We start from the raw sequence: 63352 nt of genomic DNA, 5'->3' as shown, positions 1-63352 counted from the left end.
ACAAACCAGTAACAAAAATAAACTCTTTTCCTTTTTCCTTAATAAAGAACATTGTCATACTAACATCATATAATACAAATAATATATGCGAACACTTTTTACAGCAAATAAAACAAAAAATCAAAATAAAAAACGGCATAAATATAGGAGCAAAGTGGAAAGCGTGAAATGCCCGCGAAAAGCAGAGGAATCGGAACAGATTTAATTTACAGCGGGAAGTGTGGGGGAAAAAAGCCTTTAACCGGAAAACTACGCTACGAGTGCAACGAACATTGGAAATCACTCTGTTTATCAGCTTCAAACCATCCATTGGAAAGCTTTTAGCACAGCGTTTTGAGCAATAGAAGGATACAAAGAAAACAATGCTTCAGATGTCTAGTGAGCGAACGGAGACCAGCTGCTAACGTGAACGTACAGACTAATGCGTCAATCCAAAAACAGCGTACAGACCTCTAAAACGGACTAATCATAGCATCACGAGATATGAAATGCATTCAGACTCCTAATTTAGTGTTCCCTGCATGTTTAGTAGTGTCTCAGCTCATGCCAGATCCTCAGGATGGAAATTGTACATCGTCGAATGTAAAAACGTACCTGCAAGTGTGCATCGGTAATTACAAATAATTGCATTGTCCCACAGCAAAAAGGTCAGTTAGTCGTCTGTGCGATTTAAAAGCTGTTTAAGTGGGTAACATACAAGGTTTATACACACTTGAGAGAAACTAAAGACAGTGCACATAAAACAAGCCCTAAAAAGCAGACAACGAGCTTCTCTGTGGGGTTTCTCCGGACCATTAAGACAAACTCATTAGCTAGTTTTTGCCAAGGTAACATCCCTAATTGGTCCGGCTGGAGGATGTTAAAAAAGGAGTTTAGGAAAAAGGTGCACTTAAAGTGAACAAATGATCAAAAGTCCACAAGGAAAAACTACTAGTGAACATCATACATCATGAGCCATAGAATGCAATAAGTTGACAAGCTCAATGAGAATTTTAGCACAAGACTTGTAATGTGAACACTGTTTCTCCCTTGAGCATTCAGGTACATTGTGAATCCTCAAAAAACCTGACGAGAAATGCCTAGGTCGTATTTCACCCACAACTGCCTGTTAAGCCTAATAAGAAGACTATTATGACTATTTTGCATTGTGACAATGCACATTTTAACCCCAACTTCTCATGAACAAACTGACATATGTAGTATTTTATATTATTTAATAAATATATTAAATATTTAAATTTAAATGTGAAATGAGAATTGGGTAATAATGTCACAATGCAGACAAAAAGTCTTACTTAATCCAAATATTATTTCTTTTGGTATTTGAGGTGAAATATGAAACATGTTTTTGACAGGTTCTGTGATAATATTTATTATTTCTCATACAGTATCAAAAGTTTTTGAACAGTAAGATTTTTAATGTTTTTGTTTTCATTTGCTTACCAAGCCTGCATTTATTTGATTGAAAGTACAGCAAAAACAGTGAAATTTTTGAAATATTTTTTACTATTTAAAATAATTTTCTATTTGAATAATTTTTAAATGTAATTTATTCCTAAGATTTCAAAGCTGAATTTTTAGCATCATTACTCCAGTCACATGATCCTTCAGAAATCAATCTAATATTCTGATTTTCTGCTCAAAAACATTTTATTATTATTATTTCAAGTTTCTTTCTATTTTTTCAGGTTTCTTTGATGAATAGAAAGTTCAGGAGAACAGCATTTATCTGAAATATAATTTTTTTGTTACAATGTAAATGCTTGATCTGATCTTTGGATCTTTCTATTCATCAGTGAATCTCAACTGTTTTAAATATTGATAATAATAATAATAATAATAATAAAAATGTTCCTTGAACAGCAAATCAGCATATTAGAGTTATTTCCGAAGAATCATGTGACACTAAAGACTGGAGTAATGATGCTGAAAATTTAGTTTTGATCACAGGAATAAATTACATTTTAAAATATATTCAAATAGAAAACAGTTATTTTACATAGTAAAAATATTTCAATATTTTGTTGTACTTTGGATCAAATAAATGCAGGCTTGGTGAGCAGAAGAGGCTTATTGTTTAAAAACTTTTGACAGATAGTGTATGCGTTTTATCTTTCTCACCACAGACCCTAAAATAAACACCTGATGCTATTATTTGCATCTATTTCAAATCTTTGAAATGATCTTGCATACATGATCAACAGGATTGATCTTGAGTATTTGAGAGGATGGATTGTGTTGCCCAAAAATGTGGGACAAAATGCTTTACGTCCTAGTATGCATAGCCCACGATCATGTTTTCTCAACTACAAATGTATAAATTGTAACATTTCAGGTTGCAGTCTTAAATCCTCTATGAAAAGCACATTTCATACACTAGATTTTAGCTGGAGAAGCGGCCCGTGCGATGGTCTCTTGAGGACATCGGATGCGCGCGGCTCTGCTCTGGATTCCGGTGACCTTGTGTCTTTGTTATTTTTCATGGAGCTAATGTGGCCAGGGAGGGAGGTAAGTTGACACCCGGCTACACGGTGAAATTGACTGTGTCGGGCGGTTGCGATAAGATCTCCCGGTCAGCATAAGTGTGGCGTGCGACCCCCAGTGTGGTCCTACTCCGTTCCGCCCCATTGAGGGGGCGACCAGCGCTGGCCGCTGCCGGGAGAGCCCAATTCCTTTCTCATTACCCATACTGCCATTCTGTCAGACGGACCTCCCGTTGGTCCGTGTTAGACAAGTGAGTGAGAAGGACGAGAAACTGACAGACGGCTTGAACAAGACATGAATATCCTTGTCCATCACCTGTTTTTGGGTGATGTGAACCAGATGGTGTTTTTTTTTTAATCTGGAGATACGGTTAATAATGGTCATGATATGGAACAAAAAAATGCAAAATGCAAATGTTGTCTAAAATTACATTTTGATTCTGTTTATGAATTTATCTCAGGGGTTTAGAAGTCTTTGAATCAGCATCTTGATGTTTATATACAGTATACAGTGGTTAAAAATAAATCAAATCTAGGTTTTTGTGCTCATTTTATACATCTTCAGATCTGGGATTCAGAATTCAATCATACAAATGTGGTTTACACCACAACACGCACAAAACCGCTATAACAGGTTGTAGGAAAAGAGATAGTTCACTCAAAAATGAAAATTGTCATTTACTGACCCTCATGTTGGTCCACTCTTAAAATAAAGGTTCCAAAACTGTTTTTGCAGTGATGCCATGAATGAACCTTTCAGTGAACAGTTTCTAAAAGAACTGTTTTAAAGAACATTTTAAAAATCTAAAGAACATTTGTCAACACTAAAGAACCTTTTCTGCATTTGAAAGGTTCCGTGGATGTTCAAGGTTCTTCATAGAACCATTGATGCCAATAAAGAACCTTTAATTTTAAGAGTGTGTATGACTTACACAGTATTTTTATGTCATTATATTCATGCAAACTTGATGCATGATACTTTTGAAGTCCTAAAGTCATTGTTTTTTCCTTGTCTTATAATTATTTGTTTGCCATTTTGGTCTGTTTCCCACAAGTCTTGAAAGACAGTCACATTAAAGATTATTTTTATGGTGCCTCCATGCCATGTTTGGAGTTTGACAGCCTTCATTTCCATTTTTCATTGTAGGAGAAAGAGCACTATGGACATTCTTCTAAACATCTTCTGCGTTCCATTAAGGAAAGAAAGCCATACTGGTTTGTTATGACATTAGGGTGAGTAAACGATGACAGATTTCTCATTTCATGTGAATTATTCTTTGTACAACAAGCATTTGTGTAGATCGTCATGCATGAGCCACAGTGGGATCTATCTTGAGCACAAAACCACTATAACAGGTTGTTGGAAAAGGGATAGTTCACACAAAAATGAAAATTGTAATTGGCTGACCCTCATGTTGGTCCAAAGCCATACAACTTATTTTATAATAAATGAAATCTGAAATTTTAAGTATTATAGCTCTGTTCATGCAAACATTATGCATGAAGATGCTTTTGAAGTCCTAAAGCCAATGCTTTTTCCATGTCTTGTAATTGTTTGTTGAAAGTATGGAAGTGAGAATGAGATTCAAGAGCTACTGCAGAAAGTAAGACTTGTGAAAAATGAGCTAAATTTTGGTCTGTTTCACACAAGTCTTGAAATACAGTCAAATTAAAGACTATTTTTATGGTGCCTCCATGCCATGTTTGGAGTTTGACAGCCTCCATTTCCATTTTTCATTGTAGAAGAAAGAGCACTATGGACATTCTTCTAAACATCTTCTGTGTTCCACCAAGAAAAGAGGGCCATACTGGTTTGTTATGACATTAGGGTGAGTAAACGATGACAGATTTCTCATTTCATGTGAATTATTCCTTCTACAACAAGCATTTGTGCAGATCTTTATGCATGAGCCACAGTGGGATCTATCTTGAGCATAAAACCTCTGAAACAGGTTGTTGAAAAAGGGATAGCTCACGCAAAAATGAACCCTACTTACTTACTGACCCTCATATTGGTCCAAAGCCAAACAACTTATTTTATAATAAATGAAACACAAAATTAGTATTATAGCTCTGTTCATGCAAACTTTATGCATGAAGATACTTTTGAAGTCCTAAAGCTGATGCTTTTCCATATCTAATAATTGTTTGTTGCCATTTTGAAAGTATGGAAGTGAGAATGAGATTCAAGAGCTACTGCAGAAAGTAAGACATGTGAATAACGAGTTTTGGTCCATCTCACACAAATCTCGAACTAGTCACATTATAAACTACTTTTATGGTGTTACCATGTCATTTTTTGGAGTCTGACAGCCTCCATTTCCATTTTTCATTGTAGGAAAAAACACTATGGATGTTCTTCTAAACATCTAATGCATTCCAACAAGGAAAGAAAGTCGTTAGGGTGAGTAAACGTTGACAGATTTCTCATTTTATGTGAAATATCCCTTCACCAACAAGCATTTGTGTAGATCTTCATGCATGAGCCACAGTGGGATCTTGAGCAGATCAGGCCTTTCAGTGATCTGAATGATTGCATAAGTGCAGGGCCGTCCACAATCAAACAAGCTTACATTCAGGAACACTTTCCATCCCACACTTGATTGTACGTTGTAATTTAAACCTCACTTTTACTATACAATTTTCACACTGTACAGCCGTTTTTACCAGGAACACAAGGCAGATATGCAGTGTGTAGAAAAAAAACCCATCACACAGTCTAAACATGTAGATGTCACTTGTGAAACACAATGCACACCTTTCATATGATGCTTCCGTCCGTGCAAACTAAAATAACAGATGGTAAATGTCTGTCCGGACAGTTTTTCGAGACCTACTGTGATGCATTTACAAAATCTAAACGTTGTGATTGCAAATCTCTGCCTTGAATGATGGAAGTCATTATTCTGTTGTGAAGTCCGCAGATAAAACCATAGTGCTTTTCTCATTTCATGCTAGTCCTAGAAATCCCGAAGGAACCCAAGTTTATGGGATAACGTTTCATGGGTCATAAATAATGTTGAGGAATGCTCAAAACGTGTGCAACAACAACATTGCTTTTCTTTTCTTTTTTTTTTCGCCACTAAAAGTTTGCTTTCATTAGAAATAGAAGTCCACTCCAGATGCGTTCTGTGCCAGTGTAGAATCCACTACTCTTCACTCTTGTGCATATGGCAGTTTTTTTTGGTCCGTTTTTTTTTTTTATTTCTTTTTCTAATTTGTACACATCCACAGGAGAAAAGCCAAAAAGAAGTCTTCTGAATTATATAACACAGTCATCATTCAAAAAGATCTCTTCCTTATTTTTTTTTTACTTTATAAAAAGTCTGAAAGTGTCGCTGCGCAGCGGTTGGTTGGCAGGGAGGGGCGTGAAAGAGAGAACGAAGAAGGTAAGAGCGTTTCCTCCACTGCCCCCAATCAGATTCACATTTGAGCGATGGGTGATTCCACTTCGCCTTCGATGGATGACGTTCCACTTTAGATCTTGGCTGTGGATTGGCGGGATCAAAGCAGAAAGATAATCCTTGCTCAGAATGGGAAAGAAACAACAACAAAAAATCCATCTCTTTGGATTGGCGTCCTATCGCTACGATGTTCTCCAAAGGTTCTCGAGGAGATGCATTCGGGACGCGTCCCACGCGGTGCAGTAAATCAAATCAGGTGCATTGGTAATTGACAATCGTTGTAAGACGTACTCTATGTAAAACTGACGAAAGCTTTAAATTGTAACGCAATAGTAGTAACTAAATTGAGTCAGGCAAATAGGCAAATACCTACTGAAGCACATTGTCTTTAAGTGACATAAGTTGTCGTACCACCTTCTCAGATCCGTAGACCTCCGAATTTACGTCCTCATGGTCAGATGTGGCTGACCAAACCTCAAGACCTGGTCTAAGTTCAGCCCGTGCTGATTGGTTCCCCTACGGGGGGCCTCTCTTTCTGGTGGGATGAGCGAACGGCCTGAGTGGTATCCGGCTCCTTCCCATAATCCCTCTCCTTCTCTCCCTCTACCTTCCGTCTCTTCCTCCACCTCGCCATTTTGCCACCTCCTCCTCCTCAGATGTGCCTCTTCATGTGCAGTGCCAAGTGATCGGATCGAGAGAAACACCTGAGAGAGAAGAAAAAATACTGATTAGGAAACCTGTGCGACCTGAAATCTGGATGTTCCAACATTATTCAATTTGGTTGGGTTTGATGGGTTTTGATTGGCACCAAAGACTATAGATATACAAAGACAGTTCACTACTATTACTTGTGAATTGGTGAAACTGCAACATGCAATGTGGCGGAATATGCCCCGCCTTCTGTGAAAGAACCAATCGCTGAAGCTCCGTTTCCAACAGAAATCTTATGACTGCACATGCGCATGGACTGGTTTAGCCTGGAAAATAAGCATTTTTAATGCTATTTGAGCAAGTTTATGGGGAAGTTATAAACATTTATGGGGAAGTTAGTGTCAGATTTAGTTGCTGATATGAAATACACAATTTTATTGTGAGCTCGGCAAGCAGTTTTTAAGATTTCATGATTTCCCTATTCATGTAGATATGATTTGGCCTTGGATGTCCGAAATAGGCATTGCAAATATGTCCGTCGGGTGAACAGGCTTTCTTTGGATGGAACTAAGTTGGCGCTGTCTCAGTATTATCTGACAACAGATATACAGTGGATTGGCTGGACCAGTAAGGAGAACTTGTTTTAGTTGATTATAATTGCTTTCAACCTTTTAAATCTTTTAAATAACTTTGGTAGCATTTAGGAAACATTATACACCATTGACTAATTGCTTATTAGGATGCATATTACCTGCATATTGGCTGTTTATAAAGCATATATTAATGTCTTATTCTACATAACCATATTCTAGATCACTTAACACTAAAAAATATCCACATATAACTGCTACAACTACTAACTCCTAATTTTCTGTTTACAGATAGTAAAAAAGGTTACTTACTACCAATAAGCAGCAAATTATGAATTTATTGAGGGAACATAACTTGCCATTAACTGTGTTGCCATAACTTCTTACAATTTTTTTAAACATTTTTTTTTAGTGCTGAAATATATAAAAAAGTGGTTGTCCAAATAATACATTTCTTAAAATGAACAAATACATAATATAAAAATAAGTAATACATAAATAAATAAAAATAATAACTGTTTAATTTTATATTCTTGTGAATAATTAGAAATTTATTTAGTAATCATGCATGTAATAGGTATGAGGAATGGCGTATAAATAACTAATTATAAATTTTCTGAAGGAAATAAAATAAAAATAAAAAATAAAATAATTATTGCCTACAGTTATTTATAATAAATAATAGTGCTGGGCAACGATTTATCACGATTAATCGCATTAAAAATAAAAGTTGTGTGTACATATTATATGTGTGTGTACTGTGTGTATTTATTATGTGTGTATATATATATATATATATATATATATATATATATATATACACGTATGCATGTATATATATTTAAGAAATATATAATATATATTATTTTTATATTATATATAATATAATATATATAATATTTTTTTAAAATATATACTGTATGTGTATACTTAATATATACATATACATATATATAAATATGCACAGTACACACACATATTATGTACACAAAAACTTATTTTGGATGCGATTAATCGTGATTAATCGTAGCCCAGGACTATGAAATATAAATTTTTACTATTAAATAATAATAATAATAATAATAATAATAATAATAATAATAATATATTATTATTATTACTTTTACTAAAATTGTCTTAAAACTAAAAAAAGAGAGAGTAAAGGTCTAGATAAACCTATTGATTGTTGGAGCATCTTGACCCATCCCTAAGACATATGCTTCCATGCTAAGTCTCACCTGTCCTGGAACGGGAAGGGGAGGAACACGAATTGGGAAATCAAGGGGTGTGTTTTTGGCAGGGTCGGACAGATGGCAGATCAAGCCACTGCCAGGAGGCACCAAACCAGCTGGTGTACCTCCACCCTCTTCCACACCCCCACCCCGCCGTCCTGACAGGGGGTCCGGACACGGTCGGGCCGGATTAAGACTGGGCCTGAGGGCCACGGCTACAGGTCTAGCGTCTCGGTCTACTGTATTTACTGTTCAGACGAGACGGGGAGCCCCTCCGCACGCTGCTCTCCGCTGTTCCCGTCAACTCCATCATTGTAATGGTAATCCGGGGCTCCCTTGACAACGGCAGAATGGATTCCCCAAGGTGTACGAGCAGCCAGGATGACAAGAGAGGGCGGAGCTGAGCTCAAAGTGAGATACGCAAGTCTAACAAGCATGAAGGACCTATTTATACATCAAAGCGAAGACGAGTTAAGATTCACTTCAGAGGTGGAAGCTCTTGGTCAATACCAGGAGGCAACTGTCTCACAGGCACTGCGCCCAAATTGAAAATGTTCTGAAAGAAAGCTCAGATCTACGTGCTTAGCTTTGTACCCAAATGGAAATGCATACTTTTTATATTTTATGATGTTTATGTTTTATGAAATAAAAGTACTTCCAAGTAAAGTATGTTGGAACATTTAGAGCGAACTAGCATGCATTTGCATTGATTACAGCTTTTGTGTGGAGTATCCTGAATCTTTTGGTTTAGTAATGTCTAAGACAGAACTGTTATTGCTGGAACTAAGCTAACAATATCCGAAAAAGCAACTGGTTGAGATGTCTTCAGGTAAACACTATGCAATTTTAGGCCCAATTTTCTGACAAAAGCCTAAAATCTGAGCCAAACTGTTGCTTGTTCTCGTGAGTGACGATCTCGATCTGAGAGAAGAGGCGATGCCGAAGAATTTGATACAGAAAAAAAAAGAGAAAAAAATACAGAAAAATGGGTATATTATGAAATATTATTGGAGTTTAAAATAGTGGTTTTCTATTTGAATATACTTTAAAATATATTTCTATGATGCAAAGCTATGATGCATCATTACTCCAGTCTTCAGTGTCACACAATTCTTCAGAAATCATTCTAATTTGCTGACTTATCATAAATGTTGGAAGCAGTTGTGCTGCTTCATATTTTTTTGCAACCTTTGATACTTTTTCTCGATTCTTTGATGAAGTTAAAAAGAGGAGCATTTATACAAAATAGAATTTTCTAACAATGTAAGTATTTACTATCACTTTTTGATAGTTCTTTTTAACGTTTTATTCATGAAGTAATCCTGAAAAAGTATCACAGATTCCAAAAAAAAAAAAACATTGATAATAAATCATTATATTAGAATGACTTCTGAAGGGTCATGTGACACTGAAGACTGGAGTAATGATAAAATTCAGCTTTGCATCACAGAAATAAATTTTATTTTAACGTATATTAAAATAGAAAAACACTGTTTTAAATTGCAATAATATTTCACAAGATTACTGTTTTTTATGTATTTTTAATCAAATAAATGCAGCAAAAAAGACTTTAAAAAAAAAAAAAAACATTAAAAATCTTACTGATCCCACACTTTTGAATGGCAGTGTATTAAGACACACACACTACTGTACAAAAGTCTGAGGTCACTGGTATTTTCATCAACAAAACAAAGACTTTAATCCAGTTATTTCTATTTTTTGCTGTAATGTTTCCAAACATTTCTTTTGGCATTAATTGTAATAATATAGTGAGATTTTTGGCTTTTGGAGCATCCAGCCTGTCTGGAATGACATGAAGAATAAAAAAAAAACTGAGCCGGATTAAATCCAGAAGAAATGTAGCAATGTAGCAAAAAATAAAAATAAATAAATAAATAAACTGTTGGTGAAAATACTGGCCTGAGACTTTTGCACAGTAGTGTATATATAGTACAATACAGTGCTAAGAATCAAATAAATTAGTGACTCTTTCTTTGAACAAGTTTGTTTTGTGTTATCTTGTTGTACTTGACTGTCCAAACAAACTGATTAACTAGAATGAATTCGACCTCTCAGTGCAACATAAGGAAAAAAGAAAAAATTATAGGACATTTTAGTTTCCCCAACTAATGTGAGTAAATGTAATTGGGGAAGAAATGCAGCAGATGACTCTAGTTGTCACTCACCACGCTCAATCTGAAACTTATTTACGAGATCTGGCGAATACAGAGAAACCATTGTCTGAACAGCAGATGTTTTAAATCATTAAGCTACATCTAGCGGCACAGGTGACAGGTGGACCATATTAGATAGAGATTTGAAAATGAAAAGATTTCAGACTATTCATCACATTTTTAGACCCAGGGCACCTGTGTTAGATTTCGCCATTAAAAATAATGTTTAAGATATAAATCAGGTTACAGAAATTGCTGACCATGAAGTCCCAAAATCCCTACAAGGTGCTAGAACTTAACGAGGCTCAGTGAGAGCTAAATGAGGCTGATTTGTTTTTATTATTAAAATTACAGTATTACAAAGCAGCATTTCTTCAAAAAAAAAAAAAAAAAAAAAAAAAAAAAGTGTATATATATATACTTAAGATGCTCCGCCTTGCAGAATCTGCAAAATGTAAATTATTTTACCAAAATAAGAGAAATCATGCAAAATGCATGTTATTTTATTACGGTACAGACCTGAATAAGATATTTAACATAAAAGTTGTTTACATATAGTCCATAAGAGAAATAAAAATGACTGTTCAAAAGTTTACATACACTTGATTCTTAATACTGTTGTTACTTGAATGATCCACAGCTGTTATAGTTGTCCTAAACAGGGACAGAAAAATTCTTCAGGTCCCACAATTTTTTTTGTTTTTTCAGCATTTTTGTGTATTTGAACCCTTTCCAACAATGACTGTATAAATTTGAGATCCATCTTTTCACACCGAGGACAACTGAGGGACTCATATGCAACTATAACAGAAGGTTCAAACACTCACTGATGCTCCAGAAGGAAAAATGATGCATTAAGAGCCGGGGGGTGAAAACTTTTTGAATTTGAAGATCAGGGTAAATTTAACTTATTTTGTCTTCTGGGAAACATGTAAGTATCTTCAGTAGTGTTTGACGGGCAGTACTAAATGAAAAAAAATATGATATTTAGGCAAAATAAGAAAAATGTACATATCTTCATTATTTTCAAAAGTTTTCACCCCCTGGCCCTTAATGCATCATGTTTCCTTCAGGAGCATCATTGAGTGTTTGAACCTTCTCTAATAGTTGCATATGAGTCGCCCTCTCTGTCCAAAAAAGGACAGCTGTGAATGATTCAGGTAACAACACAGTATTAAGAATCAAGGGGATGTAAACTTTTGACCTCAACTGTATATTATTTTCTATAATATGAAGTATAATATTAAGCTGCAACATGTCAGGTGGCATTTGCAGGCGTCACATAAGTGATCATTTGGTGTTTTGACTCACCTGTCGCAGTGATTGCACTTGAACGGCTTGGCGCCGGTATGTTTTCGGTAGTGCCTCGTCAACTCGTCGCTTCTCGCGAACCGCCATTCACAGCCTTCCCATGAGCACTTGTACGGCTTCTCCCCTGGTACGGACACACAAACAGACGCGCGCACACACACACACACACACACCTGATTAAAACCGCACTTTCTTCCTCGTGGGGCCTTGAAATCAGCGACTCGGTCCAGCCAGCCGTCTAATTCATTTGTTTTAAGTTGATTAGCCTATCGGAAGAGTGTCGACACAATTGGAGTTTATGAAATACATGATCGTCATTAGAGCGCACAGCTGTCGGACCAAATGAACTCGCACTCGATGAGCTTCTTCAGTGCGTTTAACAGATGTGAGAGGCTGCGTTCACATTTTTGATGTTGTATGTTTTCGTTGTGGATGGGAGATGCCTTGTAGGAGAGCTGCGGTTCGTATGGGGTCTCATCGCTCGTTCATTAGCGCTGCTGAACGTATCGTATGAAATGGGGGGCAGGCAGAGTTTATTTGGATCTCTGGGAGAGGTGATAATTGGAGTAGTAATGATGGGTAATGGGGAGGAACCTCATATTTACTGTCAACCAGCTGGCCCTGTCTCCACTGTTTGCCACATCTACAAATCTTCTGAAACAAGACTGTAGCTTCATATAAATAGCTTGACAATAAAAGTCAGATTTTCACGCAAAGATGCCTCCTAAATTTAACCAGCAGTCATTAAATCAAAATTGATCCTATTTACTATTTTAATACGTGTCAGTTTATAACATAACATAATAAACAAAAATGTTTATTTTTTAATCAATAAATGCAAGCAACTTTCTTTTTTACTGACATCTGATAGAGTGTTAAAAGTAAAGTAGTTTCAGGGAGGAAGTAGAAACTAAAAATAGCAATATAACAGTTTGTTTTACCTATGCAATTGATTGACTGATTGATTTAAAATGTTCTTTTATTTATTCATTAGGTTATTAAAAGCCTCTTTATTTATTGGTTTATTTATTTATTTATTTATTTAAAAAGCCTATTTATTTATTTATTTACTTATTTATTTATTTATTTATTTATTTTTTAACACATTTATTTAATTATAAATAAAGCCTATTTATTTATCTGTTTATTTTAAATGTTTTATTTATTCATTGGGTTATTAGGTCATGAAAAGCCTATTTATTTATTTATTTATTTATTTATTTTAAATGTTTATTTTTAAATTTATTTTAAAAAGCATATTTATTTTTATATTTTTGAATGTTCTTTTATTTGTTTATTTTAAAAGCCTATTTATTTATTTGCTTATTTGAAATGTTCTATTATTTATTTATTTATTTGTTTGTTTGTTTTAAAAACGCATTTAATTATTTGAAATGTTCTTTTATTTATTTTTAAAAGCCTATTTTATTTATTTTAAACGTTCTTTTATTTATATATTTATTTATTTATTTTAAAAAAGCCTATTTAGTTATTTGTTTACTTTAAATGTTATTTATTTTTAAAGCCTATTTATTTATTTTAAATGGTCTTTTATGTATTTATAAATATTTGTTTATTTTTTTGTTTATTTTTAAAAACATATTTAGTTATTTGTTTATTTTTAAATGGCCTTTTATTTATTGACTGATTAATAAATATTTATTTATTTTAAAAGCCTATTTAAGTATTAGTTTATTTTAAATGGCCTTTTATTTATTTATAAATATTTTTTTATTTGTTTGTTTGTTTTAAAAAACTATTTGGTTATTTGTTTATTTTAAATGTTCTTGTAATTATTCATTAGGTTATTAAAAGCCTATTTATTTGTTTGTTTATTTGAAATGTTCTTTTATTATTTATTTGGTTATATTTGAAGCTTGGTTGCTCATTTATTTGGTTATTTTCAAAGTTTGGTTGCTTATTTATTTATAAAGCTTATTTATTTATTTGTTTATATTAAAGGTTATTTTTTTCCATTTAAAAAAAAATACATTTAACAACCGTATTACTCTGAATCACATCACTATGCAAGTGGACTGTGAATTCATTTCGTATCGACTTGTTGTTGAGCACGAAGAATCTTCCATGACGGCCACACTTTCATTCTGAGCCGTAAAAACAACAACAAGTTATATTTAGATCAGAATTTGAGTGCTAAATTGCATTCCCTTTCACACACATTCACAAGCTAGCCACATTAAGCAGGACAGGTTTAGACCTGTGCTCGCTACGACCGCAGCACCAGCCAATTATAAGTCAGGGAGGCATGGATGCTCGAGTTTGTCGCCTAGCAACCGGGCAGGAGCGTAACGTAGGAGGCAGCAGTGGAGCCGGCTCGATCTGGCATCGTCTGTCCCTCTGTGCCACCAGCCAATTACGGCTCATACTGGCAGGGGAGGATGCAGTTGCCTGGCAACCGGGATGTTACATGATACATGTATGTACAAGTGGATATAGGTGCGTATGCATGCGCGCTCGTGGGAATGAAAGTGCACGGACGAGGCTAGCGGTGTAAGCTGAAACCAGCGCCGAGACCTGAGAATCGTTCCCAATTATAGAGTCCCGTTCGGAGACACACCAGTTGCCTGGCAACTCCCCACCCCCATCACACAACCTTTCCTCTCTCACACACACTTTTTCTCTCTCGGTGCACCCTTACAGGTGCCGGAGTCTCGCTTAATTACATTTTCTCAGTTAAACTGGAGACAGAAAGACTCATTATGATCTGTGCGGCTCACGGCGGCACCAAGCAGAAAGCCATTTTCTGCCCTTCACCGCTCTTCCAAGTTTTTTTTACGAATCAGACTTCGTTATAATGGAGCGCAGAGCGACAGACAAAGTGGAAACGAGTGGCGGCGCGTTCCTCTCTTCGCCCCTCCGTGTCTCCCTGAAAACCCGCGCTTATCTCGTTCCCAAACGCCATTCATAAAACGCTCCAGAGGGCAATGTCATTTCCATTCACGCCGCCTTCGTTTCTGTACAAATCTCAATCACAGAATTTGTCCAAGTAATAACGCCTCCGAAATAGGATTTCGCTAATTGCAAACGAGCTGACGAATCGCTTTGGCATCAGATTTGAACGCAGCTCATTGCTGCTTTGTTTTTTTTTGAACAAATGCAATACAGAAATTTCTCAAAGACTACAGCTAATGAATAATGCAGTTGTACTTAGCAAAAAGGAATTACAATTTGCATTATTGTGGAAAGCAAGCAACAGCACAGTTTAAACATTTTTTTCTGCAAATAATATAATAATAATATAATATAATATAATATTAATAAATTAATTAATTAATAGTTTTTGCAAAAAATCCTCTAAATAGTCTATAATAGATTGTTTGGTATCAGAGTTTAATACAACTCATTGCTTCTTTCCTTTTTTGGATAAATGCAATATAGAAATTGAGAAATTGATAAAAAACTAGGGCTAATGAATAATGCAGTTTTAGTTAGATTTGTCTGCAAAAGGCCAATATAATATAATATAATATAATATTAAGTTTTTGGGCAAAATAATAATAATAATTTAATGTATTTTGATATTTTAAAAACTATATTTAAAACTTCAAAATGTCATTTGATTATATTTTAAAACGAAATATCAAATTAAAATATATTATATTATATAAAATTTTTTTTTTTTTTTTCAAATTCACATAAATTATCATTTTGTCTCATTCACATCAAACCTATACTTAAAAATAATACATGATATTATATTATATTACATCATATGATATTATATTAGATAGTTTTTTGCACTGTCACAAACTCATATTTTGTCTCAATCACATCAAACTTTTACTTAAATGATATTATAATATCATATAATATTATTATATTATATTATATTATTATGTTTTTTCAAATTCAAATAAATTCACATTTTTTTTTTCTCATTTACATCAAACCTATAATTTAAAAAATAATATAATATAAGTTTTTATAGTAAAATCAAAGACTAGGACTAATGCAAACTGCTGTTTTAGTTGGATTTTTCTGCAAAAATATAATGGATTTTGAGATATATATATAATCAAATTTAAATATTAAATATATTATATTATATAGCTTTCTTGTCCTTTTTAGACCTTGACATAACGTCTTGGTATTCTTGTGCATTCTGAATCTTCAATCCTCGTGTCATAATATATACACACGTCCTAAATACTTTCTAATACATCAGAAGGGAGCCATTAACATGTGGCATGTTCTGGTTTCAAAACTTGGGGATCTGCCCTGGCGTGTTAACAGGCGCACAGCAGACATAGGGAAATATACAGGCGAGTACGTCTCATTCCAGCCGGTCCATCCATCATGAGGCAGTTATTCACTCCGTGGACAGCTTTGGGACAGCAGTCTGAGTGCTTTTGGATTGAGATCGAAGAGACAGAGAATTATGGCCGTTTCCTGCACCATTCGAATCTGCTGAGGAAGTACTGTCGCAACCTTGAGAAAATGTTTGCCGCCGAGGGGGCTGGACAGGCACGCTGCCATGGAGACGACGAAGTACCATTAATTACATCAGCTTGTCGCTTATTGTGGAAAATAAGACTGATTGCGCAAAATAAGAAAATTAATGATAAATGTGGTGGAAATGACTGAGTATTTCTAAATATATCATGTTATTACTGTAAGAGCAGGTTAAGTGTTTAAATCTGCAAATAAACTAAATACTTAGATGAAACAAATGATGCCATGGCATTGCCATGATGCCAGGTTGTTTATACAGTATTTTCAGTAGACCTCCGGTAAAACGGTAAAGTAAGTCACTAAATCATTAATTGAGTTGATTTGTTCTAAAACATTCATTCACTCATTGAGAATGGATTTAGGATTAACTCATTATTTCAACTAATTTATTCATGATTCATATATATACTTTTTTGTCCCTGAATGAATCTGTGTTTTTAAACAAATCAACTGAATAAATGATTCAGTGACTCACTCAGATAAGTCACTTTGATTTAATTTCTGAAACAAATCAGGTGAACTGAATGATTCAATGACTCATTCAAATACACTAACTTATAATTCCCGAATAAATCAGTGTTTTAGAATAAATCAGTTTTATAAATATTCAATGACTCACTCATAAAGAAAGTCACTTGATTCATTCCTGAATGAATCCATTTTTCGGAACAAATCAGTGGAATGAATGACTCAACGACTCACTCAAATACAGTTACTCATATTGTTCCTGATTAAATCAGTGTTTTAGAACGAATCAGTTTTACTCACTCAGTCACTTGTTTCATTTCTAAATGAATCAGTTTTTCAGAACAAATCAGTTGATTTAGTGACTCATTCAAATATAGGAACTTGTATCACTCCTGAATAAATCAGTGTTTTAGAACAGTTCTACAAATGATTCAGTGACTCACTCAAATACTCACTTGTTTAATTCCTGAATGAATCAGTTTTTCAGAACAAATCAGTTGAATGAAGGATTTGATGACTCGCTCAAATACAGTAATTAGTATCGTTCCTGAATTAATCATTGTTTTAGAATAAATCAGTTTTACAGATGTTCAGTGACTCACTCAAATAGTCACTCGTTTCATTTCTGAATGAATCCGTTTTTTAGAACAAATTAGTTGAATTGAATGACTCAGTGACTCATTCAAATATAGGAACGTGTATCATTCCTGAATAAATCAGTTTTTAGAACAAATCAGTTCTACAAATGATTCAGTGACTCAAATAGTCACTTGTTTCATTCCTTGTTTTTCAGAACAAATCAGTTGAATGAATGATTCAACGACTCGCTCAAATAGAGTAACTGGTATTGTTCCTGAATAAATCAGTGTTTTAGAATGAATCAGTACTACAAATGATTCAATGACTCACTCATAAAGAAAGTCACTTGTTTCATTCCTGAATGAATCAGTATTTCTGAACAAATCAATTAAATAAATGACTCATTCATAAATACAATTGTTTCATTCCTGTGTGTGTATATATATATATATATATATATATATACACACATGTATATATATATATATATACATACATATATATATATATATATATATATATTAAAATCACTTGTTTCAAATTGAAAGAATGTTTCAACAACTATATATTGGTATTGTTCCTCAATAAATCAGTGTTTTAGAACGAATCAGTTCTACAAATGACTGAATACAATTAATTGTTTCTTTCCTGTAGAAATGGGTCAGTTAAGTAAATGATTCACTGACTCATTCATCCAAAAACAGTCACTGACAGCCACCTACTGGGCAACTGTGCAGGATGAGTCACTGAAATAATATAGTCACTGCAAATATTTCAAAAATACACTTGCTTACCTGTATGTGTCCTCTGATGCGCCTTCAGATGTGAACTCTTGGTGTAGACCTTCCGACACCCGTTGAACTGGCAGCGATGGACCCTCTTCTTGTTCTCAGCCATCTCGCCAGCTCCCACGGTGCAGGTGCCACCCTGTTCCCCGTCACTCTGTGCGCCGCTGCTGCCGTGCTGGGGAGAAAGCGGCACCGGGTGGGCCGCCACGAGCTTGGCAGAACTCAAGCCCACCTTCCGGGCCACTAGCTTGAGCGTGAGGGTCCCGTCGGGTGAGGCACTGAGTGTGTGGGTGGATTTGACTAAGTGACGGCCCAGTTCTGGGGACGAGGGAGGTGTTAGGGAGGTGACTGCGTTCAGCTGGGCTGCGTTGACCCCTAAGGTGATGTCTGGAGTGGTCACAGTAGAGGAAGTGGAGGAGAGGGGTTCTTTACGAGGAGGAGGAGGAGGACTGGGGGGGTTGTTGAGGCTGGGAAGGAGGGGGTCTAACAGGTCTTCATCTGCATCTTCCTTCATGAAGGAGGGGGTAAGGAGGCCGTCTAGTTCCTCGTCAAAAAGGTCGGACAGCCGTTTGGGTTCTGTCTGCAGATAGCGTTCCAACTCCAAACATGTCTGTGGAAAAAGATTTTGGTATTTTTATTGAATTGAACACTTTTAATGATTTGCCTTTCTTGTATTTGCAACACCTAAACTTCATAAATATATTGATGGAACCTTTAGCATTTGTAAATCCATTCTGACACAGAATGGTAAAATTTTGTTGTGAAACCTTAAAGACTTCAAAAAATCATTCTTACTATTTATTTAATTGACAAAAAATGCATAATTTAGTATTAAAAACCTTTATGTGAAGCATTCATAAAACCAGTCTTATGAAAATCGTTTGTAAAAAAAACAAAACAAAAAAAAAACAAGTAATTTTTGTCTAAATTATATGTGGTTTTTCAATTAAATTGTGCAATTTTTGTCAGTGTCGTACATACATTTTTTTTTGTAAACTAATGCTTGATTTGCAGTTTATTTACTAAACTTAAAGGTTTAAGTTAAGCTTTCGTAAACCATTCTTAAATTAATAATTCTTAAAACAGTTTTATTTGTAAATTGTTGCAAGAATGCAATCAATTTTTCATAAATGCATTCTTACATTGTTTATAAGCTGTCGTAAAACAAAGCCATTTTTACATAAAAAATTAATTACATTTATTACACATTTATTGTGCTTGTTTCATAAATTAGGCCTTTTCATCGTAGTCATAAAACTTATTTTACATCCTTTAGGTGCTCAAAACTAAAAACATTATATCTTGTTGATACATCAGATGCAGTTGTTACCTGACACCAGATCCATTTCTTTTTTTAACATCACTTTAAATATCACATTTACGCTTTGTTTGTACCTATTAAACAACTCAAGCAATTAAATGAAAGATAAAATCATCCAGGCTAATCTACCTCATTAGCGCTGCGTGTAAAGTAATGTGATTTTTTTTTTCCCTCTTCAGACTAACCCCTTTCTGGACCGTTAACTGGGTACTGAGACTGCTACTGCATATCATTTGCTTCAGCAGGTCTTCAGGAATAGATGGTTACACTGTGATTGATTACACAGGCTAGACTGGAGCTCTCTGGAGCTGAAGAAACAGACCTGGCCTGAATTGCTTGTTAGAGCGCTTTATGTGGAGCAAAACTGGCTCTTCAGACAGAAGGAGAAAGAGAGAGAGAGAGAGAGTGTGAAAGAGAAAGAGCCATCAGACTTGGATTCGTCCATTTTGGATGGGTTTTTATATTTCAGTGTAAAGAATTGTGCTCAGAACAGCAGCGTCAACACAATACGATTTAATGGCAACTTATAAGGTGCCACTACTCCTTTAAGATGCTTCAAGGAGCCATATAAGAGACAATAAAATTGTTCTTTGCTTTGAAATGAAACAACACAAAGCATCTTCCAGTGTACACAGTTTTTAAACTGTAAACTGCTTTTAAAAACAACAACAACTGTAAAATGCTCTTTTATGACTGCTGCATGTCATACATGAGCTTATTAACATATTAGGTAGAGCACACACCAGACAGTCTTTTATGACTGTATGATATATTTAGCACCGCTTATTTGATTTACATATCATCGCCTATTCAGTATTACATTTATGTATATACGCTTTAAAGGTATTGAACAAACCTTAGAAAGCAAAAAAGAAGCAGAAGCTAAAAGATTGTCATGCAAAACTGAATAAAAAACAAAGTAATACTTTCCCAAAAATTGTTTTTTTGAAAACATTTTTGTGAATATTACCAATATTAAAGCTAGATGCTAGAAAATGGCTAGCAAATATGTTTAAATATGAAAATGTATATAATTAAAGTATATATTTCCAAAATAATACTTGTAAGCATGTAAGCATGTAAGTAAATGTTTTTTTATTTTGATGTTAGAAATAAGAAAATAGGAGACCGGAATTTATATATATATATATATATATATATATATATATATATATATATATATACTTATAAATAATGCTTTTAAAAATTTTTATACAAATTTATGTATTTATTTACAATGTAAAAAATAAAATTGTATGTATATATAATAATAATAATAATAATAATAATAATAATAATAATAATAATAATAATAATACAATAATAATCATTACAAATAATACTTTGTAAATAAATAAATCAAAACATACATTTGTACAAATTATTTAATTTTTTTTTATTTTTAATCAGTACTATTTTTTAATGCTAAAAATAAAATAATAAATATTTGTAAATGATTTACATTTAAATTAATTAAATTATATATATATATATATATATATATATATACACACACACACACACACATATACACACACGCACACACACACACTAATTTATATTATATTAAATTTATTCTATAATAACACAAAATAACCCTACAAATAACACTTTGTAAAAAAAAAAGTTAAATAACTTTTAATTGGATTTAAATTATATATACATACATATATATATATATATATATATATATATATAATTTATCATTTATACAAATAACACTTAATAAACACTTATAAATACATAAATTTATATTATATTAAATTTATTCTATAATAACACAAAATAACCCCTACAAAAAAGGCCTACTTTGTAAATACATAATTTTTTCGTATTTTTCATTTTTTCATAGAAATAATAAAATGCTACAAAAGTGTATGTTTCTTTTTTTAAAGTAATTTTTTTTGCACAGTTATGAGAAAGAGCAGTAATGTCAAGCTTTTATTTTCTGAAACAATTCTCATAACATGACCCAAACCTTTTACGAAATGATAAAGAACAGTAACCTATCATCTCAGACAAACTGGCCTCTAGCTATAAATGTCTCGCTTGAATCTCTGGCTCCAAACACGACGGCGGTTCGGAGCAGCTTCTGTTGCTAGGTGATGTTGTTTGCTTGTCATTTTATGAAAGGAGCGTCTGCCGTTTTTTCTCAGCGTTAAAAGCATTTTAATGTCTGCGCTGAACTCGAAGGTTTCAGAAGTCAGGTAAACAGAGCATAGCTGAACTGACATTACCTGAGACGTCAGCCGGAATATCTAAACACGACAGAAAATGCTATAGTTAGAAGACGCGGATCTTCGCAATAACCGTCTCTGCTAAAGCACCCATTTTGCTCAACTCGTTCAAAATAAATATTTGCATTTCTAAAAATCTGTTGTTTTCCCTTTCACAGAAACACACACGCGGCTTCTCGCTGCGCCCCGAACTGATGGGTAATTAGTCACTTAAATGAAGCAGTAAAGAGATACTCTCCATTCAGTGAAAGCGCTGATGGTCTCGTGCATCTCTGTGCATGTTTCCCAGCTCTACCAATGACATTTAAAAGCCTCCACTCAGCACGCCGGCAGCGGTGCGCGCTCTGTGGGCCCTTTGGACACACGCCGACACGGGAGGGATTGATTTTCTAATGTGCTATAGGGCTGCGGTGGTCTGGCGTGTCACGCCTGCGTGCTGTTGAACCGTCACACGTATGACAGGAACACGGGCAGACTGAGTTCATGGGAGTTCGCGTGAGCACGTCATATCGAGAAAGGGCAGACGTTTGCACGTGTGTGTCGGGGAAAAAGAGGCAGATAAATTCTGAAGGTGAGGCGTTTGGGAGTCAGGTTTTTCTTATCGCTCTTTTCTCCGTCTCTTCGCCCCTCCTCCCGCAGGCCCTGAGGAAGTGACATTCAGGGGATATTGTTACTTAAAATGGCAGCAAATTCAATGCGTCCAGAGCCGTCTGGGTCGTTTTGGGCCGTGTGATTTAGCGGTGCGGCAGACCGGATGCCGATCCGGTGGAAAGCGACGCCGTAAAAGCTACCCGGCGGATTTGCGAATCTCCAACAATTTGGATGTTTAATCAAAACTGATCGCAACTCGACGCCCCAGTTTTGCCATAAAATAGGCAATAAAAAGGCAGAGCGTCGCTCAGTTGGATAACAGATGGCTTGAATTTCGTGTTGTAGTCCCTGTGTGGGTCACACATGATCTGCGAGAGACTGTGACATAAAACAAACCTCAAGTCCCAAGTCAAGGTCATTCGGTGTCTTCCAGGCACTTCATTGCAATCAGAAAGCCAAGCCAAGCTATTAGATATTCATGAGACTGAGATGTATGAATTAGTATGAACAGATAGAGTGCCAGACATAGTTTTCATCTGCAAAAGCCAATTAGATGAAACGCCATTAGCATTACATAAACTTTCTAAAAAAACAGCTTGTAAAGATTGAATGAGACACATTCAAGCAAATAGCAGATGCACACAACCCGAGAGCTGGTAACTGCAAATAGGCAACAGTTAAAACCTTGCAGAATTTGCAAAATGTTAATTATTTTAGCAAAATAAGAGGGATCATACAAAATGCATGTCACATTTTATTTAGTACGGTCCCGAATAAGATATTTCACATAAAAGATGTTTACAAAAAGTCTACAAGAGAAAATAATAGCGGAATTTATAAAAAATGACCCTATTCAAAAGTTTACATACACTTGATTCTTTGTGTGGTTACCTGAATGATCCACAGCTGTGTTTTTTGTTTAGTGATAGTTGTTCATGAGTCCCTTGTTTGTCCTGAACAGTTAAACTGCCTGCTGTTCTTGAGAAAAATCCTTCAGGTCCCACAAATTCTTTGGTTATTCAGCAATTTTGTGTATTTGAACCCTTTCCAACAATGACCGCATGATTTTGAGATCCATCTTTTCACACTGAGGACAACTGAGGGACTCATATGCAACTATTACAGAAGGTTCAAACGATCACTGATGCTCCAAAAGGAAAAGCGATGCATTAAGAGCTTGGTGAAAACTTTTGAACAGAATGAAGATGTGTACATTTTTCTTATTTTACCTAAACATCGTATTTTTGTCATTCAGTACTGCCCTTCAGAAGCTACAAAAGATGCTTACATGTTTCCCAGAAGACAAAGTTAAATTTACCCTTAACATCAAATTCAAAAGGTTTTCACTCCCCGGCTCTTAATGTATCATTTTTCCTTCTGAAGCATTTTGAAACTTCTGTAATAGTTGCATATGAGTCCCTCAGTTGTCCTCATTGTGAAAAGATGGATCTCAAAATCATCAAAGTCATTGTAGGAAAGGGTTCAAATACACAAAAATGCTGAAAAACCAAAGAATTTGTGCGACCTGAAGAACAGTGGGCAGTTTAACCATTCAGGACTAACAAGGGACTTGTGAACAATGCTAATCATTAAAAAAAAAAAAACAGCTGTGAATCATTCAGGTAACAACACAGTATTAAGAATCAACCGCATGTAAAATTAACAGGGTCATTTTTATAAATTCATCTATTATTTCCTCTTGTGGACTATATGTAAACATGTGAAATATCTTATTCAGGTCAGTACTAAATAAAAAACAACATGCATTTTGTATGATCCCTCTTATTTTGGTAAAATAATTAAGATTTTGCAGTTTCTGCAAGGTGTATGTAAACTTTCGACTTCAACTGTGTGTGTATATATTTGGTGGTCCAGCTGGTTAGAATTGGCCTGCATGTTCTTCGGTTTAAAAAACAGCAGACAGAATTCTGGCATCTGAGACTATTTCCACTTGACATGCTGTCTTAAAAATGCAATATTCAAGGCACGAGATGCTTATAAATATGATGAGATGTGACGCAATGGTAAAACATGTTGTTCTAGTGCATATGTACATTGACAGGCAATTTAAAAATAGCGCAGACAGAACTCGTTCTACCCTCAGCTGATTGATTTTGAGTATTTAAGCAGTCAAAATGAACATCCCCAGTGACATCCAGCATACTAATGATACAAACATCACCACAGAAACACAACAAACAAATGAACAACATCATCTAACATAAACCAGGGGTGACATTTCTTCTTTTTTCTCCTAAGAAACCTGATTGGTCCAGCATCTTGCTACAAATATCTTTTAATTGGCTGTGATTGGTCAGTTTCAACATTTGCTTGTCACAAAATGCCAACATGCTAAAAAATAAAGGTTCTTTATTGGCATCTGTGATTCGATAAGGAACATTTAACATCCATGGAACCTTTCCACTGCACAAAAGTTTCTTTATATTGAAAAGATATATATGAAGAAAATTCTTTATATTATATAAAATGTTCTTCAGGCTGAGTAAAATGTTTCTTTTAAGAACTGCTCACTGAAAGGTGCTTTTGGAAACCTTCTTTTGATACACTATTTAAAAGAGAACCATTTTTGAATTTCTTAGTGTAAAGAACATTTTAAAACATCTAAAGAACCTTTTGTCCAGTGGAAAGATTCTATGAATGTTGAAGGTCCTTCATGGAACCATCAATGCCAATAAATAATCTTCTGTTTAAAGGAGAAGTTCACTTCCAGAACAAAAATTTACGAATAATTTTCTCACTCCCTTGTCATCCAAGATGTTCATGTCTTTCTTTTTTCAGTCGATAAGAAATTTTGTTTTTTGAGGAAAACATTTCAGGAATTATCTCCGTATGGTGGACTTCAATTGTGCCCCCAAGTTTGAACTTCCAAAATGCAACTTAAATGCAGCTTGAAATGGCTCTAAATGATCCCAGCCAAGGAGGAAGGGTCTTATCTAGTGAAAAAAGTTTGTCTTGTTTAGCTCTGCGATGTGCATGTGAACGCTGTGTAATCCGGGTCAATACAGTTAGGGTATGTCAAAAAACTCCCATCTCATTTTCTCCTCCAACTTCAAAATCATCCTACATCACTGTAGAAGTACTGCCCCAGTGTTTATAAAGTGAACATGCAAAGAAGATCAAACACCCTTTACAAAAAAAAAAGGTAAAACAGCGATGTAGCACGATTTTGAAGTTGGAGAAGAAAAGAAGATGGGAGTTTTTCGACATACCCTAACTGTATTGACCCGGATTACACAGCGTTTGCATGCATTTTGTCAAATTTTTAAATTGTCAGTTTTTTTTTTTCAGTAAATAAGACCCTCCTTCCTCGGCTGGGATCATTTAGAGCCCTTTGAAGCTGCATTTAAACTACATTTCAGAAGTTTAAACTTGCGGGCACCGTTGAAGTCCACTATATGGAGATAATTCCTGAAATGTTTTCTTCAAGAAACAGAATTTATTTACGACTGAAGAAAGATAGACACAAACATCTTGGATGACAAGGGGGTGAGTAAATTATCTGTTATCTGTAAATTTTTGTTCTGGAAGTGAACTTCTCCTTTAAGAACTGAAAAGGAACCCTAAAATCTCTTGGATGTTATGGATCTCAAAATCTTAATGCAGTTTTTCCTTTGAAGCATTATTTGGAAAGGGTTCAAATATCTCAAAAATGTCTGCAGGAAACAACCAAAAAGAAAAACCAAAATTTGTGGGACCTGAAGGACTTTTCTGAAGAACAGCGGGCAGTTTAACTGTTAAATATTCTGGAAACCTAAAATTCTCTTGGAAACCTAAAATTGTTCTTTAGAATATTACACTAAGAAAAATGGTTCGTCTGTTCACTGAAAGGTCATTTTGGGAGCACAAAATGGTTCTTCTATGGCATAGCTGCAAAAACCCTCTACTGGAACCTTCATTTTAAGAGTTTAGTAAGGATATGGTATGCAAATAGACAAAATGTAAATAAATAATCATAAACCTCAGTTGCATCTAAACTCCACCTTATAAAGCGTGGACGTATCTACCAGTATCTAATGTCAGTGGGTGCAGAAGCCGAGCAAGCGAAGACCCCCTGCCGGCATCTCGCACCACTTCGTAGAAGGAGCGACTGTCAAACATGGTGAGGTTTGAACTGATAAAGTGAGTCATCTGTGACGTGCCCCGCAGCGAGCGCAGCTGAGAATATGAGAGCGAGAAACGCAAGGCCCTTCGCTGTCAGTCACTTAGGTGTCCTTTTTTTGGAAGCCTGTCCATCGTTGCCGATTCGTGACCCGTTCCTCGCCGCGGGTTTGCCGCGATCTATCATCTGTAAAGTGACGAACCTGGCTCGCGATCGGTTGTTATGGCAGCGATGTTGACACGTCTGTCTTCCATAGTCGAACCCGCTGCGCAATTATCTTTTCTGCATCTGTGCACCTGTGACAACATGTCACTTCCTCTTGCATCTCAGCACGCCCTCTAGCCATCGAACCCATCGCGACGGCGCCGTATATCCGGCGGGTGAGCGCGATATAAGATCGGCTATCGCTCGCACTATATTAAGTTTAATACAGGGTAATCTGATTTGAGAAAGGAGTCGGAGATACCCTCATACAATCTTCCCCTCGCACCGTGACGCTCAGCGGGGATACCGTCATGCGGTGCGCCAATTAACAACGAAGCACTGCCTCCCTCCAGCAGACAAAGCTAATAAAACAAGCTGGTTATAAAAATGAATGAGGAGCCCGTAGAAGAGACGCAGCACCGACATCCAGACCAAATGCAAACAGCTGTTAAGTGAGTTGACAGAGAAATGCTCTATTAATTTTTGGGAGATGATTTAGCATCAGCTGTCCCCAGCTAAAGGCCGTTGGCGGCGGAGAGGCAACGAGCTCTCTGAAAACATGGGAACGGGGGTTATTTGTCAGGACAGGTTGTTGATCGCTGTCCTAGAACATTTGTCAAAAGGGCTCAAAACATGCTTGCGGAAAATAATCATCTTTCTCTGCGGCTGGTACCTGCATTTCCAATTTCGGGAATGGAAGAATCGTTCGCTGCTCGGGACACGTGATGTTTCCATAACGGCCTGCTTTCAAAAGCATGTGCACCTAAATGCATTAACCCTTGTGCTGTGCTGAAAATCCTTTACCTAATTTGGTGTTCTCTTGAAAAATAATATGCTATATTTTTTATCAAATCTTGGACTCAATCCTTTTGTTAACTTTTTGGAAATACAATAAACAAAAAACTCTGTACTAATTGGCGCAACTTTTTTGGGGAGGTTGTTATAAAAGTCACTAACTTTTAATCTGATGTGCTTACATTAACTAGCATTTTTGGGAAAAGAAAATCGCTCCATCTTAAAAATGACCAGAACACAGCATGAGGGGTTAAGAGAGATGTAGAATGGAATAAAAAAAATGCCACATGACATTTGTGAAAAAAACAAAACAAAACAATTTTTTTTTTGGCATCTGTGATTCCATAAGGAACATCAATGGAACCTTTCCATTGCACAAACGTTTCTTTATATTAGTAGAACGTTCTTTAGATTATTAATCTAAAGAACAAAACAAAAAATAAAAACTTTTTTTTTTATTTATCTATCTTTTTTTTGGTCAGGCTGCTAAAATGAGATAAAAAAAAAAAAAAAAAAAACACTTGATATTAATCATTACTTGCATTACTTTTTTTTTTTTTTACAGGATGCAGTATTAAATGCAAAGTGCTTTTTCCATTCATAATTTAATTCGCATTTTTTAGTCATTCTAAGTATTTATATTTTTTCTTAACAACAATGCTATTTTATAAATAATTGTATTAAACTTAGTATTAATTAATGGTTATTATTATTATTATTAATTATAATAATATATATAATTACAATAAATATATATTTATATGTATGAAGAGTTTATTTGCAAAAACAGATAACTCTTTTTTTTTTTTTTTACATTTTTAAAAATCATGTTATGTTTTTATTGTGTTTTATTGTGTTAGCTGTATTTTTTAAATTAATTTTTACCCAGTTAAAAAGCCCAAGTGCAGTTTAATTGACCCTCTATATAACATGCTATATAATATAATATCTTTAAATATATTTCATATACATAATATTTAAAAAATATTTTATATATTATAGAATTTTATATACTATATATTTATTTACTATATATATTGGTTATAATTATATACTTTGAGCTAGAATGCTATTTTATATACACATAATAAAAATAAATAATAAAAATTATATTTCAATTATATACATTGCATTTGCATTGAATGCAAAGTGCTTATTCCATTTATTTATTTATTTCTTTAGAAATTAATATAGTTTTTTAATCCATTCTGGTGAAAAATGGATTAAAATGGATCCATTTTGGTGAAAAATTTATGAGTGAGTTGTTGAGTCGTTTACTCAAATGATTCATTCAATGATTCATTTAGAAACTAAACAAGTGATTCATGTTCACCAAGGCTGCATTTATTTGCTCAGAAATATAGAAACAGTAATCCTGTAAAATATTACAATTTAAAAAAACGTTTCTATCTGGCTGTTTTATTATTATTAAATCTAATTATTAAAATGCAATTTATTTCTGTAATGTAAAGCTAAATTTTCAGCATTATTACTCCAGTCTTCAGTGTCACATGATCCATCAGAAATCATTCTAATAAGATGATTTGTTGCTCAAGAAACATTTCTGTTATTAATGTTAAAAACAGTTGTGCTGCTTCATGTTTTTGAGAAAATTTTTATACTTTTTTTAGGATTATTTAATTAATAGTTTAAAACAAAAGCATTTATTTGAAATAGAAACATTTTGTAGCATTATAAATGTTTTTACGGTCACTTTTGAAATTGTATACATCCACGCTGAATAAAAGTGTACTTTTTAAGTAATTGTTGCCATTTTGACCATACCAACTGTCTGCTATACCGCTGACAAAACACATGCAAGCTGATTATCCACTGGACACAACAAAGAAACCCTTCCAAAGGCTTTTTAAAGGAGCAGGCACTGTTAGATATACACACCGACTCCAGCTATCCACTTACTCCAATGACACCCTCCTGACGGATGGGCTTAGAAGTGAAACTCATCCAGCCTGTTCTCTGATCAGTCATTGATCTGTAATGTAAGACTTGGGCTAAAGGGAGAGGGGGACCACAAATGACCACCTGCCAGTGCTTTGATTCAGGAAGGGACTGGCCAGCTGGCGGCACCCTGAGACACAATCCCCCTTCAGGCCGCGGTCGATCGATAGGACGGGGGGAATGATGGGGCCGTGCGTGATCTCATCAACAGTGGCCCTCACAACTCGCCCTGCCTCCCATTTACAGCCTCGCCAGGCGGCGCCTAAAAATAACCTACATCTCATCTGCAGGAAGCTTGCAGACACACACATTCGCACATACGCAACTGAAGAGATGCGAGAGCCAGACCTGACTTTAGGTTCAAAGCTAAGAAGACTTTATAGTGAGTTAGAAGCGTTTACCTGACCAAGTTACGAACCGTTTGAACATTAAACAGGACTCAACATGTAGAGATTAAGACCTAATTTTGGCAGATATTTTATATTGAATTAGCATTAGATAGATGGATGGATGGATAGATGTTTTAATTATAATTATAGATATAGATAATTTAATTTTACATTTTTTCTGAGCAAGAATGTTTTATAATGAGTTATCATTTAAGATAGATAGATGGATATAAATCATTTAATTATAAATATTTTTCTGAACAAGAATGCTATTTTATAAATAATTGTATTAAAACTATTATTAATAATGATCAATAATGATAATTATTATTGTTAATAATAATAATAATAATAATAATAATAATAATAATAATATATAATTAGAATTAAAAAAATTAAATATTGTATATTTTTTTCTATTTTTATTCATTTAAATTATAAATATTTGAGCCAGAATGCCATTTTATAAATAACTGAGGTAAAGTTAATATTAATTCATTATTAATATAATAATAATAATTATTATTAATAATAATAAGATATAATTAGAATTAAAATATTTTATATATATGTTTTTTACATTTTTAATTTTTTTTTTACATTTTAATTCATTTTAATTATAAATATAATGCTATAAAAATTCTATTAAATTATAAATTAGTGATTATTAATATTACTACTACTAATTATTATTATTGTTGTCATTATTATTATCGTAAAATATTTTATATATAATATGCTATATAATTATATGTGTTTTTAAACATTTTTATTCATTTTAATTATAAATATTTTTCTGAGCAAAAATGCTATAAATAATTTTATTAAAATTATTCTTTATTATTATTATTATTATTAAAATACTCTATATAAGGTTTGCTTGAGTAGGAATATTTTTAAATAATATTTTTTCAAAGATTATATTATATTATTTTATATACTATATTTTTATTATAATTATAGAATTGTTGAGCTATAATGCAATTTTATATTTTATATATAAATAATAATTATAATAAATAATTTTAAAAAATATGCAAAAAAAAAAAAAAAAATAGATATTAAAAACATTATACCAAAGTGTTTATATATATATTTATATGTGTTACTAGCTACCTAAATAATTTTAATGATTTAATGGAAGAGACATTTGCAACAGTAATGCAAAAATGTTCATTTGGACCAGGCACTGTGTTAGCCAAGCATCTGCATGTGTGTACTCAAATATGTTTCTGATCATGCTTGACTTTATAAACATAAAATTAACAACACAAAACGTATTAAATTATCCAGACGCCAGACTAGTTTCTAAGCATCCCCGCTGACATTTTCAAAGGAATGACATTGATCTAAGTGTACGAATGCTCACATTATCTGAGCGCGGTCGTTTGCTGAATGTAGGCTAATGCCTCCTGACACCTTTAAGTAACCATAAAGGCAAAGCTGGCACTCGTGAAATGGATCCTGAAGAGCCCTGTTGACATAAGCATTAATAGGAGCGTGTGCAGTGAGGGCCAAAACAAAAGCCTCTACTAAAGATGTAAATGTTTCCTCAGAGGACGTTTGTCATCTCCCTGTTGATATATGGACCTGTCCGATTCCAAACACGGCATTCGGCGCTGTCGCATATAACGGTAGAAGAGGATAATGACTTAATTATGCTAGTGCTTATCAAGGTACCTTTGCACACAGAATATCTTCGTTCCAAGTTTTAGCGGAGATGCTTGCCGCAGCTCGTTTAAAGGTGCTAAAGGTACGGCATAGCGTGCATTTTGAGCCTGATAAACCAGTCCCGGCAATATAGCAGATATGACATAACGCCAATTAAGAAATCACACTCTTGCACAGAGGCCCTGGCATATTTTTACAAGCCGGAGGCAAATGAAGCGCTCCAAGTGTTCCTGTCCCTCCTGAGCTGTAGTGCTAATCTTATGCTCGCACTTATGGGGGAAAGGCAATGTAATTAGCAATAAACCAGCTCTCTGATGTGTGTGGATCAATCAGCAGTAGACCATTTGAAGCTAGTTTTACTGTGGGAGGAAGAAAGTGCTGGCTAAGAATGTGCACTGACCGTTATTTCTTGCCTATAATGTGACAATTGCAAACTAAACCAGCGTTTCCAATAACATTTTGTTTTGCACCCCCTTTATATCATAAAAATCATAAGAATCACTCGTTCTTGAATCAGACTACACTGGTCATGCTGTATGTTTCTGATTCACTAAAAATAAAAAACAGCTCATAAGAATCTCTGGTTCTTGAATCAGATTACACTGGTCACGCTGTATGTTTGTGATTCATTACAAATAAAAAACAGCTCATAAGAATCACTTGTTCCTGATTCGCTAAAATGAAAAAAAAAAAACAGCTCATAAGAATCACTAATCTTAAAAGAATATATCTAATATATATAATATATCTAATCTTATAAGAATAAAAATCATAAGAATCACTCGTTCTTGAATCAGACTACACTGGTCGTGCTGTACGTTTCTGATTCACTAAAAATAAAAAATATCTTGTAAGAATCACTCGTTCTTGAATCAGACTACACTAATCACAATGTATATTTGTGATACACTAAAATAAAAACAGCTCATGAAATTCACTCGTTCCTGAATCAGACTGCACTGATTGTGCTGTCATGCTTGATTCACTAAAAATAAAAAACAGCTCATAAGAATCACTAATCTTTGAATCGGACTAAACTGTTCACACTATATGTTTCTGATTTGTAAAAAAACAGCTCATAAGAATCACTCATCTTTGAATCAGACTACATTGGTCACGCTGTATGTTTCTGATGCACTCAAAATAAAAAAATAGCTCAAAAGAATCACTCGTTCTTGAATCAGACTACACTGGTCATGCTGTATGTTTCTGATTCACTAAAAATAAAAAACAGCTCATAAGAATCTCTGGTTCTTGAATCAGATTACACTGGTCACGCTGTATGTTTGTGATTCATTACAAATAAAAAACAGCTCATAAGAATCACTTGTTCCTGATTCACTAAAATGAAAAAAAAAAAAAACAGCTCATAAGAATCACTAATCTTTGTATCAGACTAAACTGCTCACACTGTATATTTCTTATTCGTTAAAAATAAAAAAACAGCTTATAAGAATCACTCGTCTTTAAATCAGACTACACTGGTCACGCTGCATGTTTCTGATGCACTAAAAATAAAAAAACAGCTCAAAAGAATCACTCGTCTTTGAATCACACAGCACTGGTCATGCCGCATGTTTCTGATTCGCTAAAATAAAAAACAGCTCATAAGAATCACTGGTCTTTGAATCAGACTACACTGGTCACACTGTATGTTTGTGATTCATTAAAAATAAAAAAGCTCATAAGAATCACTTGTTCTTGAATCATATTACACTGATTGTGCTGTATGTTTCTGATTCACTAAAAATAAACAGCTCAAATGAATCACTCGTCTTTGAATCACACAACACTGGTCACACTGTATGTTTCTGATTCACTAACAACAAAAAAAGCTCATAAGAATCACTTGTTCTTGAATCAGTTTACCTTGGTCACGCTATATGTTTCTGATTCACTAACAATAAAAAAAGCTCATAAGAATCACTCGTTCTTGAATCAGACGACACTGCTCACCCAGTATGTTTGTGATTCACTACTAAGAACCAGCTGAGAGTCATTTATGTGCAGGGAGCTGTTGATAACTGACTGCAAGCTCAGCTGACTTCTGGTAGCAAGTCAGTGCTAGCATTGTTTCAGGCAGTTCAGCACAATACAGCTATAGTGCCAATATAGTGGCGTGTTAAAAACCCCGGGTTAGAGGTCACTGCATGGGTACAGAGCCCCAGTCAGACGCTTCATCAGCAAAACTATGTCAGGCGTGCAATAGCGCTTTGTGCGCTCCGCAACCTCGCACCTCGCCAGTGTTCTCTCGGCACTCGTTGCATGCGTCAAGGCCTTTGTCACTCTAATTGTCAGAGGGAGTTCATTTGAATATGAATTAGTGTTGACATTTTCTCTCGCAACGATTTGAGTGGAAGCTAAAAGGGAGTAGGCGCTTTGCTATCAGCACGTCGTATTAATCCACAAAAAAATTGTGCGAGGGCTAAATCAGGATTTACAAAAGAAGAAACATTAGCAGTGGTGCCTCGAAAAAGTCAATCCAATATATTCTTCATTGATTCGAATGCTTGAACCGTGCAGCGATGCTTCTTGAAGGAAAATAAAGGACGGTAATCCGAGCGACAATGCCAGAGAGCGGTACGGGATCCGCTATCTAACTTTAACAGGATTTGGTTGTTTATGTGTTTGCGGGTTGCCTTACGGCCCGCAGTCTGCCAATGCAAACTAATCTTATCAAGATCCACCAATTTTCATTAAAGCACTCATAGAGCATTAAGTCCCAGCGTGAATCCATTGATAGCAGGGGAGTGAAGGGGGTGTTGCTCATTTTAACTGAGGGTTAACAGCTTGTTACCATACAAGGGGCGGCTGTCTGCCCTGAGGACGGGACGACCTGTTGTGGCACGAGGCAGCGGGCCTAATCCTCGTAATGAGAGCCACAAAGACAAAAGCATTAAAGCATGGAGGAAAATAAGGATAATGGGTGAAAAAACTAGACGACGTTGCTTAATGAGCTAAAGGGAAATGTTTTTCAGAAAACTTGATGTGTGGATCTATAATCACATGTCAGCTTTAACAATGTAAACAACACATTCCCACCCAATTTTCCTAAACTGCTTTCTATAATCTGACATGTTGCAGGGTGGCGATTATTAGGGATGGAATCGTGAAAAATTATTCCGATTCATTAAAGGTTCTATTAATAATTGCATTAGTACTTCTATAGAATAAGTATTTGAGAAAAGAAAAGTCATTTTGCTACCAAATGGTATTGAATGCTACCAAATTTCGATAAACAAAAAAAAGTTTTTGAAAACAAATCCATCAGTTCATTGGAAATTACAATACAAGCTAGAAAAAACTACTTTAGTTTTGATTGTCACAAAAATATTTTAATGAGAAACCAATTTATTTTTATAAAATACTACAGACAAAATACAAACATTTTTTTCATGATTTTAAACACTGTAAAAAGGATTTTTCAAAGTTTTAATTAAAACAAAGACTATTAAAACATATAAAATACTATTTCAGTCTATTTTAACATTTATTTCCAAAATTTACTAGCAATTTCTGAGTGAAAATAGTAATCCTACACCATTTTTTCCCCAGTGTAAATACTGTGCAAAAAAGTATTCGATTTGAGCGATTTTGTCTCATTCGTCATGAAGTTGTGTTTTTTCAGCATCATATGGCTTTTGGCCGCCCTGCTCATTAAACATTAGTATCAGCCATTAAAAACCCATATTGGTCAACCGGTAGTCATTTTCTGATCCTATCCTTTCTTCCGCCGTCCCATAAAGGCTAAACACCCATAACAATAAATAAAGAATTGTACAAATTCATCAAGACACCAGAGATACCGGCTCCATATCTTACCTGCATGAGTCACGCTCTCAAACGCATCCAGATTAACTGTGCAGCCCAAATTTGGAGTGAGAAATTGACAACTGCACCCCCTCTATCAGCATGAACCATGGTACCATCATGAAGATTCTCCCTGGTGTCCTACTCTCTCCTCCTTTTGATTTGCATTACAAAGGGCAGGATCAAAGGGCTCGGGTTGGGTAAGCTGGCAGTGAACATCCCTCTACAGCGAGCCATTGTGTTGTTATGCAGCGCACATTCGACACAGTGCAACAGGCCTGGTGTGAGGAGATTCCCAGCGCTGCTCTGATGCATCCGATGCAGCTTTTAGTTTTGGCCAGTTTCGGACCAAAAGGCGAGGGATTTTTGGCATGCTCTGTGGTGATTGCGCAAAATTCTTTGGCGGTTTGCTTACACGCAAGTCTTAAATTTCTCAGTAACTCTAGTAGCAAGAAACGATCGTTATTTCTAAAACTGTAGGCTGTTCTGTCTGTGTGGATTATGATATTGGAAGAGGTGGTCAGAAAAATCTCAGAAAAAAAAAAAAAAGAAAAATCTCAGCTTAAATAAATGCTGATTTTACGCATTCACATGGCTTTTTTCCATTAAAATCAACAGCATTTTTCTGTGTAGATGTGTGAACGAGATGCCCATTTTCTAATAAGTCTCTATAGCTAGCAATGTTTGCATGAAACATAATACAGTAGAAGTCAAAAGTTTACATACACCTTGCAGAATCTGCAAAATGTTAATTACTTTACCAAAATAAAAAGGATCATACAAAATGGATGTTATTTTTGACTTAGTACTGACCTTTTGCATAAAAAACGTTGACATATAATCAACAAGAGAAAATAATAGTTGAAGTTATAAAAATGGCCCCATTCAAAAGTTTACATACACTTGATTCTTAATACTACGTTGTTACCTGAATGATCCACAGCTGTTTTTGTTGTTGTTGTTTAGTGATAGTGAACCCTTTTCAACAATGACTGTATGATTACGAGATCCATCTTTTCACACGGAGGACAACTGAGGGACTCATATGCAACTATTACAGAAGATTCAAATGCTCACTGATGCTTTAGAAGGAAAAACGATGCATTAAGGGGGGTGAAAACTTTCATAATTTTAAGATCAGGGTAAATTAAACTTAATTTGTCTTCTGGAAAACATGTATCTTCTGTAGCTTCCGAAGGGCAGTACTAAATGAAAAAAATGAAGAAAAATGTACACATCTTTATCCTGTTCAAAAGTTTTCACCCCCTGCTCTTAATACATTGTTTCTCCTTCTGAAGCATCAATGAGCGTTTGAACCTCCTGTAATAGTTGCATATGAGTCCCTCAGTTGTCCTCAGTGTGAAAAGATGGATCTCAAAATCATACAGTAATTGTTGGAAAGGGTTCAAATACACAGAAATGCTGAAAAACCAAAGAAAATTGTGGGATCTGAAGGATTTTTCTAAATAACAGTGAGCAGTCTGTTCAGGACAAACAAGAGACTCATAAACATCTCTTATGTGAAATATCTTTTTCAGGTCAGCACTAAATAAAAAATAACATGCATTTTGTATGATCCCTACTATTTTGGTAAAATAACATTTTGCAGATTCTGCAAGGTCTATGTAAACTTTTGACCTCAACTGTAAAAAAAAAAAACAGTAATATTCTAAAAACACTGTTTAAGGTGATTCTGAAAGCCTTCACATTAACCTAAAAGACCTCTGCAAACACTTTTTAAATGCTATTGAAGTATTTTATAGCTCTAAAATTTGAAAAGTGTTCTAGATCCATCATGTAGTGTAATTTCTAGTGAAATTGGCCAAATTTTGAGATTTTCACTTTGACTGATTAACATAAGTCCATCAATTCCAAAATCTACAAACATCCTTGACGGTAAAACGTTTCTGTTTTCAATGCTTCAATGAGAGCATCTTCATACACACACACCTCGCCACAAATGCAAACGAATTCCTTTCTCCTCAGTATAACTTTTTTTTTATTATCACATACTGCCTACAGTGTGGAAGTGTTGCTGTAGTTAAACTCATCCCCTCTTACCATCGACACAAGCACGCAGCGGTCTAAAAATGAACAAATCCGCTGAGCAAACTGCAAGCGGACGCACCTCAAGGAAGCGCAGAGCTGCCGTTTTCATATTCCCTCTATCTCAGGGAAGCGCGACAGCCCCCACCTTCCCTTCCGCGGCGAGTTCGTTGAGTTCAGTCCATTAAGGCAGAGCCGCTATAGCCTACTTACTGTGGCCATTTTGAGTTATCGCAAATAATTTACAGCCAAGTTTTACATTGTCTTTACAGTAGACCGGAGATGCAAGATGGCGTCCAGACATCTCAAGACTCCCACTTTCTTGGATCCGTTTACTCATGCTGACCCTTTTTCTATATGTGATTAACATGCCAGCTAATGGAGGACGGTGAGTCACGCTTTGGGATGGCAACGCTAGTCTATTGTTCTCGAGGCACGTGGGTAATGTTTCAACCTCCGAGGAATGATTATAAGAGTCCGAGCCAAGAGTGAAAGCGAAACCTTGGGATTTGAGATGGGGGGACGATCTTTTCACACCTGCTTGAGTTTGCGGCTTCACATCTGTTGTGATTCAAATGACTCATAATTGGATTAATTAGAAGTCGATGATTAAATACCAAAAAGCCCAGAGCATGAAACCTTTTTAAGAGAGCTGGAGAAATAGATACTGTATTATTTGGACTCTTTAATGCTTTTAAAGACATCTGTATCTTCACACACAGAAATAAATCAAAGAATAACAACAACAAAGTTGTTGATTTCCAATGAACATGGCTAAACATATGTAAATGAGCACACACAAACTAACTTAAAGACGGTCTCATTTCAACCATTACTCACTCCCACAGGTATTTCTAGCAATGCATCCCAAAATAACTTCCGACCCAAATAGCTCTCCCATGCTAAAACAAAGACAAACCTCCTTATGCCACAAGAACTGGTGAGTCTGTACAGGCTCTTCTAAAGAAAAATGAGGAGAACCGATGCTCTCTGTTTCTTCTGTTAAGTGCATAAAAAGACAGTATATAAAGAATGCCAATGGTGTATGTGTGCATATATATAAGGGGTCTGTCAAACGATTAATCACGATTAATCGTACACAAAATAAAAGTTTGAGTTTGCCTAATAGATGTGTGTGTACTGTGTGTAATTATTACGTATATATAAATACAAACACATTCATGTATATATTTAAGAAATATGTACAAGTATATGTATTTATTATAATTTTTTATATAATTTAAAACATGTAATACATAAATAACAAATTTCTCTTAAATATATACATTAATTTATTTGTATTTATATATACATAATAATTACACAGTACACACACATATTTTAGGCAGACTCAAACTTTTATTTTGGATGTGATTAATCGCGGTTAATTGTTTGACAGCCCTAATACGTAATAAATATACACAGTACTCACACATATGTAAAACTTTTATTTTGGATGCGATTAATCGTTTGACAGCCCTATTAGATTTGTTGTTACTGATTGTAACGCTAGTTTTGAAAAAGGTGCTGTATGAATATACACTGTATACTGGTGCACAGACTTTCACTTTAGTTCTTATTTAGTGCTGTCAAATGATTAATCGTGATTAATCACATTTTTGTTAATATATGTGTGTGTTCTGTGCATATTTATTGTATACATATAAATACACACATGCACGTATATATTTAAGAAAAATATTGTTTATATATGAAAAATATTTCTTATATTACAATATATACACGTAAATATTTACAAAATACTTACTGTTTGTGTGTATTTCTATATGCACAATAAATATACACTGTATACACATTATGTAAACAAAACTTATTCTGGATGCAATTAATCGTGATTAATCATTTGACAGCAGCAGTTCTTATTTATTTGCAATGTGCATTAAAAATAAGTGTAAATATTAAGTGTAAATAACAAGTAAACATTGTTAAATTATTGTACAAGGCAGTTTTATAGAAAAAAACAGACAGCATATTGTAAATAAAAATTAAGCTGTATTTTTATTTAAGAAAAAAGTTTTAGAACAAAATAGCAAAAAAAAAAAGGTAAAAAAAAAAAAAAAAAAAAAAAATTTTTTCTTAAAGCTGCCAAAATCACCATTACATTAAAATTAATATTACTTTTGATCATTTTTTTGTTAGTAGTATTTTTCATTCTTCTTTCTGTCAAGATAATCAGGATTATTATATTCTATTAGAAGACTTTGTTTGTAAAAGTAAAATCAAATAGTTTCTTACAGCTTGAAAAAATCCCTTTTCTAAATGATCAAACTTATGATTTTCTGCTAGCGGACAACAAACAGACTTAAAAACATCAATGATTTGCTTAGCTTTAAATATTAATAACCAATGCCTCATTCAGTCTTTTTTGAGTTTCTTTTTGTGGGCGTATAATTAAGATACAAAACACGCTGCCAGTGTTGTGCAATCTTGACACGAACCAATTCAGTCTGACTGATGTCCATCCAAATTTGGACACTGCTTTGCCAGCCTTCCTTTCACTTCCTCCAGTGAGCAGCAACTGCAAAGCAGTCAGAAAGAAAGAATGCGTTTGCCTGCTTCAGCATAAGGGACGGGTGGTGGTGAGACTGGGTATTGCTGTATCCAGGTGTTACAATGCAGGCCAGTACTGGAGCCAGGCCAGGTCATGTGGAACTCAGACAACGGTAACTTGGAGCATATGGAAATACAGCTGGCTTTGCATATATGCCACGGCTGAGTAACCACATACGCACACACACGCGCCACAGACACTGAGGCAGTAGAAGTGCTGAGCTCAGCTATGTTTCGTAGAGAAATCCCTCATCTGACACTCAGATGCATGCACAAATGCACACGTGCATGGTGCATGCATAGAGCATTATAGGTGCTTTTGCAAAACAGTTCATGTTATAATATGCAAGTGTCTCATTATTGTAACAATTGTACAATGCATGCTTTTGTGCATGACTCAAAATCAATCCATGTGAGACAAAAAATATAGCATCCAACTGGCCGCTCTGTGCAGCAGTAGATGCAGTGATTGACTGAAGCTTGCATAAACCTTGATAAACAACGCCTCTTGTCGCTTTAAGTTTCATGACCCATTTTGAGGCTGAATCGTTGCCGGCGGTGATTGATGGCTTCACATGAAAAAGAGAAGAAAAGCGATGGGATGTTTACCCAGAGAACATTGTCCTTCATTGTGTCTCTCAAGGTCTGCTGGAAGACTTTCTCTCGAGGTATCGCAGGCGTCGCTGGCTGTGAGATTCCATGCATACAGTGACCGATGAGGAGAACGACGCCAAAACAAACAAGCGCGATAGCTGTAACAAAACGTGGTTCCTTGGCAACGCGTTTCTTTAATAATCCTGCTGTCAATGGCAAACAACATGATTAAAAATGAGGGACCGTTCCAGGTGGGACAAAGCAGGAGAGGTCACAATATCTCTCTGAAATCTGAGAGTTATTTTTCATAATACAACTATTATGTATGAGTTCACAAGCCTTTTTTAATCTGTAAACAAATGTGACCACAAAACCAGTCATAAGTACCATGGGTATATTTATAGCAATATTTAAAAATACATTGTATGGGTCAAAATGATGGGTCATTTTCTTTTAAGCCAGAAATCATTAGGACATTAAATAAAGATCATGTTCCATGAGGATATTTTGTACATTTCCTACCGTAAATATATCAAAACTTAATTTTTGATTAGTATTTACCTGGCAATCAATAAGACAGTTGCAAGCCTCCCGGTTTTCATCCAAAATATCTTAAATTGTGTTCCGGAGACGAACAGAGCTTTTACGGGTTTAGAATGACATGGGGGTAAGTGATTAATGACAAAATTTTTATTTTGGGGTGGAGTAACCCTTTAACCCTTTAACTGTCACTGTCCCCCCAGTGGGACGCCTAAGTTTACTTCACCATATTACAAATAATTCCTAATCTAATCATGACAAACTATACATTGTTGGAAAGGCCGAAGACTCCTAAATAGATATTTTACCATATTTTTGTGTTAGAAATTATGTAGGAAAAGTAATAGATTAATATATGTCAAGAGTGCAACTTAAAAACATCTACATCATAATATGAGTTCTGACCTTTGTCACAAAAGACTTTCTTCATTGCCTTTTTCCCTATCACGCTTTAGATATCATAAGAAATAATATATCAGTTCAAAACTTAAAATCTCAAAATTCATCCTCTGAAAGGGATTTTAAAATCAGACATTGCATTACCATGCAAAATGTACATCAAAGTCATATTACAAAATGTTTTCATTCATGAATTATGAAAAATTAAGTCTGGATAATGCATTTTAATGTCTGTGTTCAAAAATGGGAGTGACAGTTAAAGGGTTCAGATTCAAAACAACTGTTTTTCATGTTAACTGTAATTTATTCCTTTGATAACAAAGTTGAATTTCCAGCATCATTAGACGTCAGTGTCACATGATACTTTAGAAATCATTCTAATATGCATTCTAAACATTCTATATTTTTTCCAGGATTCTGAAAGTTCAAAAGAACAGCATTTATTTGAAACTGTAACAATGTAACAATGTAAACTGTCACTTTAAGTATAAATAAAAGTATTCTGACCCCAAACTTTTGAACGGTAGTGTATATTAAAGTGACTAGGGGCAATTTGGATTCCAGGAGACTTGAAACGACCAATCTTCCTGAAACTTTCCACATGAAGGTGAGACTATTTGCATTTCTTATGCACGTTATTGCCGGTCCAATCACTCCCTGCCCCGCGCCGCCTTGTAAAAGTTTTACATTCTATCTTAAATGAAGGGAAAATCGCTGTCAAGCTGTGTGCGAGAGTGAAAAAAGCACTCAGTTCTACTCGGCCTGTTAATCAAAGCCTTGAGTGCCAGCGCTGTGTCTCCCGTCTGCGCTAGATTCGGGACTCATACATAAAGATGCTCCACTTCACTCCTTTTCCCCCGCTCCACAGCTCTGGGTGCTGACACTTACTCCAGAGGCCTTCGACAAATGAGTGCACCATCTCCCGTCTCCTCTTTCATCAGACGCTAACCTTTTCATCACCCTTCAATGTGGCAGCCATCATGGGCAATCATCTGGCCCCAGTCAGATTAATGATCTCAGCGCCTAGAGTGGGTTGCCTACTCACTGCTGTAGTGCAGGAGTCTAATTGGATTGCTAGGGGTCAGCTTGAGTATTGTTACAGGGTGACCCTGACAGTTGCACTTGAGCTCGGCAGTGGAAAGACTGTTGTCATTGTTAAGATAAGAGTCATATGCGACAACAAATTGTGAGTTTGTGATGCAAAGGACTGGGGAAAAGTATTGGATGCTCTCACACAAATGTCACCGGTGATGGCGGAGCTGTGGCCTTACTGGACAATGCTCAAGTCGTAATGCAGTATGAGTCTGAATCCAGTCCAAGCACTCTCTGTCCTTTATCTGTTATCTATATAAATGACAGAGCCAACAATTAATCATAGAATGGATAAACAAAGGTCAAACTGACCTAATAAAGTCTGGTTTACGGTATATTTTAATTAAATAAAACCTCTTTTTTTTTTTTTTTTTTTTTTTTTTGGAAAGAAATTAATACTTATTCAGCAAGGGTGCATTAAGTTGATTAAAACTGACATTAAAGACTTCTAATTCAAGTAAATACTGTTCTTTTGAACTTTTGATTAGTCAAAGAATCCTGAAAAGCATCGTTTACGAAAATATTAAGCAGCATACCTGTTTTCAGGTTCGATAACAATAAGAAATATGACCCTGGACCACAAAACCATTTGTAAGTAGCATGGGTATATTTGTTGGAATAGCAAAAACACACTGTATGGGTCAAAATTTTTGGGTATGGGTTTCTTTCATACCAAAAACCCATTAGGATATTAATTAAAGTTCCATGAAGATATTTTTTTAATTCTACCGTAAATATATCAAAACTTAATTTTTGATTAGAAGTATGCATTGCTAAGAACTTCATTTAGACAACTTTAAATTCTCAATATTTTGATTTTTTTGCACCCTCAGATTCCAGATTTTCAAATAGTTGTATCTTGGACAAATATTGTCCTATCCTTACAAACCATACACCAATGGAAAGCTCAGTTAATCTCAATTTTTACAAAATTTACCCTTATGACTGGTTTTGTGGTCCAGGGTCACAAATGTTTCTTGACGTTTCACTGAATCCCATATTAGAATGGTTTCTGAAAGATCATGTGACACTGAATTGCAGCTGAAAATTCAGCAATACAATCACAGGAATTAATTGAAATGTAAAATATATTAAATTAAACAACAGTTATTTTAATTTATAAAAATATATCACAATTTTACCATTACTGTATTTTGGATAAAATAAATGTAGCCAATAATCATAAATAAAAACAAATTACAATTAATTGTGTATTTACACAGGAATTGAACTAATTTGAAACATTTGTGTATAATCAAATTCACTTTTTTGCCACATTACCCTGAAACTAATGATACAAACAGGATGTATTTGCTTTGAGGTCAGGTTGACACCCTTCATGCATTCCTTTAGGGTTTTTGTGTCATGCATTCTAGGGTTAAAAACAGTTGATGTCACAAGCTTGCAAAACTGCCTACAGAATATTATTTAAGACGGGTGTTGCACAATCGCTGAATTATCAGACAACGACGAGCATGTCGTGCAAGAGCCGAATGCAACCACATTCTTAAGTAATCTTGAGAAAGCGCCATATGTCTGCTTTGCAGGAGCCAAGACTACTGATGAAACAGGCTCTGTTTTTTACACCTGAAATCCACCCGCAGAAGTGAACCTGTCAGAAGGTACAGCGAGACATCTCGGCCGAGGCACTAATGATATCTCTGCATATTTAAAGACGCTTCACCTCTTATAAGGTTCCCACGTCAGGCCCATTTCTCGTTCGAGTCGACTGTCTTAGAGCAGTAGCCATGCGCTCTGCATGACAACTATATTGCAATAACTCCCAGAATTGACTCATGAGATGGAGAGCGCTATCGCTTTGTCATTTTCAATTACTGATGCTTGTCAGTAGCAATGGGATCAGTGCACTGATGTTATCTCAAGCAACCAGATCATTTCAGCTCCATTACACGGCGTGTTATCCAAAAATCTGTCGCTGGTTTCGATGATAAATGAGGACTGTGATGTAGTTAATATGAGCCAGCACATCTGATAATGTAGAGGACTCAATCTCAAGGCCGTGCAATCAAGCGAAATGTGTGAATGGAATCTCTAAAGGGTGCGAATGGACGCATTTACGGATGCATATTGGTTTGGAATAAGAGGTTACGATGGCTAATGGTGTCTCAATAACATTACGGGGTTGCGGATCCACTCTAAAAGTCTCTTTTGTGAAACATTTTAGTATGAAAACAAGTCAGCCAGAGGACAGCCAGTCTCATTTTCTTCTCCTAGCGAGCCACATGGATGAAACAATGAGTCCATAAATTATTCTTGAGAAGAAGAACTCTGTGTATTTTACTAAATGATCCATATGGTTTGACTCCCAGCATGAAGACGTGGCCCACGGAGCCGTGTGATCCGGAAACCTCTTTAAGATTTCACGGTGATGTGGCTGGGTTTGGCTCTCTCCGGCGGCCCGACTTGCATGCTGTAAGAAGGCAGCTGTGGCGCTGAGAGAATTACATAACACACATTTCAGCAGTCATCGCCTACGGTAATGGGAATCCGCTCGGATCCATGGGCCTAAACGAGGAGGCGGATATGTGAGAGCTCGTGGCCGCTGCCTGGACTGGCCTGAGCTTGGGTTGAAGACGGTTTTGTGGCTTGTTTTGATGCAACCAAGAATGGGAAAGTATATGGAAAAAGGGTTTCATCTTTTTGGTCTCTTTCTCTTTCCAGATTTTCGGCAGCCAGGGTTTCAGAGTGGCAGAGACTGCAGCACAGAATATGCATGCTTGGCACTTTTGCTCAATGCCTCCTGTCAATCCTCATAAGCATGCAACTACAGGAGCCGTTCTGCAGTTTGGGACATGAGGCTGTGACACAGGATAGATTTCAAAGGGGAGCGAGAAACGTGGCATGTTTTTGGTCGTTTTGCATTGAGATTTGTCACATTGAAAAAAATCAGGCCTAGGTGCAGAAACATTTTTTCACTCTGAAATTTCTAGTAAATTTTTACGAAGAAACAGCAAGTAACACAATGAATATAAACGGAAAATTTAGATGTAGAAAAACTGAGAAACTTAATATATATATATATATATATATATATATATATGAGTCATTGAATCATTTACTCAACCCATTTCTTTCAAAAACACAAACTGATTCAATAATGCCACTGTGTGTTGCAAAAGTTCTGCAGTGGCTATTTTACTATTTTGTAGTAAAATAGCAACTATTTTGGCAGAGCAAAAAAAGACCAATTTGTTTTTTTTCAGTGTTTTTCTTTTGGTTTCAAAAACATGAACTCATTCAGTAACACCACTGAAATAGAATATTGAATATATGCTAAATACAACTAAACATTTTCTTGTAAAACATACCAAAATACTCATTTACAACTTCACAATATAATTTTGGGAAGTATGGGTTAAACAGGCTTGGTTTATTCTTAGACTTTTCTCCCAACTTTTCCTTGGGGCATTTAGTCAAGAAAGCAACGTAATGGCTTTAGAGAAGCGTTCCTGTAAGTAGTTGACACTGTGAAACACACAATGTGCTGCCGTAGCACAGTGCATTAGGCTCTTTGGAGAGTCATTACAGTATCAGTTACAGAGTTTGCCCTGGCCTGAGGGCTGCAAGAGAAAAAACGTCTGTGGTGGATCCGAGCATGCTAAGATCCAAAAGTACAAAAACATTTTCTTAACCACATCCTGATTAGGATCTGACGTGGAAATACAAGAATCTCTTATAATGAAGAGGTCAAACATCCTCACTGTGATTAAAGTATTAGCACATAAATTAAATATAGTAAAGACCTTTCAAAGAGCCATAAGTGTAATTTTCCTTTTGCGCTTGTCAGTCAGACTTCTAATGCTTATTAGAAGTTCATTGCTTGCCATATGACAAATTGTGTAAGAACAGCTGGGAAGCACCATTAACTAGCCATTAAATGACTGAAACCTCATGCTGTGGTTTCAGTACTATTTTTGATATCTACATCCATTAATGTTTTCCCTTAATCTCATAAAGCAATGCTACTTATTAGAGCTGGGTAATGTGCAATGCAACCGTGGAAAATGTACTGTACAGTTTACATGCCTAATAATGGGCCTAATACAGAGCGGGATATAACAAAGCAATTAAAACTCACTGTTTTTGCACTGATGTCAGAATTATTATTTGTTATCAATAATCGTCATTTGCATTAATCAATTTTCAAATAAAAATAAAATATGTGACCCCTGCCCCACAAAACCAGTCATACGGATACATTTTTTAAAATTGAGATTTATACATGTATACATTACTGAATAAATAAGCTATCCATTGATGTATGGTTTGTTAGGATTGGACAATATTTGGCCGAGATACAACTATTTGAAAATCCGGATTCGGAAGGTGCAAAAAATAATAATAATAATAATCAAAATATTGAGAAAAATTGCCTTTAAAGTTGTCCAAATGAAGTTCTTAGCAATGCATATTACTAATCAAAAATTAAGTTTTGATATATTTATGGTAGGAACGTTACAAAATATCTTCATGGAACATGATCTTTACTTAATATCCTCATTTTTTATTTTTTTTTTGGCATGAAAGAAAAATCTATCATTTCGACCCATACAATGTAATGTTGGCTATTGCTACAAATATATGATGCTACTTACGACTGGTTTTGTGGTCCAGGCTCACATATGTACTGTCTAAAGTATTTAATTTACTGAATTATGCAAAATAGTAGAATTTAGTAGAAAAAAATCAAAATAATTAAAAATATTTGCATTAATAGTCAGTTTTTGTTTTAGTGCTGACATATTTCAGAGAGTTTCTGGAGGTTACATTGATTCACCACTAGATGGCGACAAGCAACTGTATGAGTGAGTCATTGAATCATTCATTCAGTTGATTCTTTTAAAAAATGATCCTTTAAGGAGCAAGTCAATGAATCATTCAAACTAGATGGTTCAAAAACCCTTGATTCATTCAGGAGTGAAACATGATTGTTTTTAAGAGTGAGTCATTGAATCATTCACTTAGCCGATTTTTTCAGAAATTGAATAACACCGCTATTGTGTGTTGCAGCTGTTCTGCAGTGGCTTTGTTTCAAGCCATTTTTATAAAATGTAGCTCAATATTAAAATTTTCACTGAACTGCTGTATAAAAACAATATTATACTAGCAGTCATGTTTTGTTTTTTTTCTGAAACAGCATTCTTGCTCATGTGAAATTGCATATGAGAAGTGGGAAAAAAAGAAAAACAGCAAAACTACAGTTTTCAAACATAGTATATTTTGTTATTCTGATAATATAATCCACCTCTAATACTTATTATTGTGGTTAAACAGGGAGAAACGTCTCATAAAGGCATTATTTTTCTTGTCCCGCGTGCACCACAACATGTTATTGCAGCTGCAAGCAAGATTTCAATACCAAGGCTAAAAATATCAGACAGTTGAAATGAAAGCAATGAGAACAAAAGACATTTCAAGTTCCCCTAAGTCCCAAAATAGATGTTACGAGACAAAAGCACTCCAGAATAGTCTGATGTGCCACTGTATCCCATGAGCTCCAGAATGGTCATTCGGTTTCGATGGGAACAGACGCCATTCTATTCTCTGTTCCAATATTGCAGTTACCCTTCTCCACAGGAGTAGGTGAGTCACACTGACAGTCTCTTCAAGGTGAGATTTTTTTGGATATCCTCTGTCATGGCTATAGGGCATGTGATGGTTGATGGAGTGGCTTCGGGCAAGAAACTTTTGTTCTATATTGAATCTTGCCACTATACAATCCCTTCTCAACACTTTTCAATAGCTTCTCGCTTGACATGGATACTTGAGCTGTGCATAAAAAAACTGAATTGGATTTTTCTTGTAATATCATATTTATGACCTGAAATGGCCTCTGAGGTCTTCTAGTGCAACATGTCAATATGATGACTGACATTTCGCTTAGCGAAAGTCAGGATGTTTTTACACTCAGTTCCATCGCCATCCACGTTTAGTCAGTTCTAAATACAACCAGAAGCTTAACCTAAGGTGAAGAGCTGCAACGTCCAGAGAATAAGAAGTCTAGAAGGCCTATCAAAGCTTGGAAGAAGGTCTCCACTGTTCTGGCCTATTTCTTTCCACTTACCAGGGATTACACGGTTTGTGAGCAATATTCGCTGCTCTGGAGGAAGAAGTCTGGCCTTTAGGATCACTTAGCGCTATAGAGCACCAAGGGCACAGTAGCTCTATTGAGGTCAAATGTCAGTCTTTGAACATTTCTTATTCATACAAACCATTGAAAGTCAATAGCAAAGCCAAACACTAGCTTTCAAGCTCCTTCGCAGTCTTCCTCTTACCACTACACATTGCAGTCATATCTATGAACTTTTTTCTTCAACATAAAGATTTTACATTAGAAATTTAATTTTTTAAGTGCATAATTTAGTATCTGTTAATAGTCCTGATAAGTGGATTTTTTAAAAGTGCACATATTTCAATTAATGTTATGCATGTGCATATGAATTAGTGCATTGCACTTTATACAGTTTTGCATATGTCCATTTTCAAAATGACCACACTACATGTGCATCTATCAAAACTCATGGTTAGAGGCATAATGACCAAATAATCCAACCAAAAAACCATGGTGCCACAGCACCCACCATTGCATGCACATGCACTCACTTCTCATATTGAGAAAAATGCATGGCAGTGCAATCAGAACCCATAGGTTAATAAAAATGGCCGAGCAATCTAAAAATCAATGCACGTTGAGAAGGCAGTGCACCGGCATCAGTGGATGGACCACGCGTTGCCCCTTCAGCACTGCGGAGAGCTCAACTCTGCGCAAAGCATGCCTCCATCCATGCGCTTGCGACGCACCACAGTCATTACTCACATGTGCACGGTGCAAACCAATTCTGTTCTCTAAATGGATTTCATAAATCTCAAATCGTTATGAATGCGCGCCGGTGCATAAACCAGCGTCCATGTGGATGGATGTCAGTGCGCTTTGTCCACGCACCGCATGGCTTCATCCTCGTGGATGGGGAAAAAGTGGCATTTGCATGAAAATGAGTTGATTATACATAAGACTCTTCACAGTTGCGTAGATATGCGCACTGTATACTTCTGCCATGCACGTTTAACTGCCAGACACATTATGATTCAATCACGCTTGTGCATTTATATATAATGCAGTAGAGTCGAGAGTCTGTGCAATGCCGATGGGACTGAAAAAAACACTGATAGGACAGATGTAGATCTATTATTCAAAGAGCCTCTGTTTGTATTATTCAGATCTTAATTTCCCAGCATGTTTAGCTACATTGCACTTGGTCGCAAGAAGTGCGCTGCATGGCATTAAAACATCAACACATTTCAACCACATGGCATTTTTAAATGCATATGCAATAGTACGCAGAGTTGCAATTACGCAAAATGCACTAAATATTGTTTGTCGCGTCTTTACAAGTTGCGCGCACCGCAGGAGCGCACTGACACGCGAAAAAAAAAAGTTGGATAAATTGCAAAAACACAAATAAAAGCAATTCACCTGCTGCCAGTTTTCCTCCAGAGACGGCATCGCGGAGAAGTAGCCAGTGTCATGAACAAGTTGAAGTTCTTGAAAAATACTGTAATTGGCCAGAACATCCATGTTTGTGCAGCTAAACGGTGCGTTTGAGAGACTTTGATTCTCTGCGGGAGGAATCCGCGTTCCCTTCTGCGCGAAGGACTGAAACATTCAGCTCAGTCGCGAAATCCGAAACGTTTCAGTTCACTATGAATACTAAAATATGTTTGAAAGTAATAGGTCCATCCATGCAGGTTTGTTTTCTTTCCTCACAATGTTTCTGGAAGGGGAGCAGCGGGAGCACAGTAGCGCACAGGTTACTGTGTCAGTCAGTGTGTGGAGCCAGCGTAGCGTCTGCGGATGCCCGCGAATCAAGGGGGCGTGTTTATCTGTCAATCAACTTCGTGCGTAACCATATAAGGAAAAAAGGGACGACAACTTTGGTGGCGATTCAGAAAGGCGGGGCTAAAATCGCATAGTGGGCGGAGTTCGATGCTGTATTGGATCTCTGACTGGTTCTCTGGATTGTCACTCACAACATACATGCCTTTGAAAGCGGAGCTATTTTTAGACCCCTATATAACGTGAGAATCAGCGTTCGAGCTTCATTCGAAGCAAGAGCTTCCAGAGAGCGACAGCGTGCTGGTTCGAGTCTGCTCAACACACTGTAGTGGTAAAAATACACATTTAAACACAATGACACTCTAAATGTAAAAACAAAGACAATGCCATAAACCTTGCTCGCAATAGCACGCTTAAAACGGCTGTCACTGTTACTGTCATAGAAAAAAAGGTTTGTTTATGAAATTCACATTTAATTGGATTCAGATGGCAAGTGAAGCGCACGTATAAGTACACATATCTGTTTGATACAAGTTAAACGTCTGCAGAGTTCTGTCAGATAGGTGAAACACTTGATATGAACTTATTTTCTTTTAAAATCTCTCAAGGTAAAAACCTGATATTCATACCTTCATATGTTTCTTTAAGATCTATCTATCTATGTAGCTGTACATCTAGCTGTCTGTTTACTTGTCTATCATGCACTGCCTAACCCTGACTTTTGATTTGCTATGTGCCGCTTAACTTGCGTGTTATTTACATGGAAATCAGATGGCATATAAGCTTGAGTACCTCTTTGAACTATAAGTACTCCTCAGCCATCTCACAACATCCCTGACCTTGTGTCATGCATGTAATTAGATAAGTGGAACCTATAAACTGTGAGAGGCTCTGAAAGGAAAATCTTGACCAAATCTGTTCGCTCTTTCGCTTCAGCTGGAAAGAAAAGAGGGGGGAAAATCGTGGAATAGGCTTTAGTTGTTATGGCTCATTTGATTTGAATTATTCATATTCTTCACCAGATGATGCTTTGGCTCTTGGTGAGCATGTGTTATTTCTTTCATCTGGTACCTGCTCTGTAGATGGAAGGAATGAGGTATGAATGAATTCATGAATTCACCGGTGAATCTAAGAGTGACCTTAAAAAAACACTCTGGAGACGGAGGAGGTAAAGAACGAACGGGTTTCTTTCCTCTATAGCAGTTTTCATCCAAGATGGTCTGAGACACTGGGATTAAAACAGAAGGCTGGAGGACAGAGGGATTGTTTCATCAAAAGTGAGGTGTTGAGGTTTTTGTAGTTACGAACAACGTCCGCACTTGTCGATTTGACTGACCTATATGGATGTGAGCTGGCATGTGGTTCTTTGGAGATTCTAAAAGATGTTTCTTGATAGGTTCTTCAGATTAGCGTTTTGATGCTTCACAGAGTATTGATTTTATAAAGAATTAAATAATAGGAAACATCTTAAGAAGGTCAGGCTTTGAAAGGGTCAATGACAAATAAGAATGCTTTTAATGAAAAAAAATGCATGATGCGGAAATATTGTAAATTATTTCTTTGTATTCATGCTGAATCACGCATTGAAAAAACGAAAGTGGTAACCATCAAGTCATTTTTGTAGCATGAATTTCATTAAGTTTAAGGGGTTGTACCCTTTGATATTTGGCAACCTGAACTGGCTGCAAATGTCAAAAAAAAAAAAAAAAAACAAACAAAAAAAAAACAGATATTTTTAAGAGACTTACTGACCTTGACACAGTTGTTTAAAAAAAAAAAAAAAAAAAAAAAAAAAAAAAAAAAAATATATATATATATATATATATATATATATTTCTCTATTTATCTATCTATCTTTCTATCTTTCTATCTATCTATCTATCTATTAGTTTTTTCTTTTGAATTTTGGCCTTTTAATTATGTTTTTTACTTTCTTAAGCAAGTTTTGCCAGCTACATGTGTCGAAAAAAAAAAAGACAGAGATGAATTAATTATTGTCTGTATAAATGGCATTTTAATGCATTTTGGAATTAATTAGATTTAGACAATGAGCTTGATGACATGTTGACCCTTATTTTTTTAAGAGAGTGTGGAAAATTTGTCCCCCTGATATTTGGTTACCTGAACTTGCCACAAATGTCATAAAAGGTCAAAAAATCAGATATTTTTCAGAGACTTACTGACCTTGACACACAGTCATGAAAGTCCATAGGGTCTGCTATGTGTTATCATTTTCTTTGTATTAATTCTTTTTTATTGAATAATTTTTTATTTGGTGGAAAAGTCAAGTGAAGGTTTTTTTTAAACAAATCTCTTTATTTAAAAAATTAATTGAATTTTGAAGAAAGAAAGTTTCACCAGCTACACACACACACACACACACAAACAGAGATGAATTAATTATTGTCTGTATAAATGGGATTTTTAGAACATTTTGGAATAAATTAGATTTAGACAATGAGCTTGATGACATTTTAACCCTTATAATTTCTACCTGCAGCTCTTGTTTTTTTTAAAAGCGTGTGGAAAGTTTGTCCCCCTGTTATCTGAGCAAACCGTCATCTCTGTTAAATCCACTGTGCATGTTAACTGCATGTTATGCAAATGTGTGTAAACGAGTGGCTTGGAGACAGTTTGATTTGAACGAGAGACTGGAGACATAACATAACTTGAAGAGTGACCGACTGTGAAAGACAGTTGGAAAGTGAGAAAGTGAGGTAATTGTAATCTGCCTCAGTGTTAAGCCTACTTTTTCCTTCAGCGTGTGTGAAATGTAGCTGATTTGCTCTCTTTGTGTAAGCCAGGTTTATGTGTGCCTCCCCAGCCCACCCCTGTGCGTCCACAGTGGCAGCGAGTGCTGTAATCTCATTATTCTGCTCTGGGAGGCTGGCTGTCGGCCCTGGAACTACGATTTACACATGGCATTTCAACAGGGAGGGGAGGGCCTGCTGTCGATGAAGCGCCCACTGACATTTATCCATTTGACACGTTCCCCTCTCTCTCTTTCTATCTCTAACTTATACACACAAACAAACACCAAATGTGTTTGCTGTTCCACTTATTCTATAATGCAGCTATATAATTGTTTACTGGCACTAGTCATGGCACGTATCACTAGGGATTTCAATAAACTATAAATAAAGTCAATAAAGTCAAATGGATATTTCACACAAAAATGTAAAAGTCTTTCATTCTTTATCCGTGTTCACGTCATTCCACGTTCTGTGCAACACAAACTATTGTATTAGTATGACTGTGTTTTAGTGCCATGTTAAAAAAAAGTCGTAATATTATGAGAATAATATAGAAATTACGAGAATAAAGTCTAATTATTTCAAAAATATAGTCTAAATATTTCAACAATAAAGTCAAAATTATGATAATAAAGTCGAAGTATGTCAAGAATGAAGTTGAAATTATGAGAATAATCAAAATATTTTGAGGATAAAGTCAAAATATTTTAACAAAGTAAAAATTCTGAGAATAAAGTCAAAATATTACAAGAATAAAGTCGAAATTTGTCAAGAATAAAGTCAAATATTTCGAGATTGAAGTTGAAATATGTCAAAAATAAAGTTGAAATTGTAAGAATAAAGTCAGAATATTTCGAGAATAAAGTCGAAATATGTCAAGAATAAAGTCTAAATTACGAAAATAAAGTCTAAATATTTAGAGAATAAAATCACAATATTTCAACAAAGTAAAAATTATGAGAATAAAGTAAAAAGCATTACAAGAATAAAGTCTAAATATTTCAAAAATAATGTAAAAATTATGAGAATAAAGTCAAAATAAAGTCTAAAGTACGAGAATAAAGTCTAAATATTTCAAGAATAAAGTCTAAATATTTAAAAAATAAAGTCAAAATTATGAGAATATAGTCAAAATATGTCAAGAATGAAGTTGAAATTACGAGAATAAAGTTGAAATTTGTCAAGAATAAAGTAAAATATTTCGAGAATGAAGTCAAAATTATGAGACTGAAGTTGAAATATGTCAAAAATAAAGTTGAAATGATGAGAATAAAGTCGAAATATTTCAACAATAAAGTCAAAATTATGAGAATAAAGTCGAAATATTACATGAATAAAGTTGAAATATTTTGAGAATAAAGTTGAAATTACGAGAATAAAGTTCAAAACAATTTTAAGAATAAAGTTTAAATATTTCAGAAATAAAGTCCAAATTGTGAGAATAAAGTTGAAATGTTTAGAGAAAAAAAAGTACAAGAATAAGGTTGAAGTGTTTCAAGAATAAAGTCAAAATTATGAGAATGAATTCGTAGCAATTACAAAATTAAAGTTACAATGTTTTGAGAGTATATTCTAGCCTTTTGCACATGCAAATTGCCTGGATTGGGAGCACCGGGAGATATACCAAAGCCTCAGCTTTCAAAATCTGTCAGTTTTATTATTACAAGACACACTGTTTCACTCTAAAAAAACCACTGGGTTAAAAACAACCCAATTTGGGTTGTTTTTTAACCCAAGGGCTGGGTAAATATAGCACAGAACACATTTGGGGTTAATTTTACCCAGCAAATTGGGTTGTTTATTTAACCCATCATAATGGGTTGATTTAACCCAGATAAAGGTTTGATTCATTTTTATTATTTATAATATAGCTTATTTTTTAGTTTATACATGAAATAATGTTTACAGATTAACTTAAATCATCTAAACTTTTGTAAAATACTCCATACAACCACTGGTTTCCATAATAACTTCTTTTATTTTCCTTTATTTATCATTTACAGCTTTTTAATGTATACATATTGCCTATTTAAACATATTTAACAAACATTAAAAGTACAAATTAAACATTAACATGTAATTCATGTGTAATCGACCAGTCTCTGTTCAGTGTAGAGACTGTGTCAGACTGCTGCCCTGTATTTAGCTGAAATAACCTGCCCAAAAACAAACAGTAAACAGCTCTGAGGAAATATTTTAACATCCAAAGTATTTGTATTCTGTATCTTTATGAGTAAAATCATTTATTTTATGCAGAGTATCAGGCTTTTTCATCACGCGATAAGTCCGACGTTTATGTGATTCACACCGCGCGCCAGCATGTTGCTCTGCATGAAAAAACCATATACAGCACAGTAATTATTTTATATATAAAATAAAATGTACACAAACCTGTTTTTACCAAAGAAATGCATCAATTCATTGGCACTTTGCTGTCTTGATACAAAATCCCCACGATAAATCACTCAATCCCTGGGTTACGTCTGACCCAGGATCTGAGTAATACAAAAACTACCTAAACATTGGGTTGTTACATTTGACCCAGGAGCTGCGTAATACAAAAACTACCCAAACACTGAAAAAATAACCCCAAAAATTGACCCAAAAGGCTCAACACAGCATTTGTTTTAAAAAATATTTTACTATAAGACAGATTTTGCAAGTTGAGACTTTGTTTTAAAGTAAAAGTACCAAAAGCACAAAGCTTATTGCTATTATTGGGTGGCTTCTTCTGGTGCTCCCAATCCGGGTCATTTGTATGCGCCATATAGGCTATACTTTTAAAATATTCTAACTTTATAAATTAATTTGACCTTATTCTCGAAATTTCGATGTTATTCTCGAAACATTTTGACTTTGTTCTCAAAACATTTACATTTTATTCTTGTAATTTTGACTTTATTCTCAAAATATTATGACTTTATACTCATATTTCTCATAGATTTTTTTTTTTTATTTTAAACGTGGCACTAAAACGCTGTCTTAATATAGAATGCTAGAATAATAAATTTATATTTTTTGTTAATTTTTATTTATTCATTAAAGAATTCAACAAATTTATTCAACAAAAATACAACATTAGAGAACAAAAACAAGTGGGGGACTAGAGAGAAAAAATGCATTTATTTAATTAAAATCATTCTGTAATGTGGAATGTTTATAGAGCTTGTTTTAGTGGAGATTTTATTTTTTCAATTTTTAGTTAAGATAATAGTAAGCAGATGGGTTTAAAGTTAAGTTATCTTATGAATGTGATACTTGCCCATCCTACAAATAAACTTTAAGACATCATGTAGCTCCTTATTGCCAGAAACATCACAGTGAAAAAGAACCTTAATGACAGAGATATTACACATCTGGAAAAACTAAAGAAATTTACTAAAAAAAAAAACAAACAAAAAAAAAAAAAAAAAAAACAAAACAAAACAAAAAAAATACAATGTTCTTTTGGAGTAAATATGACATTATCATTTTTTGGTGAAAAATGCCTTTTTATAGACCCTAGTTTTTTCTTAATGCATGTTTCTGGTCTCATTGCACATCTTATTCCAAAAAAAGAAAAAATAAAATAAATTGTGTGGCTTTTGACATCCCTTACACCCTATAGCATAAAGGCAGTGACTGTTACACAGGCAAGCAGCACTTATATTTTCTTCAGAAAATGTAAAATTTTAGTTTTTAAATGGTAATCTGACTTGATTTATGTCGTATGCCAAAGTAATGAGAAGTGAACTCGCATTGCCCTCACACAAATTCTGCTTTTACCCTTCTGTGCACCGCGCATCTCTGCAAGCCTTCTCTTTTCTTTTCCAAAAAGCGCTGTTGATTTTACATTAATATTAAAGCAGTTGCAGCGACTTTAAAGGATATCTAAACCGAAGAGCCAATTACCGTCACCGTATTGCTTGAGAAAACCTGTCATCTGACTTATCTCTACAATAAGTACAGTCATATTGCCCTGATTTTATGGCAAAGGCCGTAATGTGTCCGTAACCACACCGAGGCACTGACGAATACATTAATCTCCACTCTCATGCATTTCGTTTCACTGCTGACATAGCTATTTACTGACAGTTAGTGGTATTACGGCATTAATAATGGAAAAGATGCCATCCACCACACCACCATGAAAAGGCTAATGGCAGCAAACTGCATATTTGGAGTTTTTCATCTTTAATGTAATGCCACAGCGCGAGACACGAGAATCAAAAAGAATTTATGTGCATGAAATTAAATTTATTAGCTGCTAATGGAGGATCTCTTTTGAAAACACAACTGAAGATAAAAGAAACTTTTTATCTAACACATAATTTACTGTAGGACATTTCTTGAGAATACATGGTAAAACCCCTATTTTTACATTGCAAAAAAGCAATTATATTTCATACTGGACTTTTTGAGACACAAATACTAAGTCATTGTAAATCTATGCACAAACACATTAAATCAACAGTGTTCCACCATATTTTATATAACAGTATTGAACAATGTTGTTGATTGATGGCTTTAAGAGCCCAACTTGCATTGCAGCATGAGTGGTTTATGTGGTTACTGTTATAGGATTTTTGTTTTGCTTTTTGCTGACTTCATTTCTTGTCTTTATGTTGTTGCTGATTGTGTTGTCAGCTGCAGCATTTTGTTGTGTCATGAGCAAAACTTTATGGCATTTGTTGTTTGTCACTCTTAAATTATTGAGGTTTGTGTTAAGGTTAGGGTTTATGTTTGTCTAATACAACTATGGCATGTATTATCTTTTTGTTATACAATCTTTAAACAATACATAAAAACTGAATGATAACATTTAACATTGCTAATTTGTAACATGAACAAAAACAATAATAAACATGAATAAAAACAAAAATAATTGCAAATATAACAGTATTGTTAAAAAAAAAAAAAAAAGATATATATATATATATATATATATATATATATATAAAATATATTTGAATTATTTTAATAATAAATAATTTTCTTTAATTATATTTTTAGTTTAAAATGTTTTATTTTAAAATCTATTATTGTTATAATATTCTTTAAGAAATAATTAAATTATTTAGCTGTTTGTTTTTTTATTTTTATTTTTTAGAAAGTACATAGATCAAACATTTTCATTTTCACTCATTGTCAGAATACTTGGTTCTGTGAATGACTTCACACATTAAAATAAATAAATAAATAAATTTTAAATATATTTTAATTATTTTAATAATAACTAATTGTATTCAACTACATTTAGTTTAAAATATTGTATTTTAGTATATTATTATTATTATTATTATTATTATATTCTTTGAGAAATAATTACATTATTTTGCTGTGCTTTCTTTTTAGAAAGTGCATAGACCAAACTTTTTGTTTTGACTTTCATTGTCAGAATGCTTGATTCTTTGAATGAACTTACACAGTAAAAAAATAAAAATCTAATTTTTTAAATATATTTATTTTAATTATTTTAATAATAGAATATATAATATATTATATGATATGTAATATAATAAATTTCTTTAATTATATTTATAGTTTAAAATATTTTATTTTACAATATATTATATTATTGTTAAAGAAATAATTAAATTATCTATTTATTTATTTATTTTTTTTTTAAGTACATAGATCAAACTTTTTCTATTGACTACCGTTGTCAAAATACTTGGTTCTTTTGATGAACTTACACAGTAAATGCAAATATTGTTGGCATTCTTAAGAATATTTGTTTTGAGGGCATATTGGAAACCAGTATGTAAATAAATACAGATTAAAAAAATATTTTTGCTTTCTATTGAATGTTGAATAGACAGAGCATACATGTAACTTTGGTCTTTATTTTTGGATAAAACATTGAGGCTTGATTCTGATCATTATTTTTAATCAGTTACTCATCCTGTAGAAATACAAGTAATGGAAATATCATTATTGTTGACTCTAAATACCTCCCGTTGCTCAAGAGAAGAGAATAGAGTGCTACAAAATGCCCTCTCAGCTCGCTCTCACAGTTAATGCTGCGCTGGTGCTTCTCATGCCAAGCAAGAGGAATAAACAGCAGAAAGCAGACAAGAGAAAATGCAGACAGGACCACAAAGGGCAGAGCCTCTCAAGCCAATTAAATGAGAGAGAATGGCACACAGACAGGAAATTTCCTCTGACCTCCCTGCCTTGCTCTGAAAGGTTACAGGGATGCAAATGTAGCCTCTGCGGAGAATATTGATAATCACGCTTTGCCTTTTGTTAGTCTGTGTGGTTTTAGCAATGGGCCCAGGAGAGATGGGACTTTAAGATGTCATTTCTTGAATGCATTTCAGGTAATTAGTGATTTTGCGGAAGCATCTGAAGGTTTGCATGCTTTGCATTTGTAGGAAATAGCAATATCTCCTAGTTTCTCTTAATGTTGGAAAAGGACCTCAGGTTTTTTGCCTTGAGAAAAATACACCAGTAATCTCAGCATTGTCTCAAAATGTCTCAGTCAAAATGAACTCACTTTAATCAAATTCTCCCTAAATCAAATTAGTTTTAAGCTCTATGCTGAACCTGAGCAGTAAAACTTTGCTTTGAGAGCAAACAAACATGCATCCACACATCCAGTTGTCGCGATCAATTCCCTCAAGAGTCCTGTGATAATGTATGCAAGTCAATATATTTAAATAAGTCATCTGCATAAAGACAAAAGCCATTTGAAAGAGCATAATTTTCATTGATCAAGCTCCCTTTAGATCAGTATGTTGTCAGTTTTCACTAAATAGCTTTAACAAGCATCTAAAAGAGTCTTGAGCGAAATCAAAAGACTGCTTAGTGGGAATCTAGATGAAAACGAATGTGCATTTATCAGAGCTCACTGTAGCTCTTTTTGCATTGGATATGTGAAATGAAAGAAGGCAATTATAACTTTGCTTTGTATGATGTTGACATAATGCAGAGTTTAATTCAGATGTGCCTCAGATGAACAGTTCATATATATGTGTGTGTGTGTGTGGACTGTGTTAGATTTGTGATGTTTGCATGGTGACTGAGCACAAAAGAGAAGTCAGAGGTCACAGATTTGAGCCATTCACCAGGAAACCATGGCAACGGTCACAGCGTAGCAGCTGTCAGGTAATGACATTCACTGACTGGTGTGTGTCTTTGTGTAGAGGGGGAGGGTGCTGTCTTTACACAAATCATTCATCAACTGGAGAGTGACATATGCCTTTTTAAGTGGCAAACCATTACTGTATACAAAGCACCCAAATCTCTCCATATGCATCACACTGATGCATCTTCACAAATTTACCATTGTACCGTAGTTTTCACTTCAATTTTCACTTTACTCAATTATTGTTACTGTAATAAAACAGTAGTTTGGTTTAAACAACCACTGTCATTAAAATAGACTAAAACTAAAAAGGTACAAAGCTGTCATTGGGTGGTACCTTAAGATACAAAGGCTAAAAGGTACATTTTCATTCCTTATTTACCCCTAAATTACAAATATTAGTGCAATTAAAAGTGCATATTAGTATGTTTTGAAAGGACGCTGCCACAGTAATTTGCACAGCTTTGTACTTTTTTCTGAGAGTTTACAGACAAATTCTGAAAGATGTAATTATATGCAAGTTATAATAATTTTAAAGTAGCAACAATAAGTGTGGTGATTTGGTGAAATTATTGGCATTATGAAATTAGTTATAGAAACTAAAATAAAAAATGTGACCCTGGACCGTTTTAAGTAGGACGAGTATATTTGTAGCAATAGCCAGACATACATTTATGGGTAAAAATTATTAGTTTTTCTTTTATACCAAAAATCATTAGGATATTAAATGAAGATCATGTTCCATGAAGATATTTTGTGAATTTCCTACCGTAAATATATCAGAACTTAATTTTTCATTAGTAATATGCATTGCTAAGAACTTCATTTGGACAACTTTAAAGGTGATTTTTCTCAATATTTTGATTTTTTTAAACCCTCAGATTCCAGATTTTCAAATAGTTGTATCTCAGGCAAATATTGTCCTGTCTTAACTGATGATGCATAAATCTCAAATTAAAAAAATTGACCTTTATGACTGGTTTTGTGGTCTAGAGTTGATATCATTCAATTAAAAGTATGTTTTCTAAATAACATTATTAGATAAAATAAATTGTGCAACAAAGAACCAAGTGCATAATATTCACTGTGCATTAACTTTTGCAATCCGATTTTATTTATGACTCAATTATGCACTATACAGCATTTTGTTTTTATAGAGAGCCTGTAAACTTGAGTCACCATGGATGCATCCAGCATTTAATTGCCTAAATTAACTGTGAGTGGTAGAAATATGCAGTGGTGGCCAAAATTATTAGAAAACTAATATTTTCGCCAACTAAAAAATGTTTTTAAGTCAGTTATTTTCTATTTTTTGCTGTAGTGTGTCAGTAGGAAATATCAGTTTACATTTCCAAACATTCATTTTGCCATTAATTGTAATAATCCAGAAGGAGATTTTTGTTTGCACAAGGAATCTGACAACAGCCAGTGCTACACACGGAGATCTGATCTCATCACCATCCATTCTGTCTGGAATGACATGAAGAGACAGAACTGAACCAGACTAAATCCTCTCCAAGATGGTTCAAGAGTCCTACCTGCAAAGCTACCTAAAAAACTATGCACAAGTGCACCTAGGGCAAAAACTGCTTTAAACACAAATGATGGTCAGCTAGCAATTGTTGGTTTACAGAAGTTTACATTCCCAGATTTTTTATGGTATGTTTTTGGTTAGAAAACCAGGAAAACCAGGAAAGTTTTCTTAACATTCCTAGAACGTTAGTTTTTAGTTTGTAGAACATTATTCTAACATTCTTCAAACGTTCCTAGAATGTTAGTTTTTGGTTCTGTTAGGTAAACGTTCTTAGAACATTAATATATTGGGGAATGGAACATTTTAAATTACGTTCTTAGAACATTAATATATAATGATAGACTGAAACATTCTAAAAACATTTTGAATAATGTTCTAAGACCCAAACAAGAATGTTAATACAACGTCTAAAAAACTGGACGTTTTGAACGTTCTAAGAACCTTCAGCAATAACATTTTTGTAACTTACTGGGAACGTTAGGGAAACGTTCTTAGAACATTAATATAATGGGGAATGGAACATTCTAATAATGTTTTAAATTATGTTCTTAAAACATTGATATAACAAGAGACTGAAACATTCTAAAAACGTTTTGAATAACGTTCTTAGAACCAAACAAGAACGGTAATACAGCGTCTAAAAAAAAGGAAGTTTTGAACGTTCTAAGAACCTTCAGCAATAGCATTTTTGTAACTTACTGGGAACGTTAGGGAAACTTTCTTAGAACATTAATATAATGGGGAATAGAACGATCTAATACTGTTTTAAATTATGTTTTTAGAACATTAATATAATGAGACTGAAACATTCTAAAAACGTTTTGAATAACATTCTTAGAACCAAACAAGAACGTTAATACAACGTCTAAAAAACTGGACGTTTTGAACATTCTAAGAAACTTCAGCAATAACATTTTTGTGACTTACTGGGAACGTTAGGGAAATGTTCTTAGAACATTAATATAATGGGGAATGGAACATTCTAAAAACGTTCTTAGAACCAAACGAACGTTAATATAATGTCTAAAAAACTGGACGTTTTGAACGTTCTAAGAAACTTCAGCAATAACATTTTTGTAACTTACTGGGAACGTTAGGGAAATGTTCTTAGAACATTAATATAATGGGGAATGGAACATTCTAATAATGTTTTAAATTATGTTCTTAGAACATTAATATAACGAGACTGAAACATTCTAAAAACGTTTTGAATAACGTTCTTAGAACCAAACAAGAACGTTAATACAACGTCTAAAAAACTGGTTTTGAACGTTCTGAGAACAATAAAAATAATGTTTTCATAACTTAATGGGAACGTTACAGGAACGTTTTTATAACGTAAAAGCTGGGTTTTAAGCCTTAAGCTGGGTTATTCTTTTCTAGATCCGATTATTCTACCTTTGAAGTCAGTTTGCTGATGAGGGAGCAAAACTGCTGTCTGTAAGTCTCTGACTGACCGAACAGACACAGGCTTCAGCCAAAAGGAGAAAGATTGTCTGTTCATCCATTTACCCAGCAGCTCAGGCCACGCACACACGTCTGCTCTGACTCTAGACAGTCTTTATCGTGAGCGCTCAGCTCCCTCAGTTCATGCGAGGCTACTGATAACAGGTTTCTCCAATCAATACACAACATGCCCCTGCAGACCA

At 34.6% G+C, this 63352-nt stretch overlaps 1 protein-coding gene across 1 annotated transcript; it reads right to left on the bottom strand.

The window, feature by feature from the left end:
- Positions 1-3617: 3617 nt before the first annotated feature.
- klf7a (Kruppel-like factor 7a) lies at positions 3618-50334 on the bottom strand. The gene is made up of 4 exons (XM_051118030.1): positions 49988-50334; positions 18160-18763; positions 11846-11969; positions 3618-6591 (listed from the first exon to the last, which is right to left on the bottom strand). The coding sequence occupies exons 1-4, from the start codon at positions 50174-50176 to the stop codon at positions 6540-6542; spliced, it is 969 nt and encodes a 322-aa protein (XP_050973987.1). The 5' UTR covers positions 50177-50334; the 3' UTR covers positions 3618-6539.
- Positions 50335-63352: the final 13018 nt, after the last annotated feature.

The sequence above is a fragment of the Labeo rohita genome, chromosome 1 (assembly GCF_022985175.1).
Source record: "Labeo rohita strain BAU-BD-2019 chromosome 1, IGBB_LRoh.1.0, whole genome shotgun sequence".
Lineage (NCBI taxonomy): Eukaryota > Metazoa > Chordata > Actinopteri > Cypriniformes > Cyprinidae > Labeo > Labeo rohita.
The sequence above is the reverse complement of the archived record's forward strand: the minus strand, read 5'-3'. Positions and strand labels throughout refer to the sequence as shown.

What these genes read in the sequence shown, in the direction of transcription:
- klf7a (XM_051118030.1), bottom strand. Translation starts at nt 50,176, where the DNA reads ATGTTTCAGTCCTTCGCGCAGAAGGGAACGCGGATTCCTCCCGCAGAG. An exon ending in TGGAGGAAAACTGGCAGCAG is followed by an intron (nt 18,764 to 49,987) that starts GTGAATTGCTTT and finishes CTTTTTCCACAG; the next exon opens with ACATGTTTGGAGTTGGAACG. An exon ending in AAGTGCAATCACTGCGACAG is followed by an intron (nt 6,592 to 11,845) that starts GTGAGTCAAAAC and finishes CTTCTCTCTCAG; the next exon opens with GTGTTTCTCTCGATCCGATC.